General features: G+C 37.5%; 1 protein-coding gene and 1 non-coding gene across 3 annotated transcripts; both read left to right on the top strand.

Moving 5' to 3' along the window:
• Positions 1-9,095: 9,095 nt before the first annotated feature.
• On the top strand, positions 9,096-51,130 carry MTPN (myotrophin). 2 transcript variants are annotated; one of them, XM_048051373.2, is made up of 4 exons: positions 9,263-9,632; positions 34,680-34,793; positions 35,915-35,998; positions 47,874-51,130. In XM_048051373.2, exons 1-4 carry the CDS (start codon positions 9,561-9,563, stop codon positions 47,958-47,960), a joined length of 357 nt encoding a protein of 118 aa, XP_047907330.1. In that variant the 5' UTR covers positions 9,263-9,560; the 3' UTR covers positions 47,961-51,130. The 2 variants fall into 2 exon arrangements, 1 of the variants encoding a protein (XP_047907330.1); XR_007159225.2 differs by lacking the exons at positions 35,915-35,998; positions 47,874-51,130 and adding an exon at positions 10,784-10,888 and having other exon boundaries at positions 9,096-9,632.
• A 7,516-nt stretch (positions 51,131-58,646) lies between these two features.
• Positions 58,647-58,718, top strand: TRNAG-UCC (transfer RNA glycine (anticodon UCC)). The gene has a single exon. It is a non-coding gene; the product is annotated as a tRNA-Gly (tRNA).
• Positions 58,719-61,484: the final 2,766 nt, after the last annotated feature.

Consider the following 61,484-nt stretch of genomic DNA (forward strand, 5'->3'; position numbering starts at 1 on the left):
CAGAAATAGGCTATGCATCTTCACAAGAATAGTGACATAGCACCTTGGCATATTGATTGAATGAAGCGAAGCATGGACAACAAGTGGCTTTACAGACTCATGGTGCATGAGCATAAACCTTTATAAATAACCAGAGCTGCAGAAATATTCTGGGCATAGGTATCTCCCTCCTCCTTCTTGTGTGATCTGAGACTTTAGGATCTCATGAATCTGCCAAGAAATTAAACACAGATATTCATTAGCACATGCAGGGTTAATAAAAAGCACAAATAAACTGTAAGTGGCAGAATCAGGAGGGGCTACAACACATTACCTAGAACAATGCAGACACTCTAGGAGGCACTGTATAGCATGGTGCAGGGGCATCTGAGCTGGTTCCTGTGCTCCATTAAAACACGGATCAGTGCCATGCAGAAGTAATGACTTTGCTTTTAAAGCCAATATGGGTGCAACAAAGCTTAGCCACAGCAGTGCATGGATGCAGCAAGACTGAATTGTTCACATTTTTCAAATGAGAAATCGATTCAGATGTTTTTGTGCTGTTACAAATCTGACTAAAGAGTGTGTGGGTAATGACAGAGTTACAGTCTGTTAACTCTAGGGATGGCTGTATACTGTGCCTATCATCATAAACGTGAGCAGCCCTCTTTCTAGAGTGACCTATACAGGATATAAGCAACCTGACCAAGTGCACTGAGCTTAGCTGTCCTCTTGAGACTATTGTGAGGCTCCTGCAGTATTCCCATACACAATGTTGGAATAATGCATGTTACAGTTTTGCAAGGACCTTCTGCACAATTAAAGGGAGAGGTATCATTTCAAACTGTTTAAAATTCCTCCCACCCCCTGCTAAGATCATTGAGAATACAACAAAACTGTACCCAGGAAGCATAGAAGGGGCTGCATTGCAACATAACACTGAATCAGACTGTACTGTACTGGAGATCCTCATCAAACTGGGACCAGAATGTTTCACAATCCATGTAACAAGAGATGTACACCAAACTCAAGGAAGCTATTGCCTTTTGCAAAGCATGGAGAACATAACTGAACTGTTGTACTGAACTGTTGTATAAATAGATTATGGTAAGAACATTCTCATAGTTCTGCCTCTGTTATTATGAACAGATAGTTCATGTATTAAATAGCAGATGGAAAAAAGAAAGTGGAAAAATGTGGAAAGAAAAAGCATAAATAAAAAATGAAAGAAAAAAAACCACAAAACTGTTGCTTCAAACTCAGGGGAAGGTTGTCGATAAAAACTGAATACCTACCCAAGTCACATGTATGTCTGAAAAGCACATATTTGGCATGAACTGTCTGCAAAAGTAGGATATGTTTCATTTTGGGGGAGAAATTCACCTTTCAGCAAAGTATTCTTTTTTTTTTTTTTTTTTAATTCTTCTACAAAGCTGAATAGTAACAATCATAATTGATTCCTCACACCTGTCTATCATCTTGTCATATGATTGCCAGAAAATAAAAATCTGCCATATATTTATAATACTTTTCACCGATAAAGCCTCCTTCATCCAAGATTTTCAGGGGTTTTTAAAATTGTAGAAATACATTAGACTATGGATAGGAAAACGAAGGCATAGGAAATGATGGTTGGGACAACAGTGTCTCCCTGTGGCATGATGGCTGTTATTGTTAACATTTGTTAGATAAATGTCACCAGTGAAAAATTCAATAGCCAAGAAAGAAAAGAAGCTATCTTCCTTGCCTTTTGATTTATAGACAGTGACTCGGTTTATCAAACACATCAGAATATACAAAATATTCCACAAAGCGCTACACTTTTTAAATCAGCACAGCTTAATGAGTTTTGCTATATTGAAGGTATTTGCTTTGAAGATCTTATTATATTGAAGATCTTTGGTTTATCCTCTGATGCTCACAGGACAACCAGTATAGCAGCGAAGAATCTGCATAAAATCAGGACCATACCGATGGTATGTCTCAGTGTGGAACCAGTGGCCCAAATTTTATTATGGTAGTGGACAGAACATTAGCATATGTGTTTCATCAGTCTTTTTGAATGTTCAGACAATGAATTCCATTTGGGTTAAAAATGGAGAGATTCAGACAGTGCTCAAAGCACTAAAAAATGATGAGACTGTTCCAAAATGAACAAGATTCGTAAGCCAGCACTCAATGCCCCTCCCAGTTGTATGATCTTGCCACCATGGAAAAAAAAAAAAAAAAAAAAAGGCATCCCAGGAATTTCTCGGCTTAGAAAGGGCAAGGAGGCCCCACCACACGCCAAGTCCATAGTCAATGGGTGGAAAATTTCAGATGTAAGAAGCAGCTGCTCCAAAGGCAGCTTTCTCTGATGTGTTTGTAGAAATTGAAGTATTCAGTAGCATCTCTGTAGTTTTTTCAAATAGAACTGTTTTCTACTAAAAGCGCAACTTTCAATCTGCAAGTAGACGTATGATTATTCTCCAAATAAAACCTGGAAGACTGCACACAATCACATGTGACCTTGAAGCACTGATCTGGATGGAAATATAAGTGGCAGGAAAAAAAAAAAAAAAGTTTAATGTTAAAATGCTTTTTTTCTGGTTTACCTTAAATCTTTTTAACACTTTGTTCTACTCCTGGTATTAGCCAACTGCTCCAGTTGTTCATTCAGCCAATATATATTACACGAACTTACACTCTTTTCAAACTATAACTTGCACACAGACACCTTCTCTGAATTAAGGCAAAAATGCATGAGTTGTTGGAATTTTTTCTACAAAAGGCAGAATTTTGTTATCTGGAATTCTTCCATATGGAGTGGAGCAATTTTTTTTTTCTAAAAACCTAGCATTTTACTTACAGTATTACAATGTAGAATTATCTCTATGCAGCTGAGCAAGTTCAAAAATCACTTGTTTTCAGTGTAGAAGATAACACTGGTATCAGTTTTATTAGTCAGTTGTTTATTGCTTTGAGTACTGTGAGAAAAAATGATGTTCCTAAAGTTTCCTCTTTGTTAGCATCAGTCCCTAATGCATCCAACCCTCATGTGCTTACTAGCAAAAGATTTCACCTTTGTCAGCACTGCACAGCCCATGCTGTTGTCAAAAAGCAAACTGCAACCTATTCAGACTCTTGCACAATCAGCAAAGCATTGGGCTAGGTTCTCCTGACTGTGATTCTCAGCTATCCTGTACAGTCCCTTGCTTTAGAATAGAGACTGTGTTTTCACCCATGATAGTATGAGCTCTCCAGTGTTTAACCCTTCATTGCAACCATTTGCTGGAAGGCAATTTCAGCCCTCAAAGGAATAATCAATAGTGAGTGATTGATCCCTTCTAGTCATCACTTGCGAGGCTGCAGCTGTACTGCTCCCAGTTTTGGGCTCCCCATCACAAAAAAGGTGTTGATACTGGAATGAGTCCATCAGAGGACAACCAAGACAATAAGTCGACCAAAACATACAACAATAACAAAACGCTGGAAGAAATTGGCTTGTTCAGCCCTGAGATGGCAAGATTTGGGGGGGCTGAGAAGGTGAGGTGTGAAGCTGCAGCAGGGGATCTCAACATTGTCTTCAACTACCTCATGAGAATGTAAAGGGAAACCAGAGCCAAACCCTTCTTGAAGGGGTATAAGATAAGACATAACAAAGATAAAGCTGAAACAGGGAAATTCTGATTAGATACAAGTTTTTTCTTGTTTGTTTGTTGTTGGTTGTTGTTGTTGTTGCATTTTTGTTTGACTTTTTTTTTTTTTTCCTAGGGGTTTGGGGGGGGGATTTGGTTGGTGAAAGGAACCAAACAATGGAATAAGTTGCCAAGAAAATTTGTGGTTTTGCCAAACTTTGATACATTCACAACTTGATTGGAGAATACCTCAAGCAACCTCATGTTGCTTAGCCCTTCTTTGACCAGGGATGGTGTCAGATAACCTCCAAAGGTCCCTTCCAACAAGAATTATTCTGTTTCTATAATTTTCTGATTTTAATTTAGAGATATAGCTGAGATTATGAAGAGATAACTTCTTGTATTTCCATTTTCTATGAACAATTCCCAAAGTGAGAGATAAAATTACAAAAAAAAAAAAAGAAAAAGGTGTCTTCTCTTGGGTGAAGTCACAAAGATTTTAACTCTTTTTAGCCATGGAGACAGAAATAATGACTTTCACTAACGGTCTTTTTATATAAAAGAGAAGGTTGACTACTTAAATATGAAATAAAAAAATAAATAAAAAACAAAACAAAACAACAACAAAAAAAAACACAACTACTGTCATCTACAAATGAATCTGGCAAAGAGAAAGCCTACAGACAGAAGGATATTTATATGCTGTGTTAATAAATAAACCCAGCCCGACTCTTTATGGGGCAAACCTCTACACCATTATTCAGCTGCTGATCTTCTTGAGAGTATTTGTCAACACTGATACACTCCTTTCAGTTTTCAGATACAGCCACTTGCTTAGCAATTGCTAAATTGAGTGCTAGATCATGTTTACTAAATAGTGTCCAAGAAAATGGCAGTTCTACTCCACGGGAAGATTCATTTCCACAAATGCTGCCCTTCGTTACTACCAAAGGCTGGCACCCAAGTTACTATATTAGTTTCCACGATCCAGTCTCATTAGGATTGAAGAACAAGTGCCAAGGAGCTAGAGCTATATGTCTTTGTCTGCTTCTAGTGCTATTTCAAGGACCACAACAAATATAGTCAACAGTTGTTGGGTTTCCCTGGCTGCAATCTTGTTTGACATCAAGAAGGAAAAAATAACTTACTTCCTTTTCCTCTCCTTTTCCTTCAGACACCTCACCTCACATATAGGCAAAGCAAAACCTGGCCTTATGTTTACATTTCAAATATTTACACAGATTTTGAAAAGGTTAGGAATAAATTTATTTGCAGTGGTGTCAGCAAATACTCAACTATTTCACCAGAGATTTATGCAGCTAAAGAAAGAACTTCAGGAGAGAGAAGATATTGCCTTTCATATCCTGTATGCAAAAGTTTAAGGTGTGTAGACCAAAACCCAAAACCTTTTTGGCTAAGATGAAGTAAAATTATTGCTGGATTCAACGCCCAAGAGGAAGATATGAAATTTTCTTCTCTGGTGGTCTCCATGGCAAATCAACTGCATCAAATAGTATAAATATTGCAAACTAATATGCAGAAAAACAATCAATTGTCCAATTTTCACCTGTCATTCCTAGATCTCATGTTAATTCTGTAACTTTATTCAGTCTACTATTTTGTGTTAAATTCTTCTGTGTTATTCTATTTTGTGTTAAATCTTCTCCTCAACAGAATATTTTGTTTATGATGATATTTAATACTACTGTTTGGCTATTGTTGCTAAACTAGCAACTTCTGTGTATGAACTGTTTGGCATTATTCAAAGGGAAAACAGCAACTGCGTCATCAAACATGGGTTTTATATAAAGCCTGCAAGGGGACCATCATATATGCAAGTCTCCTGTTTGGGTTTTTATATTGTTCTGGTTTTCATTTTAATAACTAAATTCATTGTCTTGTCTTCTGTTCCAGTCTATTTCTGTATTGCATTTATGATTTATACAAGTGTACGCATTACATAGTAGTACCATTGCATAAAAATACGTTTGAAGTGAATTACATTTATTTGCTGAAATAGGGAAAATGTAAAACAATACTTACATGCAAAATCATATGTGAAAATATAAGATACATACAAAAATTAATAGTATTTGTATCCAGTAAGTGAGATTCACTCTGGTCAGCAGAGCAGGATGAGTCTATGAGAAAACTGAGCAATTATGTAGGCCTCCAAAACGAGCCTTAACTTGTGAGAGCAGAGAGATGAATTTCATCTCAACAGGAATAACTGAGCTAGAGAATGCGTAGTTTCTAGTTCACTGATCTAGCAGTTTTTCTATACCTTAACTCATTATAACTTCCTGTCTACTCCAGCCATTCAAATGATGGGACGAAGCATCTCGTGCTTCTTCTTGAGCTTTCTGTAGGATGCAGAACATAAAATAAATAACCAGCTTTAAGTCTGTTGAAGCACACATTCATAGCAAACATACAAAGCTGCTGACTGGAAAAAGTTTGTTCTTGCTTGTAATACATTTGGATTATATCTCTAATTACAAATGCTATTTTGTTTAATGGTCCTCTTTACAATATAACCTCAGGAACATGACTTGCACATTGCATTGACACTTATTTTGGTAGGACTAAAAATACTGTTTTGAAGAAGGAATGTCACCAGGTGAAGGCTTATATCCAAGAAGCCAGCATAAATTCTATGGCTAACAATTATGACTCTCTTGGCAATGAACTAGTTCTCCAGACGGTGAATTTACAGCCCACCTAGAGTTTTGCCTAGTATGGTTCAAGACAGTATGAAGAGGAGATCTGTTCTACAAATGCAAAGTGATTCCACTACTGATTACAAGAAGGGCAAAGTAAACAGGGAGAAGTGTAAAATCCCTAGTTTAAGCAATTCCAATTTTAAGACTTCCAATCAAACCCAAGTCTCAGAGTCTTTATATGTTTAGCTGCATTTATTTTCAAATGCAATTTTGCAGTGATTTCAGGAGAAAAAATTATATTTTTAAGAAATTCCTGTGCTAAATGTGTATTGAATGTATTTCTCTCACTTTTTTTTATGATTAATATGTCTAAAAAACAAAGTTCTTACAGGCATACAGGCTTCTAGGAGTTGGAATTAAACCTGAAAAAGTAAAAGAAAAATAACGAAGGCTAACACAGTACATTCAGCTTTTAAGGTACATATGATAGCACAGCTAGAAAATGGTATGAGGTATAGGTTTTTATTCCTGGATGCATGCCTGAGAGATCTGGTATTAGTCACTAATCATATAAAAAACATTCAGAATTTGGGCCTGAAGGTAACCAGTGAGTAGGCCTCTAGTAAAGACATGTATCAGGTAGAAGGGGAGAAAAGTCTGAGTAAACCATGCACTTCATGTAACAGGGCCTGTAGAGAAAGAGGGAAGTGTGAAAGCTTTTCTGCTTCAGTGATAAGGTAGGAGTACGGAAAACATAGGCAAATTGATGACTAAAAATTGAAAGACTGGATTCAAGTAGTACAAATATGGCAACTGAAGTGTCTGGCAAAATTTAAAAGAAAAAATGTGGTCACAGCTTGGCTCCTTGATGCATATTCAAATACTTAAGTAAGCAACCAGAATATTATTAATGTTTCACCAGACGTATTAACCCAGGACTATTTAGTCTGCCTAAATGAGGAAGATACTGGATTTAACTTCTTATTTAAAAAATCCAAACCTCCTTACCATTTTTTCTGACTGAAAATTAAGCACTGAAAAATTTTACACATATCCTGGGAGCACTTACAAAACAATGCAATAGCACTTGACAATTTGTGTCTCTCAGAGAATTTTTCTTTTATTGCATTAGGAGAAGGAACATCGACAAAACCATATATATTTCAAAACATCTCAATTTATATGTGAAATCAATAAGGATTCTGTCTTGAAAGAGTATAGATTTTTATTTCCTTGCAAATAATATTCTAGATATTTCATTTAAATACCATTTAATCCCTGTCCAAACTCTGCAGGTCATAGAATCATAGAATCATTAAGGTTAGAAAAGACCTTCAAGATCATCTGGCCTTCTTGGCCAACTGGGCACAATGCTGGCTCATGTTCAGGTGAGTATTGACCAACACAGAATCACAGAACAGTTGAGGTTGGAAGGGATCTCTGAAGGTCATTTGGACCAACCCCCCTGCTGAGCAGGATCACCTAGAGCACATTGCGTAGGATGGCATCCAGGCGGGTTTTGAATATTTCCACAACCTCTCTGGGCAACCTATTCCAGTGCTTTGTCACCCTCACAGTAAAGAAATTCCCTCTCATATTCAGATGGAACTTCCTGTGCTTCAGTTTGTGCCTGTTGCATCTCGTCCTCTCTCTGGGCACAACTGAAAAGAGACCGGCTCCATCCTCTTGACACGCTCCCCTCAGATATTTATACACATTCATGAGATCTCCCCTTAGTTTCCTCTTTTCCAGGCTAAACACACCCCGTTCTCTCAGCCTGTCCTTGTACGACAGGTGCTCCAGTCCTCTGATCATCTTATCAGCTCTCCTCTGGACTTGCTCCAGTAGCTCTATGTCCCTCTTGTACTGGGGAGCCCAGAACTGGACACAGTACTCCAGGTGTGGCCTCACCAGGGCTGAGCAGTGAGGGAGGATCACCTACCCCCAGATCCTGTTCCTCTGCACAGCTTTCCAGCCACTCTGCCCCAAGCCTGTAGCGCTGCATGGGTTGCTGTGGCCAAAGTGCAGGACCCAGCGCTTAGCCATGTTGAATCTCATCCCATTGGCCTTTGCCCATCAATCCCTCTGCAGGGTCTTCCTACCCTCTGGCAGATCCCCACATATTTAACATGTCAGTGTTCAGAAATATAAAGAAAACACAGAAACATCATGAGCTTTATAGTGAGCTCACAAACACAAATTTTCTTTGGCCATGGAGTGCCTCCTCTTTGCCATTAATGACACCATTACTACCTTCAAACACTGTTGTGCTTTTGCATACTGTTGCCAGACTGGGTACACTCATACCAGCTCTAGCTGCAAGGGTGTTTGGGCTGATGCTTGCCAGCGGGTGTTAGAAAGAGCGGCTGCCTGTTAACAGTCAAGCATGACTCACATAACAGGCCGCATGCTCCATACGCAAAACATGTGGTTTCAAAAAAAAACAGATGCAACCACCGAGTGCCAGCCTATTAATTAATTATCACACACTTCCTTTTATGTCTCGCCGCTCATGTTTTGGAAGTATTATGGTAATTATTCACAGCATGTTTCAGTGCCCGGGGTGTTGCAGAACAGATATTTAGACACTGGGTTCCTCAGTAAGCACAGACACTCAGACACGCTGCTCCTCGGGCAGCAGGGATGGAGGAGCCCAGGACACAAGCCCCAGGCCTCAGCAGGGCCGCGGGCGTTGGGTGAGGTAAGCGTAGCGTTGCCCGCGCCTCCATTTCTCACCCCAAGGCCCGCGAGGGCGGACGGCTGCTGGGGCGCGGCGCAGGCCCCGTCACCATGGCAACCACCGGGCCGCCGAGGGCGGGGCGAGGCTTCGGAGATGTAGTGCGCATGCGCGATGCCGCTTCCGCCCTCATCCCGTCCTCCTGCCCGGTATCTCCGGGCCCAAGGAGGGGGCGGGGTGCTAAATTTAGACACTTGCGCAGAACGGGCTACGACGGAGGCGGCGTGCGGCGCATGCGCTCCACGCCCCCCCTGCTCCCGCGTGGGTGTCGCGGCGGGGTGGGCAGGGGACGGGGGGCTCGGATACAAACCGGAAGCGGAAGCGCCACGCGCCAGTAAACCGCTGCTCGCTCCCTCTCTCCCTCCCTCTGGCCGGGCGGCTGCTGCTGACCCAACCGCCACCGGGCCCCAACCGCCAACGGCCCCAACTGCCACCGGGCCCCGGCCCTGCCCCGCCCCGCCCGCCCGGGGGAGGGGCTCCCGCTCGCCGCCGCCCTCGTTGCTGCCTGGAGGTGCTGCCGGCCCATCGCCGCCTCGCCCGCGTCTTCCCTGCCCGGCGGCCGCGATGTCCGACAAAGAGTTCATGTGGGCCCTCAAAAACGGGGACCTGGATGAGGTGAAGGACTACGTGGCCAAGGTAGGGAGGCCCGGGCCGGCGGCGGGCTGCTGAGGGACGGAGGAGGAAGGGGTGTGCTGGCAGCCTTCAGGGCCTCCCCGCCGCTGCTGGGGGTCTCGCTGGGGCGGGCGGCGGCCGCAGCCCGTGCGGAGCCCGGTCTCTGCGCGGATTTCCTGCGGGGCCGGGCATCCAGGCCGGGCTTCCCCTCCCCCTGCCGGCGGCCCGCTCCGAGTCTCTGCTTCCTCCTTTCCGCACCCGCAGCCCTGCGCCCCCCGCCGACCCCCGGGACTGCTCCCAGGGGGCTTGCTGCGAGTATGGGCAGCGTCGTGACTTGACAGGCAGTGCCCCGGTCCTGCCTTGCTGAGCTCATGTGGCTATGCATATGTGTGGCCTCGGTTTGGTTATCATCTCTGTGTGCCTCAGGGCTCGTTCTTAATAGGGTGATGCTAAGCTTCCAGGTGTGTTGGGGCTTAATTCATTAACCTTCTGTCAAGTATTTTGATATCTAGCTAGGGCAAGTGCTACAGGAACAGCAGACACCTGTGTAATGGCTGAAATAATCTTCACACACATCCTCATACTTGGAGACTGGATTCCATACTCGTTTGCTTGTAGTTGTCAGTGAGTTCTGGGGGAAAAGAGCTTGTATATAAAGATGAAATTCTGCTTCAGTCAGTCCTTAGTGTTCAGGAATATTTTGTCTACAAACTTACATCAGAGTAGATGTTCACAGGCTCTTTGGTTTACATATAATTTAGCTATAATTATTTAGATCTCTGAACACACAAATGGTTGTCTTTGGGAATTTGACGCATGCTGACATACCTTCTGATGACTTAAGTTCTTCCTACTCCACTTGTCAGCTTTGGTTGAAAGTTACCCGAACTTGTAGCACTCTTGGCAGAAAGAAACATGTGCAAGTACTCTCAGCTGCTTTAGTGCAAAGTCCACCAGCTTAGCTTGAATAGTCTTTTCTGACAATTTCAGCTAAGCTCCTGGACTTTGCATCAAAGTGGCTATGTGCTTACATGCTCTGCTCTATCTGCAAAGCGCTAGAGGTAATAATGAGGAGTAATATTATTTTCCTACTTCAGCCACTTGTTAATGATCACATAGCTCTTTCTGTGTAATAAAGTTGAATGCTACATTGACGTGTTCTTATTTCCTCTCAGCTTTGAAGGCCTCCAAAATGTTTCAGCAGGAGAATTGGATTCCTATTACAGCTCTTACAGGAATTACATATATGTATACCTAGAGAAATTGCTGCATGCTCGTTGGTAATGGATTCTTTTGTATTTGTTGCTCATACAAAAAGTCTGGCAGTAGTCATCTTGAATCAGTTTATATCCACAAGGTTGCTGCAATACTAGTTAAGACTATTTTTTTTAACGTTGTTACCCTTCCCAAATGGCTCTGCAGCTGATAAAGCAAATGGATTTGTGTGATCACTCTTCATCCACTTCAGTACAAAGTCAAATATGGAAAGTTGTTTGAGCCAGCCTGGTGGATCCTGTAGTGAAGATAAAGAGCATCTTCTACCTGTGCTAATGAGTTAGAAACCTTTAAAAGGGAAATTCTGTTTAATGTTAGATGATTACAATAAAAAAGCCTACAATCCTTGAACCTTATATTTTGGAATGGTTTCTAACGTAGAAGATGAATAAACCATGGGAATTTCTCTGTGGTCAAATCTCATTCATTCTTTTCCCTCACTTGCAAATAAGTCTCTTAGCTCTTAAGCATCTTGCTTTCCAGTAAAGCAAGAAATATAGTATTTTGTTTTTCAGTCGTTATGTTTTTCTGATAGATGGTGGGCTGGTAAACTTTTAGTGTGATTTCCTGTGGAAACAAAACTTAAAGAGCAAATTTTGGCTGACAATGTTCCTTGCTAATGGTTTGTTAATTTTTTTGGTCAATTTTTCATAAGTTTTACAGGGCAGTTGTTTCCAAAGGTACTGTTTATTTATGAAACTGAATGAAGTAAAGGGAGATCCTGTAAGGAGGGAAAGAGTGCAAGGGTGACAAAAGGAGACGTGCGTTAAGGGAGAACAGGAAAACTCTATAAGCCTTGTGACTGTAGGAAAAGCCTCAGTTATTTCACCTTAGTTCCTAAATTAATGAACTATGTGAGGTCAAATCATGCTTTGATAGCAACAGTTCTCAGAAAAATATCTTCTTCATTCTGTATGTTCTCTTTTTGACTGTCTTGTTTATCAGTTATATAGCTTCTTCCTGCTGCTTTCCTGTTTTAAGCATGATTTAATGTTTTGGAATTTTGCTAGAATTATAAACTTTGTAGTGATAGAATTTCCTCTCCCAGCAGTGTGGGAGGCAGTCTTATATCTTGCAGTCTTCATCTTCCTAAATTTCTAACTTTCCTATCCGTTTTCATGGAACTTTTGCCTTCCAACTTTTTTTTTAGTTCTCATGCTAGTGTTATTTCCCCATTACTTGAATGGACACAAAACAGCTTATAATTGTGTGGTTTTGCTGTCATTTACATAATAAAGTTTTTTGACCTTTGATTTTGTTTAGTATCTGAGTGGCAGGTCTTGAAACGTTAACCAGATGACCACTCGTGATTTCAAAATAATAGTATAAATGGATGCTATCAGTGAGGTTTTGAGAGTTGAACTCTTAATAATCACTCACGTCTTCATTTGTGTGTTTTGAGCTACGAAGGTTTTGTATTTGAAATTATTAGCATTTCTTTTATTTCACCTCAGGTATGATTAGTAGGTATGGAGAAAACAGTAATCATTCAGATTCAACATCAAGTGAAACTCAAGGTATAACGTGAAAACCTTTCTTTTCAAGTGGCATGGTTTGTTCTCTTTAGAGAAAGTTTCTGCGACTTCAGTGATTCTTAGACGAGCAGAGGGTACAGAGGCAAAAGGAAGAGTCTCCATTTGCATTTTATGTTTTTTTTTCAGTGTGAAGAGATTTTGTGTTCTCTTAAGGATGCTTTCTTCAGAAAGAACATGTTCTCAGAAACAGTAGTTCTAAGGGATGACAATGAAACAGGCACATAATATTTCTTTGTTACTTTGCAAAGAAGTTTTTAGTGCTTCCTATCTGTGTGTTTAGAAGTCACAGCTGGCTTCTACTTGATAAAAATATGAAAGATGATTTATATGGTTTGAAGAGTCCTGTGAGACTTCATTCTTTTCTGTAGGAAATATTAGTCTCAACGTTTCTAAACTCGTAATCATGTTAACTTTTTATGGTAAATGTTAATTTCTACTGAAGTAGGGCAGTTAGTGTGTTATGTTAGCTGTTAAGTATGGTGTCATCTATTTTTATGATGACTAGATTAAAAAGTATTTTTTACTGTTTGCTTTCTTTGATGTCTTTTGAATATAGCCAGCATATGTTGCCTTCAGAGGTATCTTTGCAGGGCTAGGATTGAAGGAATTCTGCACTCTTCCCACATACATCCACTCAAATTTTTAAAATTCCCCAAGAAAGCAGAAACTTTCATAAGAACAGATGAATCAAATGTGCGCTCAAATGGGTGAGGAGGACCCACGCAGATTAGAAATTTTATTCCCTCAGGGGAGGGAACAGAGGGTAAAAAAGTACCAGTTAGAAGAAGAGCAGTCTATATTAAGCCTGCAGAACTCTTTATCGTGAGTGGTATTTGCGCTTTTCCCTTTCTTTATTCTCCTTACCCATTAAAATGAAATAAGTTATATAATTACTTAAAAAGACTCCTCTATTAACATGTACCTGTAAGTTTTCCAGTTAGCAATAAGACTTCTCAGACTAAGTAGAATTTATGTTCAGTCACTGGGCACAAAGATTTTTGCAAGATAAACTTGTATTTCTAAGAAAGAGGCTACAATAAATGTTGTTTTCCTGGAGTAATTTCACTTTCCATGGCTTTAACTGAGAATTCCTCAATTCACGAGCTGCTGTAATCCCCCTACCTACATTGTTGCTTCTTAAACATAGCACTGCTTACAGATGAAATTGACCAATCAACTAACCTAGTACTGTAAGAAGATAGGACAGTGCCAGACTGGAAGTACCAGATTTTTGCTGCTAAGAGGACAGGGAGGTTGAAATGATGGTAAGCTGAGAGTAGAATGTGTTTGGAAAACACATGCCATGCTATGCTTGCCTAGTGGGCATTTCTGGTGGGGAGTCCTCGTTTTCTTTTCTTAAAGAAAAGAGAAAAGGGGGAAAAAAAAAACAAACTAGGAGACCCTCAATAATTCATATGGCTGGAAAACACAGCAACCACCTATACATCCTTCACAAAGTTGTTATACTTTAGAAAGTCATGCACTTTGGGATATAATGATTTTTAATATTCTAAATGAATATTCTGTGAGAAAAGAAGTTGACTGCTGCAAAATTAACTGGAGACACTAAAGCAAAAAACATAGTTTAGAAATCAGAAATGCTCTTTTGTAAAAAGGACAGCAATCAGGTAAATTTGAAGTGTGTGTTGTGGAGGGGTGAGAGAAGAGACTTAAATATGTCTGAGAGAAAAATGATTAGCAAGGAGAAATAAATAGCTTTTTTAACTTTTGAAGAGTAGCTTCTATTCTTTTGAGTGTCAATTGATATTTCTACTCCTTCAGGAACAAACTAAATGAAAACAAACACTTAAATAACCATTACATATGGGTGGATTACTTGAATTTGTTTAACCCTATTGTTAATATACTGAAATCTACCTTAGCTGAACATGTTGAATGCTAGAGTGCTCTTCATTATTATGGCTATATTGACACCCAGTTTGCATCTAGTATGGAAACAGTTCCTTGGCTTGAAAGCCTTGCTGTTTTAGAGTGAAGTGTAAATGCTGTGCAATAGTTGTGCAGGAACACATCAGGGCTAGTGCTGACCTGAAGCTGCTGGTCTGAGGTTATCCCCTGTAGAGTTGTTCAGATGCTTCTGTGTTGTAGCTCCCCACTATTGTGCTAATACTTGCGCTGTGTGGGTTTGTCTCTATGTGGAGTATTCTAGGCCTTCTGTTCATTTTCTCATGATTACTTTTGAGTGTGCTGGAGTGTGATCGCTTAAGATAGTATAACTAAGCAGTAAAACAAAACTGAAACTTGGTGTTCAGTTTGTTTTGTCAATTTGAATATGATAATCTAAATCGTTTGTAAAACAAGACAGTTGTGTACTACTGAATGCCTATGATGGGATAGAAGAGAGGCTGTTAGAAGGTTGTGTATTCATGATAGTTGTTCTTAACTAAATTGCCATGAATAGACTAGAACAATTTTCTGAAATACACAGCATGGCTGCTACTTTCAGGTAGTGGGTACAGTGAGATGTGTGAAGTCAACAAAAACACCATTTCAGGGTGGCTGATTAGCTTCCCCAATGGGATTCAAGAGAGTCTTAAGACATGTGACATGTCACAAGTATTATTGGTTCATGCATAAGTTCTTTAAGTACTTGTATAGGAATGTCAAGGAGTAACAAACTCACCTGGTATGAAGAGGGCCTGTTTAGGAACATGTGCAGTGGCCTTTGGTTGCAAACTGACTTTGAAACTGGTCAATTTTTGAATGTCTAGTTCTTAATTCTTTTGTGCTACAGCTCGGCTCTTCAGGAAACAGTTCTGGAGAACTTGCACCGGGATATGTGAAGCTTAACAAAAGGGACTTTTTTGAAGTTGAATGTGCTGTCCCCACTGAATCTTATCAATTAAGATAACATTAAAAGGAAAAATAGGACAAGTGTCAGGAAAGTCATACTGACTTAACATAGAGTGAATCAGCCAAGAATAATATTTTCCAGGGGAAAATAGGGTCTATTAAAATGTAAACTCGGCATTGTAGTGGAATGTATGACTCACTGACAGGATGGATGTCCCAGAATTCTCTGATCTGTCCATTTCATGAAGATACGGGTATAACTGATTTTGAAGCCATTTTCACCTGAAATTTAAATGGAGGTTTTAAGAATCTTCACATCTCTGGAACAGCTAGATTTAGTGGTATCTTTGAGATGTTGATGTCAGGGCCTGTGATCGTTCTGTTCAATCAGTTGGATTCTGCACCCTGAAGCTCTTGGTGACGTTAAGAGATTGCCAAAGTATGTGACCTATGTAGGAATCTTTTTCCTTGCACAAATTAAGAAATTAAGGCCTTTCTCATTTGTTTGTGTGGGCTATTATTATGTTGATGTGATCATCCTGTATCTAATTGCTGTTCGCAAAAAAAAAAAGTGATCAAGACCAGTTTTTAATAAAGCATTGAATTTAAATGTTTGTTGCTGGAAAACTTTGTTAATATATTCAATACTACAAATGAAAGAAAATTGCCTCTGCTGTGGATAAATTCTCTTTTGTCTGAGCTAGTCTTTAGCTCATATATCACTAACTACAATGTTATAAATTAGGAATATGTTATGAATAACAATCAGAGAATTCGGTGGTGTGGAGAAAATATTTACTTCTGGTACCACTGTATTTCTTCTTATCCTTCTTCATTCTAAGCCCATTTTTCCCTCCTGTATCTTTTTTTGTTGTTGTTTAAATCCATGTTTTTCAAGCCTAGGTCTTGTACTCTGATTCAGTTGCTGTTGATTTCAACAGGAGGGCATATGGAAGATGAGCTAAGCTTTCTTAAAACCAAAGAGAAGAGTTCTGCAGTGGTCTGTATTATGTCTCCATTTGGAAGAATGGGTGGAAAGTTGTGTTAGCTGTGAAGGTTAGGCACTTGAATGTTGACTTGGATACTATGGAATTGGTGAGTCATGCAAGGCTCATGAGTAAAAATACTGAATGAGTAGATCTTGTGTCAAAAAGCGCAAGTAAGGAATTGGGACATGAAGGTCAAATAAACTACCCAAGTTTAAGGAGAACGTAGTGGACTCATAAATATAGGCTTTGCAAGTCCAAGAATTTTTATGAGATGAAAAGGCTCTGTAAAGATGCATATAAAAGTCAGAAGAGAAAGTGGAGGAAAGATAAAGAAAGTGAGGGGATGTATCAAATTATATTGCTTAAGTCGCATTTATTTCTGTATGTGTCCCTGTGTTCTTAACATTTATTTTTTAAGATTATGCTCGTTTCAGCTCTGAATATGTTCCCAGACAAAAGTGTGAATGAAGTTACTTTTGCCTAATTTGCACACTTCCAACGTTGAAGGTTTATATTAAGTTGTGCTTAACTTTTCTTATTCCCCTAGCAAGAACTTCATCTGGGACATTATTTTTACCTGCCAATTCCTTTCTGTGGAAAGAGGTAGTTGTTTGGATATGAAGATCTCTTACTAAGACAAAAGTGTTAACTGGAATTAAGTGCCACTAAGTGATCAGCTAGTTATATGATTGTTTTTCTTAAAATTGCTGTTTCAGCAGTTTTAACTAATTTTTTTTTCTGCCTTAGTTTGTGAGGATGAGCAGGTACAAATTAGCACAGCTCGTATTGAAGAGTTTGCAGTTATTGCATGCTTGAGATGCTAGTAGTGGCTGAAGCTGATGCTAAGGCCTGCGTTGATTGCAGCCACCAATGGTAAATTCTGCAATCATATGGCAGAGAGGAGAGGGGAAACAATGGTTTCCTTTCAGTGTTTATGGGATTATTCTGGGGTGCTGTTCCATGCAGTGAAGGTCTGTAGCCCGCTGACTTGGAAAGTACTCAGTATTAATGAGTACTATTGAACAAGGGACTGTTCTTGTTCAGTTGTTGGTTTGATTGGAAGGTACTTGTGTTTTCTTGTTGGATTTTTTACCTTAAAAAAAAAAAATGACTTGGTGTTGTCCTGAAAGCAGCTGACCTCCTGATGAGGTAGAGCAGGAAGGGAAAGAGAAACATGATCTTGTAAATTCACTATTATAACGTATATGCACTTGAATGTGACTTTAAATTAGCTCGGGGGACTTGGATTTTAGTACTTTTTGACACTTTGGCTGCTTTTATGGTCTTTGTGTTCTTTTATTAGTATTTTATAGTTTAATGCAGATGTATAGTACAACACGGGTCATTGCATTTCTCTGAGTAAAGTATTTTTGTAGCTGCAACAAGAATTATAGTACAGTCTAGCTTTTTGTCTTTGCTTATATACATTTGCTGCCGCTTTTAGTGGTTACAGGCCAAAAGGGAAATGGTGAAATCATTTTACTTAGCCTGCAGCTACACTTTGAAAATCAAATAGAGTAATTGCACGCAGTGGCTAATAAGCTGAACAGCCCAAAACATCAGTAGAAAGGTTTTCTGGAGATTTGCCTGTCATACTTCCAGCCGAAGTTCAAAGAATATTCAGATGTGTATCTAATTATGGAGTCAGTTTATAAAACAGAATTGTGTGCTCAAAGTTTCTTATGAACTGAGATAAAGTCTTGATAATTATTGTTGAAAGACTGATACTTTGTTTGCTCAAACTCCAGTAATTTATGAAGATTCTTTTTAACACACTTGTGGCCTATAAATTAGTGATTAGCTTCAGGGAGGAAAGTTGAGCTAGCAGGCTATTTGAGACAAAAGAGAGAGAGCTGTCTATAGAACAGTTATCATCAGCATCTCTCTTCTAAACGGACTTCTTAACGATGCTATGACTATAAATACTGTAGGCAACAAGTGTTTAAAAAAGATATTTGTTCAAAAACACTTCCAATACTTGATTCAGGTAATGTAATTAGGAGGAGGAAGCTTCAAGTTCTATTTACCAAAAAAAAAAAAAGGAAGGGGAGGGGGCGTGGGCCAGGAGAGTTCCTTCCTGTGAAGTGAGATCTGCATTTGTTGGAGCACGCCCTGTATAAAGAATTTTGCAGGATCCTTTGTATTCAAGTAAGGCTTGGGATTATCACTTCATTGGATACCTAACTTCTCAATACCTTCAATAATATTATCTATCTCTTTAGCTAAGGAAGAGTTGTTATCATGGCTTAAAAAAACAAACAAACAAAATTTAGATTTGACCTGTAATAAAGCATTATTTATGTTAGCTAAATTTACCTTGGACATAGTAGCTCAACAAACAGTATATAAACTTAAATTCAAGGTTTTTATTTTAAGAGACCTAATTCATGAAAAAGATCGAATGTTTCTTTAACAAGAATAAAATTAAAGTCTTTGGTACAGTTCTTGTGACAAGCTAGTAGACCCTATGGTTGCTAAATCATTTTCATTAATAGATGAGACTTAAATAAGCCATCTACAAAAGGTAAGCTAATTTTTTAAGTTAGTGTAAAATCTCTATTGCAATATTTTAATAAAAACATTACCATAAAGTTGAATACCCCAAGTATAAGTGGTTTACAAAGCCATTCTGTGAATGTTATATATGTTCTCTAAGTATATGCTGCATAGCATGGATTTATGGTTCAGCATTTAGTTCATGCACTTAAAATAGCTTTTCTGATCAAGTTTTTTACTTCCATCACATTGTGTTTTTTCATGATTTCATTTCATGAATTATTTAACCAAAAATCAGTGTTAAGTGTCAGAGCTTTTGGAACTCTATTATTAACACTGCTTTTTATATTTTATGTATTTTTATACATTTCTGTATGAAGGCAATGTAAACTCAACACGTAGAGAAAAATAATGCCTGCTAATGTGATATGAATACTTGTAAATAAGCTAAGCTAAACTTTGTTGCTTTGGTTTTGACAGAACATTTGATCTTGCCTTGGATATATCCTTTGTTTATATTCTGGAGAAGGAAGTCATGCTTTTGATGTCTAGCCACAGTTATAAAACTTAAATTCAGTACCTTTTAAACTACAGTAATAAATTTTGGAAGATGCACTTGTTTTCCCACTTAGCCTGTCATATCTTCATGGTGGAGTATGACCTTAACTTTGAGAACTCATGACTGTTGTGTTCTTTTTTTTCTTAAATTATTGATAGTAGATTTTAGATCACACAGAAGTCAAAATACCAAGCTGGCATCAATGGAACCTGAAACTCAGTAGCGGGCTGCCCCTACTGTTCTCCTAGAAGGAAAACACTCATTTCCTTTGCAATCTTTGGACATCATCAAAAATTCAAATACAGATGCTGATGTTAGTGATCATACAACAGCTGAAAATGCTTTCATTCAGAGGTAGAAACTAAGTGGAAATTGGATAATAATTGCTTTTAGACTTTCCTGACCTGGTTAACTTCTGGAGCAATGGTCTAATGATGGAAACTTCCTGAATTCTCTTATGGAACCTCTAAACGGTTTTATATTTTAACTTTGTGGTACTAGGAAAGGAGGTGAAGCATGTTACGCTGTATTTTTATCTGTCCAAGCTTGCTTTCAGAATACCATGACTAGATGATCTGATGTATTGAGTTAAAGTCATGTGAAATTGCATAAATGGGTATTTTGTAGGAGATTGTTCTGATTTGATAATGTCATCCTTTGTCAATCTGCTGATAGCATAGTAATGAATTACCTGCTTTCTGGTTCAAGTGTGGTTCCTGTCTGCTGTTTAGCAAACACCCTGGCACCCATGTGAGCTGGAATACTTTGCTGCTTGATACACCATTGAAGTGGTAAATCTTCCAAATCAGATCAAAGTGCAGTAGTGTTCAAATGTGAACTCTGGCCAATCACTTCTGGAGGGGGAAAAAAAAATTTAAGGCCAGCTCAGCATTGCCTGTGAAAATGGACACTGCACTGTATTCAATGGATGCATACTTAACACATCTTTTCAGAGCAGACACCTAGTTCTATGCCAAGTTAAGGCATATGGTGATAAGTTTTGGTTGTAATACCTTAAAAATTGTTAAATGTTTCTATTTTGAGTTGTGTTCCCTGTATTCCAAATCAGGTCTGATAGAGAAGCCCTGGTTCTGTAACTAAATTGCTTTAGCTTTAATTCCGAATTCTAACAACTTTTCTAGGCAAAGAAAAAAACTTACTCGTTCATTGTTCTTTTCTGTGGTTGGCATCCTGTAGACTTTTGCACCAGATCTTTTGTTAGGAGCAATAATACCTCTGTCTGCAGCAGCTTGTTCTGTCAGAATTAGTTGCTGCCATTACCCGGAGCTGTTACATAACTAAAAGGCAAGTACTTTTGAACAAAATGTTTTAATAGGAATTCGTAAAAGCTAAGGGAGGGTGCAAAACTTTCCCTTGTATTCTTGTTTCATCTCAGTTACTAATGCAAATATTGTGTAGTTTCTACTGCTTTTAACTCAAGTCCTAAACAGTTAAGGATTGAGGGGAGAGCAACTACTTTCAACAATGCAAATAGCTGATACATCTACAAGGCTGGGATTATAGCACATTTCTAGAAGCTCTTACTAGAAAACAGTAGGTTCATTTTTGTTTTACAGAACAACTCTTTCATAAGGTTTGTCTTTAAAAATGCTGGTAAAGCAATAAATACAGATGGCTCAGTAGTGCAGTTTGTTTCTGGATTCTTTATTTTGACTGAGAGAAAGAACTTCAGATTGCATTTGACTAAAGTGGATAAGCTAGGTACTTGTTTACCACTAACAAAACCTGAAAAGTAGATTAGTTAAGCACCTTTGTGTTGTCTTAATCAAAAATAAGTGGAAGGGTGCTTATAAAAGCTTTTCAGAGTATTTTAAATACCATATAAAGATAGGCCAAATCCAGCATCATGTTCAGAATTTATTTTCTTAACTTGTGTGGACCAAGTATTGGTGGTGTCATCAGCAGTTGAGGCATCTATTAAATCAGAACTGCATACGTCAGTGATAAAGTAGATACCTGTTCTAAACACTTGGACATCTACATCTGTCTGCTCTGGTCATAGCACTTGCTGCAAAATGTCTACAGGAGAGCAGCTACCTCTCTTGATAAACCAGTGACTTTTAGAGGGAATGTTATGCTGAAATTCTTTGAGTTGCGTTTTTCAGCTTGTTAAATACTGAAGCACAGATGAATGTTGTAAGGAAAACTAATAGGAAAAGACTGGGTTGGATCCAGAGCAGCAATGAAAACTTCACTTGCTACTGATGTCTGCAGCTTCTTCCACAGATTTAACTTTCTGTATTTAAAAAGTCTGCTTCTGAATACCTATTAACTGAATTTTGCTTTTTGATAATTTTCTACGGGTTTTCATGGAGATGCTTTTGCTGTTTATGTTGGTAAGATGCGAAAGATAGAGGTAAAGACAGTTTGTCCTAGATATTCCCCAAAGTGAACAGGGAAGAAAAAGGGCAGCTGGGAGAAAATTACTTCTTGTTCCAGGTGATGACATTTTGAGGCAGAGAAATGAACAATACAGCAGTAGCAAAAAGGCATTTTTAAATATCTCCTATCATGAACACAAAGATTACCAGTAGAAAGGCTTAGCTAATGCAGCTGCTTCCAGTCTTTAAGCAAAACAACAACAAGCTTCTAGATCTTCTTAAATTCTCTGAGTAGAAGCCAGTATCCCACACAATAAATCTAGGTCACTTGCTTCTGTTCTGACCACTGTTGTGTGTGGACCACTCCGACCACAACTGGAAAACTACTGGAATGGTCAGCATTTGCTTAACCACTGAGCAGAAGCAGAAGTCTTCCTGCTGCAGGCTGAATGAGACAGGATTACATGAATTTATTTAGTGGACTGAAAACAGGTAATTTCTGAAAATATGAACATGTTAATGAAAACTTGCATCCTGCACAAAATTGTTGCAGTTGCCATGGGAAACTGCCTACTTGCAAGTTACAATGAGTTGATTCCTTAGCCTTGGCAGGAACTTAATGTTGGTTTTTAACTGAAGAAATCTGCTTCAAAATCATAAACAAATCACAACACTTACTGTTTTTTACCCCTTCCCTTTTTCTCAAACTTTGAATTATCAGTTACTTAAATATTCACTATTTCTACTCTTAGGCTGAACATTGGCTGGAGCAACAAGGTCATTTTTTTCTTGTGAACCAGAAGATAGAGACAAGAAAACTTGAGACTTGGTAATTTTGCTGAGTAGAATATAGGAAACCAGTTCCTCTTTAGGCCTCCTCTTTTGAGAAGCCGTTTGCTATGTAGTTTTTGAACACCTAAGTCTGAGTGGATATGGGGACTTTGTATCTTTTTATCTGCTCTGCCCAGTTCTTAGTTCTGCAATCCCAAAGTCATTGTATGTCAAGATTTTCTCTTAAGGAATAAATGTATAAAAGTTTAAACAATATTCTGCACTGGCTTATGTTATGAGCTGGTTGTTTTATTTTTCTTTCTAATAAATAACAATTGACAAGCCTGTGGAAACAGTGTGTTAGGGTATGACTGTGATGAAATATAGAGCAGTTTACGAAATAGTTCTTGTCTGAAGTGCTAGACTAGTAATTCAGTTAGCCTCAGGCTTCTATTAGGACAGATGATGTGAGGATATGTCTGCTGTAGCAATTCAGAACACAGTTTCAGTAATAGATGCAGATATGTAACCTCTCTGCTCTACCCAGCAGAAACTGCTTCAGCCTTGTACTCCATTCCAGTTACTATGACAATCTCTAGAGAAAATGGTATAAACAGCTCAGGAGAAGAGACTAATTTGTTGTCCCTGCTGCTTGAAAGGGTTTTGAGGCAGGAAGTCATTTTAATTATAACACTTGAAAACTAGAAATAAGGTTTTGGGGAAAAATCATTAGTCCTGAGTTATTGAATTCATTTTAAGGGTATTTCTATTGGTGATCTCCAAGGACCTCTGAAAGTGCTTGTGGATTTTGGCCAAATCAGTTTATATCATGGCAGGAATGAAAACTACTGCTTCAAAGTCAGTGCTGCTTTTTTAGACTATTCTGTAAGGGGAAAACGTTTAGTGTTGAACTGCAATATTACTTGCAAAGACTTGAATGTTGTAAGGTCGCTGAACTGAAGGCCTAAAACACAGACCAGGTGAATATTTTATATAGTGAGTTCTGTACTTAAGATCTGGTATTCTGTAAAAAAAAATGGCAAAGAAGCCTGACAGCATTATAGAAATATGTATTTTGGAACAATAGATGTCTGCAAATCCAGCTTTGAGTTGAGGTTAGCAGCATGTGAATCAGCTCATTGGCAGTCATTAGGTGAGAACAAGGGTTACAAAATGGAAGGCCTCCCTCATGAGGGAGCTTGAAAAAAGAGCTTTCTCCATATGGTCACATGAGGAATCAGGGCTTTCTGTATGTAAGCCCCAGGAATGTTTCAGTAGTGAGAAAACTGAGGTCGTAGCTCTTGAGTTTTCAGTGATGAGCCTCAGTTTAGATTTTATGCTGGTAAATGCTAAAAGTGAAGCCTCTTTGTTTGAATTTAGTGTTCAGTTTTAATTTTGAATCTTTAGAGGAAGTTAATTGAAAACCAGGGTATTTGAGGCTTGAGTTCTGTGCTTAAGCAACTGAAAGCTGGAGGAAATCAGGAGAGACGAGCTATAAAACTTTATTGCAATCAAACAAGATGAGACTTCAGTTTTTGGTGGTATTTGAGTATAGATGAGGCAATAGTGCAGCCTGCCCAAGTACGGAAGGTTAACATGCTTCAGGGGCCTTTCTTTGCGTTCTGAGACCAACTCGTGACAGCATGAGAAACATTGATTTGAGAGAGCACTTTCCAGGGCTGTTACTTAGAGACAGCAAACAGGTCAGATAGTTTGAGGAATCTGTAACAAATAACAGAGTTACATAGAAGGTGAAAGTGAAATGGTCTTCTGGAAGGAATGCAGAAACATTGCACAAATGTGCAGGGAGTGGAGGTATGAAAACCGAAGTTCAGTTGAAGTTGAAACTATCAAGGAGTTTGAAGGGCACTAGAAGGGGCTAGTATATCAATAACAAAAGGAAGATGTGGACCTACAGCTTAGTGGGGCCGAAAGCCTAGCGATAAAATACTAGAATGTGTTCAGAGGCATGAGTTTGGGGGAAGTTACTGTCGTTCTGTACCAAGGGAGGGATACAGAGAAGGTTGCGTAGAGGTACACGCTGAAAGTATAAGAAGTAACAGTTCCGGCTGGGATGTGAAAAATTCCAGTTAGGTGTAAGGGGACAAATAGTTCAATACGAAGATGATCAAGCCCTGGGAAGGGCTGTGTAGAGAACTTGTGAGCTCTATCCTCAGAGTCTCAGCATGGGTCTCAGCTGGGCAATGTCCTGAGCAACCTGATCTGATTGGATCGATTTTGAGAAGATGTTGGACTAGATAAGCCCCTGAGTTCTATTTCGGCCTTAAATAGTCTGTGATTCAATGAGTTAGTAAACTCACAAGCTTGTAATATTGAACTGTCCTTATATTTTTAGATTATTAGTCATGTCTCAGGAAGCGTGGTGTTTGAGTTTCCTCTCACTACCTCAAGTATTTATGACCTGTGGGTTAGTATAGCATCTTACGTTTTTAATGGTAAAGCATGTAGAATAAGGACAAAAGCTTTTGCTTCACTTATGATGTTTTTGAACTCATAGTCATTTCAGAACTTGTAGGATGATTGAAGAAAAAAAAAAATAATTTGAGTTGTATTTGCCTTATACTTTGCCTTGTCCTTGAAGACTTTTAATCAAGAGGTTGAGATCTGTGGTGCTGGAGAGGTAACTTTTGGATTAAATCAGTCACAGCTGAAAAGTAACAGCAGTAAACATTTGAAAATACTATGAACATACAACTGAAATACAGGTTAGGCAGTGAACTTTGGCTTAAATTCTTAAAATATAGCTATCTCTAAGTAGAATTAGAATTACAAAGATAGCTAAATGTATTTTTGTCTTCAGAGTGCTTATGTGGGGATATTTTTGCAAAAAGCCTTTCTCTATATGGATGAATTTGGAAAAAAAAGTTATGCTGGAGAATGAGTCAGTTTACACCCTGTTATTCAAACTTTGAGAAAAGGAAGGAGTGGTAGAGGAAGATGAATACAAAGGAATTCCCTCCTGTGCTCCTCATTGTGAGAAAGCAAGACTGTCAGCTAAACTCTGAAAATATGGCTGTTTTTTCCGAAGGTGTGGTTTGTACAAACTTACTTTCCCTTCAGAAGATTGAGGACTGTCACTATTATGCGGTTTTAAAGCTTATGTTATCTGTATTCTACCTAAAAGCATAAAACCTATTCTTTCAGGCAATGGGTTAGGTGTGACTTCTGGTTGTAAGGAAAGACACTTCATTCAGTGGATACCAGCATAACTACTTTTAATGTGAAATGTGTCTTCAGATTGTATTCAAGAGCATAAATTACAATTTAGTTCTATTAGTTTCATTTTACAAAGTTTAAGTGAAATTGGGACACCTGACCATGGTATTTTTATTCGGAAGAGGATCTCTGGATTCAGAATATCACAAAATAAGAAAGATTTTTTCAGTTAGAGGTCACCTCCATCACTTTTATTGGGAGTGTCAGAGCTTACTTAATTACCTAATAGGAGTTTTCTTTAAAGACATCTCATGAAGAACATAAAAAGCAGATGCTGCATGGAAATTCTCCTGTTTTTTCAATTTTTTTTCTGGCATAAAATTTCTGGAGGATTTTGTTTGTTGACACTATGCACTTGAAAGTGCAAAATGTCACTAACATTGCACACAGGAATGTTGCACGTGATCTTTCCAATATGAAGGTCATACACCATGATGTGGCAAGGGAACAAAAATGTAAAATATCCACATTTTTCTGTTCTCTTTTATTCTAAAGTATTTGCCTGTTGTTCCTACACCTGGAGAACATAAATATTCAAAGCTTGAGATGCTACTTTTTTCATGCTTTCCATGAATTGAAATCTTAATATGTTTTGCTATAGATACATGCAGTGAGATTGATTTGAAATGTTCCTGATAAACTAAAACTCATTAAATGTTTTGGTTGAATTTTTAAAAACAAAACTAGTCAATGTGAACAAAGGCCTATGGGAAAGATAGCAAAATATCACATGCTTGGAAGTAGTGTTTGCAATATGCAATAAGATTTTTCTAAATATATCATCCATAGGATTTAAACTTCTCTTTCTATAAAGAGGACTTCTTAGTTGTCTTTACCACTCAAACTTCATCAGTGAAGTTATCGCTTTATATAAAACATCAGAGTTATCTAACACTCTTAGTATCGCCATCCTTTGTGTACAAAGAGATTGGGGTAATGAAATGGCTTGTAGAGTCCATCTTTTACCAGGGTAATCGAGTTCGGCATTACTCAGTAGTGCAACTCCTATAGGGTGCTTTCCTGCATTTAAAGGACATCTGAGTGCATGGAATCTGGTGTTCTTCATTAAAATTTCAAGGCAGGGAATGCATGAAGTGGGGAGACCGTTATTTCTGCACGATAGGATAAGTACAGATGGGGATATGGAGTTCTTTCTAAATCTGAAAGAGCATTTTAATGCCATCAGAATTGCAGATACTGCTCTACTAATCCAGTTAACCTATGCAACAGGATTTAATGAGGTCACCAGTTTCAGTTTCTATTCCTGTGGAAGAACGGCAGTGTAAATCCCAGCTACTTATTTGTTGTGTTCAAGTGCCAAGTGGTGAATCAGATGAAGAAACAGGTTCATTTGGAAAGATGAAATGATCAAGCTAATTCTAAGATTGGTTAGTTGCTACACTGGATTCATTCTTCAGCCACTAATTTTGATGCAGGAGTGGAAAGCATCAAACTGTGGCAATGAGTAGTGGTACTGTAACTGTTACACAAGAAGAAATGAGTGTTAAAGTAATTGGTGAGCTGAGACATTAAGAGCATGGCAGTAATGTTCTAGAGCAAAACTACTGGCAAACCACAATGCCCACATGAATAGCTGGCTCAACCTCAGCTGGAGTGCCACTGCAAAGTAAGCCTGTGGTTGAAGCATTTGGAGTATGCTGTAGGGATGCATGAGTGGCACTAGATAAATTTGTTCTAGCTGAGTTGGCCTTAGGTATTGATGCTTTTGAAGCTGACAGGAACTGGGACAGGAGGGAGTTAGTGGGCAGAGTTAGATCAAGGGAGGTGTGGAATGCAGTCTGTGTATCAGAGCCTACAGAAAATGTAAGGGCTGTTTTAGAGGGTAGCGTCAGTTTGTGGTTAAATAATTTGCCTGGAAAATAAAGAGCATTAGAATTTAATTTATGACTAAACTTAATCATTTGGTGTTTCAATGAGCTAATGCCATAATATTCATTAGAGACAGACAGTGAAATTTAAGTCATTGTTATCACTTAGACTGCAAAAGAATAAAGAAATTTAGCAGAACTTACTCAAGGCAGCTACTAAGGTGCAGACCCTTCCAGATTATTCAGAAACATCCAGCAGGTATGACAGGAGAGCAGTGTGGCTGTACAGTGAACTCATCTCTTAAGTCTTAAATACAAAGAGGAAGAGTATGAAAAGTAAAAGTATGGATGTTAAAACCCAAGAATAATGCAGAAGCTTTCCCAGGGTATGCAGGGATGGAACTAGAAAAGCCAAAGCTTCACTGTAGTTAAAGTGGAAAAGGGCATGAGGCTGCCAGGGCTTTCATGTAGGTATAGTGGCAAGAAAAGATGAAACAAGGAATACGCTGGTCTGCAGATGACCTAGTGATGATATTATATTATGGAAAAAAAAAAAGAAAAAAGCTTGGATGTTCCATGCAGTTCTTGCCTCTTTCTTTATAAGTAAGCTCTGCTATCAGGCCTTGCGGGCTCCTGTGCCTCACTTGGAGTCTGTGTTAGAAGCAATCCTCTCTATTGTGGTTAGAGTCAGGGATCACTTGAAATGGGTGCCTACAAATCCATATGACTGGTGGTGTGCAACCAGAAGCACTGACATCGAGGCCTTTTTGTCATCTTTCCACCATGACCTGTCAGTCATGGCAAGGAATGATAGATAGTTCCCATGCAAAAAAGCATGTCACATTCATCTCCCAAAAGGGCAAGAAAGGAAGGCTGGTCAACCTCACTTCAATGCTTAGGAAGGCTGTTCAACCTCACTTCAATCCTTGGGAAGTCTGTGTAGCATATCCTCCTGGAAGGCTTTTTCAGACTTGTTACGGTGGTTAGGAGTAGCCATCACAGCCTAACAAGGCCAAAACATGCCTGACCAACCTGATTGCTGTCTGTAATTTTTCTGATTTTCTTTGTTGTTGTTCTTGATGGGAATAGGGGAGGTTTCATTTGTATAAAATACAAAACTTCCACTATTGGTAATTAAGCACTGGAGCAGGGGTTCCAGCCATTGTCCTTATGGATTTTAAGGCCTAACTAGACAGAGTTTTGGCAGCCTGCTCTTAATTCAGTGTGGACCCTACTTTACACAGGAGATCAGACTGAGACCTGAGTCCGTTTCAACCTAAATGGTTCTATCACTCTGACTCAGTGGTTATTTACCTGGTGTAAAATACCTGAGGTAAAAACCTCAGGGTTGGCCCTGAGGCTTGATACTATGTGGTATTTTCATCAATGACTGAAATGGTGGAATGAAACACCGCTCAGGTCAGCAGATGACACCAGGCTGAGGGGAATTGGCTGATAACGTGGAAAGTAGGAATGCTGTTCAGAGGGGACCTTAAGAAGTTAGAGGAATGTATTGACAGAACCTCAGATTTTAACAAGACAAACACAGAGTCATTTTCTGGGGATGGTGTAACTTTCATGTGCTAGTACAAGCTGGGGATTAATTCACTCAGAAACAGCTTCCCAGAGAGAACACAGGTTGCACCGTTTGCAGTGTGCCCTTTCATTGTTGAAGGCCGCCTGCACACTAACAAGTCCAGGGTGTTTGAGAGAAGAGTCCAGCAAATTTGACAGAAGCAGTTGTTTCCTTCTTGTCAGCACCTCTGAGCCCACATCTGGATTAGTGTGTTCAGCATGATGTTCTTTGCTGCAAGAGATATAAACTGGAGTGAGGACAGAGAAGAGCCGTGTGTTGGTGTTGAAGGGGGTTTGGATTTTATGATATATAAGGACAGCATTTCTTCAGCTTTAAGAGATGTTAGGGGATTAATATTAGCCTTTCAGTATTAAATGCAGGGGTATAAAGAAGATGGGACTGGACTTTGCTCAGAGGTGCTCAGCTACAGGACAGGATGCAGTGGTCACAAAGGAAATTGATTGGACACAAGGGAGAAGATCCTTCACAGCAGCAGTGGTTAAGCACTGGAAAAGGTGGCGTAAAAGTCTCGAGTGTTTCTGTTTTTCAGCATTGAAGTGAACCAGGCTCCAAGTAATCTGATTAAACTTAAAGGATGGCTCTGCTTGGAGCAGGGAGGTTGTACTAGACAATCTCCTGAGATTGCTGCTGACCTTACTTTTCCTGTGATTCTATTCTGTTACTTCTGACAATCTAAGATTGTCATTCAAAATCGTGCACTAAACTGAGATTTTGCATTAAGGATGTTTCCTGAGTCCTTTGATAGAGGTTAGTGGGAGAACTAAGTTCTAGAGTATGTAATTTAGACAGTACTCAAGAAATTAACTTGAACAGATCTTTTTAAGGATTTAATTCCACCATTACAGGAAGTTAACATGATACTTGCTTTCATGATGAACCCAACTGTAAGCTATTTCAAAAGCAGAGAAGACTTTTTAAGTGTTTAGAACTGAGCTTTGAGTTTTTATTTTCCTGTCTTTTATTGAATGTTGGTAAGTAGTTTTCAATTAAAGCTGTTACTTAATCTTTCTAAATGAATACTCTGTAGTTATCTGTGTATGTGAGTTTTCTAAGTAGGACATAAGATGACTGTGTTGTAAACATCTTTTATTCCGTCTTGTGTAGTAACTGGAGATTCACAGAGAGGCTTTTCTTAACCTGTAATCAGATTTTAGTAGAGGGGATTAAAGTAGATACCTGCTAACTGCTGGTTCTCATGTTTCATGTGTTGAACCAGTTTTTAATGTTAGTAAGTAGTTGGTGCCTTAGGTCTTTGATCAGCAAAGAAAAACATTACTGATCTGGTTTACGCCAGACTTAATCTCAAACATCTGACTAAGTGAACTCAGTGTATTCTGGGAAGTTATTAAAAGAAGTGATCGTTTCCCTTTGCAAGGGCACATTCCTTTCCCCAGCTTTGCACAAGCATTTGCACAATTGTTAGTGAATTTGTAGGCCCACTACAGAAAGTGGAAATAACCTTTCTTCAGGAGCAGTGTGGCCTTTGAGTGAAGGTATATTTTATTTTGAAGTCGGTATGGCTCTTTTTCATTCTGATTTGTTTCCTTCAAAGTACCCTTATAACTATTAATCTTGTTTCTGCTCTGTTAGGCTCCAGAAGATGACAAAAATAATCTTATAAAACTTCCTGCGAGAGCTGTTGGGATGCTTTTTGGCTAACATACATAAGAGATTACTTTCTGTGCTATTTCCAGCCCTGGCCTGTTAGCAGGGCTTGGCTGAGCTCTTCATCTCATTCTGTTAACATAATTAGCCATGTCTTCACCAGAGCTGCCTTAGAGATGAGACCCAAGTCTTGACCTTACACTCTAACTTTCTTCATATCCTGTGAAGATGTGAATTGGGATTTGGAGCTTGTTGCTGTAGCTACAATATATAATTTCTTTGCAGTTGTGAATATTTGAATTTTCTAGTACCTGTTCATTCATTTTTTAGACACTACTGTATAGATAAAATATGTTTGCGCAAAATATGGCCTGTCATGGCTGACCTCTCTGAAACTGAGAACCCAGCTGCCTACAAGTCAACATCTCTACCTGGCTTACTAACCAGGATACTTCAAATGGAAGAACAAGAAAATTCAGTGTGGAGTGCTCATCCACTGAAGACAAAAATCAATATTCACAGGGCTGTGCATTCAAAGTTTAAAGGAGCACAGCATTTTGTTTAGTTGATCTTTGACAACATTATCTGGGATGTTAGATATGTTCCACATCACTGTCTAGCCAAGTAAAAAGCTTATTGTTGCAGCTGTGGTGACTGCTGTCTTTGGCAGCAGCCTACTGCCAGTTTGAATCATGAGGGTTCAAGCAGTCTTTTGATGTTCCCATTTTATTGGTGATCTTATATGAAACTTACATGTACAGACTTATTTAAGCACATAAACGACAGCTGGTGTACATTAAGATTGAAGCTCTATATCTTTAATTGAAATTCAATTAAAAGTCAACATTTCCATGCCTAAAGGCACTTTCTCTCTGCAAAAGTGGAACAATAATATTTTTGAGTTTTATAACAGTTGCTCTTTAATAATTGGGGGGGGGGGGGGGGGGGGGGTAAGGTTAAGGGTTTTTTATTTAGCCTGTAAAACTTTCAGAGGGCGATGAAACTGTTCCAGTGAAAGAGTTCACTTATTGTTTCCATGTGTATGGATAGAACTGTAGACCAGTGGTATCCACAGTGTTTTGATTATGCACCCCTATCAGTGAAAAATAAATAATAAAATTGAACAAGCACCACTAATGCATTAAGTTATATAAATGTACTGCTTTTTTATTTGTTATATACATGTACTACTGTGCTAATATATTATGCATGTAAGACCCAAAATAGAAATTAAAGGATGTGATAAGGATGAAATAAACAGTTTTTACAGCTCAGTTATGGTGCAAAAAATGTCCTCACCCCCCAGTAGATTATCTTGCACACCCCTTCAGGCATGTGCGCCCCACTCCAGAGACTGCTGCTCTGTATCCTTTCTGATGTTCACATTCTATTAGCTGGGAATGCAGTATAAGCAGGTGATCTAAAAGCCAGAAAGAAATCATCTATGAAGAGTCCTGCAATTTTTCTGAAATGTTATAAACTACATTGAAAGCAGTTGCTTGTTATAGGATTTGATCCTTGTGTATGAAGTGAATTGACTTGTTTTCCCTTCCTACTTCTATATGTCTTAGACTGAGAATGGGGAAGGCCAAATGAAGCTTTATAACATCCAGTGGGCTGTTGTACAGTGGCTTTTCACAAACACAAAAAATATGGATATTTGGCTTTGTTTATTACAGAATCTAGGAGTACATTTTTGTTCTTCAATTTATTATTGTAAATGATAGTGTATCTTGGTTACGTTAGTTCAGGCTGAAACATTTTGGTGCTATAGTTTGTGTTTGGATGCTGCTAATACACTTCCTTAGTGCTCGTATTCAAATCCATATCATGTCTTTTTGGGACATCTTTGTTTGGAGACTTCTTGCAAAGTACTTACCTATAAGCAAGCTTTAACAATCTCTAAAGGAATCCTAGAAAACTTGGTGTTTGAGTGGTTAAGTTCATTGTCCAGCAGGATTTTTTCCTGCAACTAGCTTAGAAGAAAGCAGAAGAATCTGTCGTATATTCTTTCAAAAGAAAGATATCCTATAGTGTAAGCCAAGCAGCTGAGTATTTAGACACTTAAAGGGGAGCTTTGGACTGTCTTAATCTTAACACATGATGATTCTAAAGTACAAAATATCATTTTTGACCATTAACTTTTTGAATATGAAGCTGTACTATGTGATGTCCCAAGAGCTAACTTTCATGAACCTCTCCCTTATCCCCTTATTTACCGTGTCCTCACATGTGGCAGACATTAGATGCTTCAGAGCCTGTTTTAAGGTATTATCTGCATACACGTGCTATTCAAATGCCAGTTGTTTTCAAACTGATGAAAAGTGGTGATGTGCAAATACAAATCAGTAGAGCTTAACTCCCTATTCAAGCAAAGTATGCAGAATCCTTATGTGTTTTTCAGACTGATGAGGCTATTTGTATGCTGTTAGTGTACTGTGATCTGGATGAGTGTGGGGTTCTTTTGTTTTGTTTTTTTTATTGGATCACAATTGTTAACATATCCCAGCCAATGGTCTGTACTGAAATTCAGCAAAGTAAGGGAGAAGTTGCATCACAGGACTTGCACAGCAATGAAGTTGTCAAAGGTAGTTAGACTTTCAGTAGCCTTACTAGTATCTTACGTGTTATTGCACTGTGGTGAGTATCCATAGCTAAAGCTGTGGTGGACGCTGTTGAGAGGTACAACTTATTGCTGTTCTAAAAATTGTAAATAAAGCTATTTAAAGTTAGTTAAAACTAACTCTCTTATGTTCAACGTGCTTCATAAGCCCTAGTCTACTACTTTGAAGTCCTGCTTTGAAGCTCTCATGCTACTGAATGTTCTTGCAAAGTCCTGATTTCTGAGACCAGAAAATGCAGAGTATACTATTTAAACACATGAAGTTAAACACTGTTGTGCTGCTTTGACTTTGATTGGGATTTATTATAGAAAGAGTCAAATAGCCTATTGGCAAGGAGAGGAGAACTCTGAACACCAGGAAAGGTGTTCTCGTTGACTGGCCTGCAGTATAAGGCTGTGACAATGTAGAACATCAAGCGCAGAAAAAGATTTCCTTCTAATAGTCTATTCTTCCACTCTCAGAAGAGAGCTGAGACAGGAGTAAGGGGACTGCAGAGGTTTTATAGAGAAGTATGAATTGGTGCTGCAGCTGAAATTATTCTGATTGTTTTTCTGTGGAGACACAAAACTTGAGGTAAGATGCTAAATTTAGCTGTGACCTGAAATACTTAGCTCACTTGCACAAATGAACAGGAGTTTACCATATGGCCTGTCAGTATTTGGTGTTTAGTAACTTCTTATCATTGCTGATGTGCATTAAATCAGTTTATCCTTACTTGCACAACCCAGAATGAAGAAACAAAGCTAATTAGGCATTCACTGAATTAAATTTAATTTGCACCTTAAGGGATGCCTCAATCTACTATTATAAGGGGCATTAGAATATAACTTCCTGTGTCCTGATTTGATTAACTGCCTTCAGACCTTTTTGTGTCATATTACAGATTTAGTGGATGCTATTTTTAAAAGAGTGAAGTTTTGTAATTGTTTTTTGGATTATGGATGGTCTATACTCACTTGCTAGTAGTTATGATGCTGACTTATTTCTGTACATGTAGCTTCTCAGAATGCAACACCTCAGCATGTGTAAAAGCAGGGAAAGTAACTTAGAGTAGCCAGATAAATAAGATCCCAGTTAGGGGTAGGAGAAGCAAAACAAGCAAACATGGGCATTTTCCACATACTATAATGACTTTTTGTTGTCAAGTTACATACTGCACTTGGGCACTCACTAAACCTGAAATTCAGTGTGGAAGGAGAGCCTGAGGCTCTGATGTAGTTTTAAATGTGTAGGTGAAGAGAAAAAGGAAATCAAGCAACTTAATTTTGATTTTTATTAGGCAATGACTTAAATATTTGGATGGAACATTCTTTGGTGTATTTGAAGTTGTTAGATTTTTTTCAAGATTTTTTGGAGTGATAACTTTAAATTTTGCTTGTGTGTTTGTTTACACTGAAGGGTGAAGATGTCAACCGGACACTTGAAGGTGGGAGGAAGCCTCTTCACTATGCAGCAGACTGTGGACAGCTTGAGATTCTGGAATTTCTGCTATTGAAAGGAGCTGATATTAATGTACGTACATCATTTTACAAACAGTTTAGGGTCCCTTTTTCTCCCACATACGAGATAGGTATAAGTGCTTAAATGGTTACTGGAAGAGTTGGATGAAACAGCAATTTGATTCATTTAAGAATGCCTGACAGGTGTTCTCCTAAAGGTTAGAAGCTTAAAATTACATTTGTTAAATGTTCTAACACTTTGAAACACATTAGGAAAAGCTGTATCTACAAGAATTAAATTTCATTTGACGATGATTAGAAAAATAGAACCAGCAATCATATCTAAAGGGTGACATGAAATGCATGTTAGATTTGTTGAAAGGGACTTCAGAAGACATTGCAATGCGTCCTTGGCTGGGGCAGGATCAGCTGTGTTTAAATGGGAATGCTTGTCTTTTTATTTTATTGATTTGAGACATTTTTATTGCACAAACTGTCATTTTGCTGTAGCTTGACATGCATGGCTTCGTGTCATGAAAAGATTTGGCTGAGCAGTATTGGCACTTCAAAACAGTCCTCCATGAAGTTCCTATATACTTTAACCATATACCCCAAATGCCATGCTTCAGAATACCTGCCTAAAATTAATATATATAAGACATATTAGCTTCAGACCTTAACAAAACAGCTTGAATTTTCTCATCGGTGCCTAGAAAGATTAGTAGTTCCTCAGGTGTTTTACTAATTCAGCACAAAATGGAGGAAAAAATAAGAAAATTTCTGTTGCTACACTTTTTACTCTTTCCAGGATCATAGGTTAGAGAGAAGAAGAAAGCACAGAGAATGTTTCCGGCCATAATGGATTTCTGAAGCCAGACTGTCTGAAAAGTGGGAGAATGGGGAGTGCTCTTCTTAGACTGGGCAAAACTTTTCAGCTGAAACCTTGCGAATTTTATCATTGGCCTTAAAAAATGTAGACAAACCTTGGAAGAGCTATCGTGCTGTTCCCTGACTGATTTTTAAACACACTTATTTTTAAAAGGCAGAGTAAAAAAATCTGAAGGAATGCATTTCTGGAAAATATTCTTAAATCCTTGACTTCACTCTGTGGTTGACAAAAACAAAATGAAGTTAAGCGAAACCTTTTAATACTGTCTGAAATTGTGTTTCAAATAACTGTGTCTCAATTTACAGGCTCCAGACAAACATAATATTACACCACTCTTATCAGCAGTCTATGAGGGCCATGTTTCCTGTGTGAAATTGCTTCTGTCAAAGGTGAGATACAAATGTTTAGAACAAGTTACCCATTAGTGAAGTATGTTATTATGATTTTTTAATAAGATTTTGCTGCTCCAGCTAAGATCAAAACATCAAACAAATGTTGTTTATTTTACTAAAAGAGAAAGGATATTCTTGTAATGAAAAGATAGTTGAAAGAAAATGTTCTAGGACTTCTGCGGCGTAGCAAAAGTAATAGCAACCACTAAAAGAGTATTTATTGTGAGCTCTGAGTGAAGAGTTAACAGCAGATCAGGCTAGATTACAAGTGTGTTTGTTCAGCGGACAGAAAAGTGGGATTTTGCTGGAGTAGCCATTTAGGTGTCTCATGTCCACTGCGAAGCTGGTCAGAGGTGCAGTTTCCCTCTGTTTCTCTGAGATGAATGAAAACCTATCAGGGTTGAGAAGTTTAGGTTGAGGGCAATAAAAGCAGGAAGGTGGCAAACTTTCTCTCCTATAGAGCTTGTAAATTTTGTCCAGAGCAGAATAAACTTATCTGATTTTGGTCTCTTTTTGATTTATATTGCAAAGGTGATCAATTTTACAAAGCAGTAGTTAATTCAAGCAGTGTTTTGTCTCCATAAGTGCTCCTTCTTGTTATACCTCATTTCCTTTGAAGAGAGAAGATTAACAGTGAATTTGCAGTATGTCAACCCACTTAAATTATTCAGACAAAGGAATATATATTTCGTGCTACGCATGACATTAGTTTCCAAGGTAAAATGGCTTTCCTTAACTGCCTTAGCACTGTATGGATTTTATCTCTACTTCACAGAAAGTTAACTAACATTAGCCTAGGTCAGAAAAGTGAAGAAATGCTGTGACTTTTAATTTAGGATTCAAACGTTATATTGGTCTTTTACATTTGTTGAAAGGACTGGTCCCTCATTTAGGACCAAAGAAACTTAATATCTGTACAGAAAAGAATTTTTGTATAACTAGTGTAGAATTCTTATATTTCTCAACATTTGTCTTCGTGGTGTGAATGGAACTTTTAGTTTATTTTACTGGTAAAGTATATAATAATTTAAATGAACAGACTTAGGCTCTTGTTTTCTGAGCTGCTGTTCTAACACAGTTCAGAGCTGTGGTGTATAATGCTTGCTTACATACAGACTATTGTCCTTATGTCCTGTTGTCTGATTCAACATAATTTCTGATACAAGCTCAGTTCTGGGAATTTAGTTTGTTCAGAAGTAGACTTGTAAATTTTCATACAATTTTGATAATTTGTTCCATGATGTTGAACATATTGCTAGCTTAGAAGGCTTATTTTTATATTTTGTAGCGAGGACTTCCTTTGAGAATAGTCCCTTGCAACAGATTGCCCCACGTGGTCCATAACTAGAAAGATTTTAATGTCTTAGAAGTGCACATACTATGTAAATCCTTCATTCTTCAAGCCAGAAAGAGTCCAATTCAAAGACAGTAACTTTTTCTCTGCCTTAGATGCCAGTGGCCAAGACAAATGTTTAATTTTCTGCATATTGCTGTAATACTATCTCCATCTTACAGCCTAGGGTGACTTACAGATGTTTGGTACCATGCCTCTATGAGCATTAAACTGCTAACATAAAAAAAGCAACATCTAGTGATTCAGTTAGACACACTTGGTACAGTACTAAAAGGTTCTGATTCAGGGAGAGTGTATTATGAGAGTGCTTCTTTAGGTGGAGCTTTTCAATATATAAAACTTAATTTTTTTGTACGGAATTGGCAGATTCAGTACATTACTGTGACCACTGTTTTTTAACTATTAATTAAGTTAATACGTAATAATCCCATGACTGCTTTTTCTTGTTGATTAATCTACTGTGACAGTAATTCCTAGAGTTAAGACAAACTTGCCAAGTTTTTAGAGAACCAAGAGGTTTTAGTTTAAAACATATGTTAGTTTCAGTGAATTTACCTCATGATTTCTACATAATTTTTGTTTACTGTATGGTTTTATACAAAATGGGATTTGCAGCAGTGTTCATATGGCTCTGTATGATTGTATCTTGTAATGAAATTGGAAATACAGGCCTTGAGGGTAGGGCTAATCCTAAGTTTTGAGATTTTTAAAAATGTTATTTATATATCTACTCATATTATTGATATACTCATATTCATTACAAAAGATCTCCTTTATCACACAGTGTATTTCTTGCCATTTCTGTTTTGAAGTGCTTTGCATTCTAAATAAGTTGCTCTGAACTTGTTTCCTGTGAATGCCTCAATTTGAGTTCACGCATGAATTTTCTGGTATCTAATAACAATTATGCATGGATTGCAGTTAGTGATGGCACTGAAGTCCACCCTGAATTAGCTTTTTTTTCCTCACACAGTTCTTGAGAATGTATTGATCTCTGTCCTTGCTATAAATTGATTGGAATTGGTGAAGTTCAATGGTCATAAATATGAGGTAATCATACAAAGATATGCAGAATGTGAACATAGTAGAATGTGAACTTAGTCTAGGACGAGAGATTAGAAAAATGCTGTTGATACTAGATAGCTTGGGAAAGCTTGTATTAGTTTTCAGATTTCTTCATGGAGGCCTAGGTGTTGTACCACATCTGCTAGTTTCCATTGACATGGGCTGGCTGATGAAATATTTATATTTTTGATCTTTTATCACCGCCTCTCAAATTGACGTGGTTTGAGTGGCCTCTTGATTTTAAGCTGAAGTAGCCTGGGTTGCTTCAAGGTTGCTTCAAACATGTACTGTTTGTTGTTGAATCTTGTGATCATGCAGTTCTACAAGGAATGTATGCAAGCTGCGAAGCTCATAATAGAAACTGTTTACACTACGAAGAACTTAATCTAAGAAGTAATGAGGAGACCTACACTGACTCTGAATTTGTTAGCTCAGTTTCTGCAAAAGTTTTTAATGTATGTGTCACTTACCAGAAACACAACTTTCTGTAGACAGTGCTAATAGTTGAAGTCATTGCATCAACTGTTGTCCCTTAAAGAAGCAGTTTTGTGGAATTGCAAGTCACTTTCAAAAAGGCTTTCCTGTGATAAAGCACTGTTTGTTACTATTTTTATTTCTTAATAACGGCTGTTTTGGTGTTCTTAGCTAATACTTATTGCACATATGTAAGCTGAATGTGTGAGACATTCTAAAATGAAAATGATTTCTTTGATAAGTGAAATCTGGTTGTTTATCCAGGAATCATTAGCAGCCCATACTCAGACTGCTGGCTCCACACAGCTCAGAATTTGAAACATATTGGAATATAGTATGACAAGAGAAAACATTGAGTTGCATAAGCACTCTGAGCTATCACCAGCAGTAGAATTATTTCAGTAGATCAGTAGAATTATTTCATGTGGCCGCATTTAGAAATGGACAAAGAATCTAGCCAGATCTTACAAAAAGCAGCCTCATTGGTAGCCTCGTCAGAATCGATATGGGTCTGTGGAGGTGGGGAGAGATGAAAAACGACTAAGCAGGTATTGTTACTGAATGTATTGTAGCATATAGCTAACATGAAGTCACATTTTGTGTAACCAGATAACTAAGTCGTATTTAGATGTTCAATTTGTGATGTTCTGCAGTAGTTTCAGTCACATAAGACTGAAGGAGTGTTTGTATGCTTTTTTTTTTCATGGCATATTATCTCTTCTAGAGGGTGAGAGGGAATAATGAGCATGCTGTCTACCAGCATTCACCATTGAAGGTGAAGCTGCAGTTCTGTTACAGCTCAGCCAATGTAAATATTAGTTGCCAGCAGAACAGGCGATCCTGTTTAGTCATCTAATATTATTACCTGTGTATTCTAACTGCTTCTTTACAATAGCCCTGGCATTGACCCTCTTCATTTGTTCCTGTTGCAAGTTAATTTCCTGTAGTTAGTTTTCTGCAAATTGAGGTTTCCAAATTTGTTCTGTTTTAAATTTTAGTTCCTTGAATTAGTTTATGGGATTAGGAAAACACTGATGCCAAATCAAGATGGAATGGAAATACCTTCAGTTTCAATTCTGTTGCTGCCTTGGGAAATTTTGCAGCGCTCATGCGGTGGTGACATACCTGTTCCAGAGGGTGGTCTTCCGGGTTTTTGTTGCAGTCTTTGCAAATGTGCAATAGAGCCCATTTTTGCTGTCTTACTGCTCACCTTGTATCAGTGTTGCCTTGTAAATGGCAGATATTTGCTTGTTGCCTTATACTAACTGCTTACTTCGTTGTCTTTGTGGCACTGTTTTTCTAGGGGTTGGATGAACTTCAGCTGAAACTTGAGAATAGGAGACATGAAACAGATGGGAGGAATGAAGCTATAGTCTGTCTAGCTGGCTCATTAGTATATTTTATACCCACACTTGCCTCATCCTATCACTTACAGTGGCTCAAGTGGTCTTGTTCTGTATGTTGCCACACTTCATATTTATTCTTGAGGAACTACATGGAAATTTTATTAGTTTTGGTAACACATATAAAACACAGCTCTTGCTGTTTTTCCATATCTGGAGTGATGCATCCTTAGGACATCTGTTTTAAGAAAAAAGTTACTCAAGGCTAAAGGTTACTCAAGGCATACTTTTTGCCAAGCCTGTATTTTTTTTCATACGAATCTATATTCCTTGACTGTGCAGTATTAGATTTATGTCTGGCTAGCAGCTTATGCGGGAAGCCTCTGGAAGCACCTGATCACAGGAAATCAGGTTGCTTGGATGCATGGTTGCATTGCCTGGGTATTGAACTTGTAATGAAATATTTGCATCTTCTAACAGCAAGAAAGCTTTTGGTTGCTTCATTTTAGCAATGAAAATAAAAATATTGAAAATCTTTATGAAAAAGTAGGGTAGCCAGAAATAATCCAAATATACAATAATTTGGGTTAATAACAAGTTTTTGGCCTTTGTATAGGAAGTAACAGTTGTAGGTGGGGTGAGACGTCAAGGAGGTGAAAAGTGAAGTGAAATAAATACTTGGAAAAAGAAGCTGTAGCTGCATGCTCAATGAGAGGGGATTTCACTGGTAGGAAAGTCTAGAATATTCCTACTGAAAACACGGTATGCCATGCTGCCACCCCTCTTCTAGTACAGTTGCAGGAAACTCGAACTGATTACTTCTGGATAAACTTATAATTCCTAGATCTTATTTCCTGCTTCTTCCTTCCTATTACAAATGCATTAAGTTGTTTTGTCAACCACAACTTCAAGTTATGAAATAGCTAACATTTTCATAACTACCTAGAGGTCCTGCAGCACTTCATTATATACTAGAACTGGAATACTATGAAAACTGCAACGTAGAGCTCCTTCCTTAATCTTGTGTGTTACAATGCTTTGCCAGTTACTGTCATGGGTGAAACAGACTCAGCATAGGGGAGAGTACTGTTTGCTTACTTATTGCTTACTGATAACAGACTAGAGCAGTGAGAAACTAAAAGCACCTTCACTCTCTATCCTTTTCTACCTCTTCCCTTTGAGCAGGGGAATGGGGGTTGCGGTCAGTCCATAAAACTTAATCTCTACCCCTACTCCAGTGTGGGGTCCCTCCCATTGGATGCTGTCCTTCCTGAATTGGAAGTCCTGCATGGACTTCTCACAGACTGAAACTCTTCAAGAACTGTTTCAGTATGGGCCCATACCAAATGGTCAATACTTCAGGAGCAAACTGCTCCAGCACAGGTCCCCCACGGGCGGCAGCTCCCCCCAGACCCTCTGCTCCTGCGTGGGCTCCTGTCCACAGGCTGCAGCTCTGGCCCAGAGCCTGCTCCTGTGGGGGCTCTACACGGGCCGCAGCCTCCTACAGACCACATCCACCTGCTCCACCGGGGACTCCTCCATGGGCTGCAGCGTGGAGATCTGCTCCATGTGGGACCCATGGGCTGCAGGGGGACAGCCTGCTCCACCAGGGGCCTCTACACACACCACAGGGGAACTTCTGTTCTGTGTCTGGAGCACCTCCTGCCCTTCTTCTGCACTCACCTTGGGTTCTGCACGGCTGGTTCTCTGCGTTTTCTCATTCCTCACTCCCAGCAGCTGTAGCACAGCAGATTTTCCTTTCTTAAATCTGCTTCTCCCAGAGGTACAACCAGTGCCACTCATGGCTGAGCTATGGCCAGCAACAGGTCCCTTTTGAAGCTGGCTGGAACTGGCACTTACCTGACGTGGGGCAGCTGGGCCACACTCTCACAGTCCACCCCTGCAGCCTCTCCGCTACCAAAACCTTGCCATGTAAGCCTTGTATATGCAGACACTTCAGAAATTGTAGGATGATTGAAGGATAAAAGTATTCAAATTCCTGTCTTTGAAGGGTATTAAGGGCTGCCTAAACCAAGGGATTTAGCTCCAAATTTCTTGTTAGAATCCCTGCAAGCATTTAAAGAGTGGTGATCTGTGAAAGGCAGGTAACCCCATAACATTTGTTTTGACCTTGGAAAGAACATTCATCAAAAGCAGTGAAGTACTATAAGGAGAAATTGTGCAACGGAATTTCCTGGTAGATTTTACAGGAAGTATTTGAAATGTGATTTAATATTTATTAGTGGTTACAAATGAGTACTCTAGCAGGTTGACACAGTAACTTTTTCAGCTTCAGAAAGCCACAACTCTATAAATTGCTTTTACCCTTTGGTAAATCCTTTGTTCAGTATTGAAGTTGATTACAAGGATTTATTTTTTTTCAAGCTTTGACCTGCTATGGTGGTTGTATATGCTTAACCTCCACCATTTTATTTTTGTAGTGTTTTCTTCTACTCGTGAAACAGCAAAAACATTTTTAGATTGTTCTTTTATGATGAATCTACTTTGAACTGTAGCTTCACACATAACCGTAATTGATGGTGATATTCAAATTCAGACGTTTTTCCTGTATGAAAAGTTAGATATAACCAACATATGGTTATTTTGTGTAAACAACGTGACTTGCATTATTTAAAACAAAAAGAAAGTTACCTGACTTTGCTCTCACAATTGTAGTGCATGTATAGTATTACTGGTAAATACTTAACATGGTTTAAGAGTAGACATATTATACTCATCTAAAGGCACTTCCTCAAAAGTGCCTGTGTTTACATAGTTAATTCTGAAGTTAATGTTTCAGTGAGGACTTCCTGATACCTTGTTCAGATGCTTTGATTTTGGAATCTTGAGTGCTCAATTTGAATTATACTATAAGAAACTTAAATACAGACTGAAAGCTTCAAAACTTAAGATAGTGTTTGAGTGTGTTCAAGCTAATTGTTGTGCTAATTGTAGTGATCAGCCATAATCAATTACTGTGATGATTTAGATGGATTGGATTTAAATGTTTTTTTACCACAGCACAGTTGTAGCCTTCTTTTATGGCTTAAGTTTGTCCAATATCAGCTAAACCAAAACATTGATAATATGGTAATTTAAACTTAAATGTTTGTTAGCATGTATACAATATTCAAATAGCATCATCCTTCCAGACATTGAAGGATTAAAGCTTTAGTGCTAGTCTGAAATCATCTTTTCATCATAGAACTATAAAATGTACTTAAGTGTGTAAATGGAGGGGGTGTTTTGTACTTGAAACTTTTCTGTACGTTAGAAAGGATTTAATCTTCCATTTGGGAACAAGATTTTAATGTTTGCTCTCTAAATTGCTGCTACATGTACGCTTGATAAGCCTACAAAAAGCTTAATTAACCTACTGTTACTGGTAACTAATAATACAGTGTCATTGATTCTCAAGTTTGAAAGACTCCAAGCACTGAAATACACAATTCATAAAGCAGGGTTTTGTTACCCTCAGTAAGGGATGGTTGAATTTACTAAAGTAAATGAGTTAATCTTTAAGAGTTAATTTCAAAGTTAATTTTTAAATTTGTCAGCAGTAGCATAAACCTTCTAGGTCAGAACTGAGGCATGCTCTTCTAATAAACACTTATTTTGGTTACAGTATTTCGACCTCTGATATATCATTAAAACATGCTTTTTGATGAATCCATTTGTCAGATTCCCACAAAACTGCTCTTTTGTATAATCAATCACTTTTAAACTACTAATATATATATATATAGCCCAAAACCCGTTTGGGGAATTCTTGGTATATCTTTAAAATTTATGAAAAAAGATGGAATATCATACCATAGACCTGCTGAAGAACAGACCTATGGAGGTTTGTAGAGTGATACCAAAAACTGATCTGAGTTTGCCCAAAATATACTACAGTAAACAAGAGCAAAACAACGTGAAAGTAATTAGCTTTAGTCTAAAGAGCAATTTGTTTTAAATTCTAAGATAGGGCCTGATGCTACCTTAACAGTAGCTTTTTTTATCTAATTTTAACATATTTCTTCCAGGATTTTAAGAATTTTGAAAATATTCCTGGTCATTTTAAACAGTGAAGTGGTTTGCAGCATATAGTGAATTTGAAGTAGAGCAGAACTGTAATATATTGTGTTCAGTTCTTTCACTTCTGCCTTTTCAGTATTATTAATGTTAAAGAAGATTAAGGATATTCTACTCTTAGCGAAGAAGTGAATTATCAGTAGTTTTTGACGAAGTTGGAAATGAATTGTCTTAAGTACGAAGAATTTAGTTTACAAGGTAAAGATGCAAGCATTCTACAAAACAAAGTAACAGATAAAATGTGCACTAATAGCTAACATAAGTCATTGTACTTCAGTTTGCTTTTAGTTTTTGCAGAGATAGCAGAGGTATTTATTTAAAAAGCAGAAATATATAAAAATTGTTTCATGTTTTTCTTCAATATGAGTTTTATGTTTGAGTTTTAAATGTGAAAAGATTTCTCCTACATTACAAAAGATAAAAGTTTTGTGTTACAATAGATGTTATTTAATCAGTTTTGACTACTTCTAATGGAGGTTGCTATTTGTGGCACAGTTCATCTTTCAGAATACTTCTACTGTTTTTGTAAAATATCTAATACAACTTGGTCTTTGACAACTTGATCTTTGCTTGCTACTAAAAATGTGTCACCTAATTCAATAGCATACTTTTAATTTAGCACCTTTTTTCTCTGACAGTGGCAGGATCAATGCCATTTGAGAAGAGTTTTGGGCTTGACCACATTTGTTCATTTATTCCTCTCGTTTTGGGGATTTTAGAGGCTTGCATGTCTATTTAGAGGTTCAGAAGTCTTCTGAAGTCACTTCCAAAAGCATTCTCCAAGAATTCTCCCGCATCCTTTTTGAACCAGATGATGTCTGTCTCTGTGACTTCAACTGGAAACTGATCCTGAAAGTCCACTGCTTGCTGTGTAAACCAGTCTTCTATTAGCTAGGTTCATTGAGCATTATCAGTTTGAGTTTCACAGGGTTTGAACAGCTCTGCATTGACTATCTGCCACTTTCAAGATTTTTCTGAACTGCAACTGTACCATAGTAGCTATTGTGCTCCCTTCAGAGCATTTTTAATACTTCTGCTTTGGACAATGTCTTAACAACAAACAAGAATGTTTGCTCTGTTTCGTGTTGCCAAAGAGAGTGTGTGTGTCTGCGTGTGTATATACACATTTTAAGGAAGGAAACATAAGCAAGAGAACATAAAACAGAAGATGTTAATACCTTTTACTTTGGGGAAGTAGAGAATGCTGCGGAATCACTTTACTTTTATGAAATTTTCATTAAATTTGCTTCCTGGCAGTGTCGTACTTCTGAAAATTGAAGTGCTCTTGACCTGAACTTTATTATTTTCTTCTTATTATTGAATGCAGGCAGGAATCTTTCTGCGTAGCTAAAGAGCTGTTCTCCTAATTTATGAACACTGAGTTTATTAAACTTTATTAAACCTAAACTTTAATAAACCACGTCATTCTTAGGTGGTCATGACCTTTATCCTACGTTCAGTAAAGCTGTTTTAGAAATTCAAGTCTATCATGTCTAGCTGTTCTGAAGTACAAACGTACCTGAGGGAGAAAAGCAGTCCTAAGTCTATACTAAAGTTGTGTTAAAAGTTACTTCAGTTAAGTTGTCTTTTATACTATAAATGCTGTACATTTGTGGAGAGTTGGTGTTTTTAGTGGAAAATCTTTCACAAATGTTGGGTTTCAATGATTTCAGCCAAAGGGTGTGTTTGTGTTGACCAAATGGTCTGTCCCCAGGAAATGACTAAGTCAGCTCATGTTCAAACCCAAAAGAACAGTGATACTGCAGCATACAGAACGTACCATTCTGTCCAAGGATGTTGCATAGTAAGAGGAGAAAGGTAAATGTTACCACTCCTGTCACTGCAGTGATTTATTGCTTACATACAAAACATATGCCTGTATTCTGCAGTCTGAAAAGTGTGGAGAATGTGAGCAGCCTGTAAAGAGTTACTGCAATTATTAGTAACCTCCATGGAATTCTATGCTGGAGTTCAAGACAATTTTATTTTCACAGGCTCTTTCTCTGATAGCAGAAACCTGTCTCCCTGCCCAACAGCTGACTGCCACCAGTCTGTTCAGCTGATGTCTTGTGCTAAGGGTCTGTAGGAGCTGAAAAGGAGGTAAATGGCTGTAAGCAGGGTCAGTTTGGCCAGTGGACTACAGGATAAGCACTACTGTGTTTAAAAAGTACTGCAAAGACATCTCCTTAGAATGGCAGGTGGAATATTTCTGTCTTGGCAGCAAGTTAGAGTAAGGTGAGATCCAAAGTACTAGGAACAATTATAGTGGGAAGTGTAGCGGCAAGAGTTGTCTTGGGAACAAACAAGGTATTACATGTGGAAGTTCAGCTGGTTTTTGTGTGTGTAACCTTTTCTCAATAAAGAAGCTCTTGAAATTCTAGATCCAGTATGTTCTTAGAGAATTATTGGGTGTCCTTTACAATTAATCTATGCACTTTCTCCCCTTTAATGTACTGGAGAAGAAATTTCTATTTTATAGACAGGTTATACATGAAACTAAAGGCAGAACTCTTCAGCACGTGTTCTTGCCAAAGCATGTCTGTACCCACAGTGTTCTTCCTGTCATTTGATTGAGCTAATGCAGGCATTTTAAAGTGAGAATTGCATATCTTTTCATGAGGAGTTATTTTGGCATCTAACTTATTTTCAGGAAACATCTTTGTCTTGATCTCTGTAGTTCTATATTCTGTAACTTTTATCCTTTAATTTATTTAACTACCCTATTTATGATTTACTCTGGGTTTTTACTTTTACATATAAGACTACACAGTGTTCAAAACAAACATGACTAATTAATCACTCCTTGCTTTTGTGGTTTTTTCCTTCCACATTTCTGGCACTGGGGCTGCTTCTGTGGTTACCATTCTCCTACTGTCCATTTGGTACCCTTCTGCCCATTTGGTACATCTGTTATTATCCATGAAGTAATACCAGATCTGTAAATAAAATTCCTCCCTATTCTGTTTTGTTGTTTTTAAGGTAGGCATAGCTTATTCAGAAACTTATTCAGAAAGGTTGTTCGATTTTTCATTTAGAATGACTTAAGTTTTTTTCCACGTAGTAATAAGGTTTTTTTCCTTCCAAAATGGAAGGGAAGCACAATGCTAGATGGATGTAATCTGTTATGATATAGAAAGAAAACACTTTATGTAAGCTCTGAAAGATCTTATTGACTAATTTAGGAAGTGGAAAAAGATGCTGCACCATAGATTTTGTAGAAATGTATGAGACAAAACTTTTACATTCATATGAATAGTTACTGAATACAAATTCTTATAGTTCTGTTCTACGTTAATTGATAAATTGTTGATCTTGAAACTTGCTCTGTGACAAAGGTTTCTTGGCTTTTTTTCTAGCTATGAAGTTTGAAGTTTAGCTGCATACTGAATAGTTCAATAAGTAAATGTGGCCTGTTTGGTTTCTAAATGAAAACATGCACTGGACTGAAAAGCTGTAACTTAATCAGTGTAATTATCCAAGTTAAGTAACTGTTGTGATGTGCTTGATACTTACACAGCCTAACTTTATGAATTGACAGTCCTTCTCAATGTCTTTACAGGGTGCTGATAAGACTGTGAAAGGCCCAGATGGACTAACTGCCTTTGAAGCCACTGACAACCAGGCAATCAAAACTCTTCTTCAGTGACGGATGGACTGATATCTTAAATGTCTCTCCTGTGGCCTCACACTGCTGCCTGTCTGTCACTCTTTGCATCTTCCAGCTTCTTCAGCTAAATACTTTGGGGGGAGGGAAATTCTTTATGAATCAGACTAGTTAGGGGCCTGTATCGAAGATAACCTGTTTGGAGAGGATTGAAAACAATTATGAGCAGTGTCCCTCTAGGACTGCTTTTCAGTGCACAATCTCTTCCCATTTCTAGTGAAAACAGAAGAAGAGAGACCATGATCTTGATTTTTTGGCTTGTAAACCTTCTAGGTTAGTACTAAGATTTTCATTGGAAGATTACTTTAGATGGAAAGTACTGTGCTATGTACCTGAAACTAATTGTGAAGGGGACAATAGTCCCATGCTATTAGTGTCTGCTATAATCTGAAGTGTAGTAATGTAGGTGGCTGGGTTGCTTTTCTCTCATTTCTCTGTGGGTAGCTTTATTCTTCCTCTGCCTAAAGCTTACGTTGCAGTTTTGAGGACTTTTGATACTAGTTATTGGAGCTGGTCTTTTTATTGACTAATTGGATGTCACACTAATATTTTTTCTGACTCTTGAGTAAACCAGAAAAGATGAGTTGAGGCATGGTGTTACACTCCAGAATATCTTTCAACGTAGTTTTGGATGCTTGAATTTGAGTTTTTTCCTTTGCATGTTCTAGTCCAAGACAGGTTTAAAACAACTGTTTTTGAGAAAGTTAAAAACATCATTGCACTTATTTCTAAAAATGATTAGAAAAGATAGAATTTATTCTTTATTCACCACATCAGCATAAAATCTATCCACGTGCAAAAGCTCCAGGCTGTTTTGTATGCAAAGATAATCAAGTTGTGCAAAATAAACAGTAATTATTTAGACATAAATGTCAGGTGAATATAGTTGCTAAACTTCTCTGGTAATTTAAATACTTGGGAGTTCTCTAAGTTGAGATCTTAAGAACGGAAAGACTTAGAAGTTGAAAGCTTCACTTGCTCTTATTGCTGGAGAAGGCAAAGTAATTGTGGGTATCCTTGATTTGGTGCTTCATTATTGGCTGAACAAACCTCTTAAATTTCATTACTAAAGCATGGGGCTTGTTCTGAAAGTTCCCACTACAACCAAACCACATTAACCATTGACTTCTAGATATGACTTATTGTACCAGTAAATATGGCAGTGCTATTGAGAGCCTTGACAACTCATGAGAAGGTATTTAAGAAATTATGTTAGAGATTCCAGTCACATCCTATAGTCCTCAGGAATGCCTGAGCTTCTGGCTTTCATCTTGAGAATTTTCATTAGAATGCTGATTCACCCAAGACTGAACAACAGTTTTTTTAAACAGAATTGAGTACCACAAACTATAAATCTTTTTTTCTTTTTTTGAAAACAGATTTCAAACTTTCTGATAACATATACAGAATACAGAAAACAATGTATATAGTATCTCATGCTGAATTCATTAAAGTAGCTGATACTACTTTGATATCACTGTTGAAATTGAGAGGATATGTAGAAATAGGCTGGTGACTACAACTCATAAATATTTAATGGAGACTTAGTTTTACTTGAATCATGTTGCATATTATTATTGAATGTTTCAGCTATAAAAAGCCTTGCATTTAGATTGTAAAATGAGAACAAACTGATTTACACATACACGTACATTTATATCCCATAAGGAAAACAATGGAGCAAACAATCAACTCTGGCCATCAACAGTGCAGTGCAATTACTTTTTGCTTCTTGGATATGGGTGTCGAGGAAGAGCAGAAAGATTGGAAATCAAAAATAAATCAATTGGTGAGCTGCTGATAAAAGATGAAGCATGTTTGGTGAACAGTGCTTTTAATGACTATTTAAAGAGAACTCTTTAATCTTATCTCTGATCAGTGCTGAATTGTCATGTCATTGTAGTAGTGTTTGAACACAGACTATAGGTTTAACTCTATTCAGCTATAAAAGCAACCATCTTTGGCATAAATTTGCCTCCATATTATGCTAGTCAATACTTAGCTATTAAAGTACTAGTCTAGAAAACTGCAATCTGTTTTTATGTGGAAAACTTGATTATTCAAGTTTGTATTGATTAGTGTCAAGTTGTCTGGCCATAGTGTTTGTTTTTTCTCCCTGTATTCTTTGCTGCACTTCCCTTAAACTAGCTTCAGTGAGCATTATAATAGTAAAGAAACATCATCTTTGTACTAACTCTTGCGGTGATTCACTGAGGTAATTTTGCCTCCCTTTTTCTACAGTTATGTGAACACCTTATTTTTTTCTTACTTCACTTGAGGGAAAAAATGCAAACAAACTTCAGTGAGACAAGTATTAATTTGGCTGTAATATACACCCAAGCTGCCTTTCCAGTTCGTTAAAAGATGGCATTTAATGTTTGACTTGTAAAGAAGAAATACTCTTTTGCTTTTTGCACTACATGAGAGGTGATTGATCATTTTGTCCAGGATTAAAAAAAAAAAAGCTAAATTCTTTTGTAATTCTCTAGAAACTGGGCTTGTTCATTCATTCCCTTCTTGTTAATTATATTGTGGGGAAAAAGTAATGGGTGGGTGCCTGTATCTTTGAGTAGGTCCTAACTAGATGAAAATACCAAACTGTAAATTATTTTACATTCTTTAAAGAACATTTAAATACTTTGTCTGACTGGAATCACATACAGTTGGAAATCCACTCTGTTCTTAAACGTTTTCCTTTGAAACTTGTGCTGAATAACTTATAACCTAAAATGTATTTTGGATTTTGTACCCTCTGCTCCTTTTTGTTAAGGGGGAGCAAATTGGAAAAGGAATATAGTAGTTAAATGGAACTTATCCTTGAATATGACATTGAATTATTAGTAGAAGAGGCTGGTAAGAGTGGAGTGTCCTAGGTCAAGCAATTGCAGTGTTGCATGCAAAATTTCAAAATGAACTTGTCTTAATTATATTTTGTAAATGGATAAACAATCATCTTTCTACGCAGTGATGGAAGAAAATTAGTGCTCTGTGCATTTTGATATTTGACTTCCTCTTTTCACCATTGTTAACTGTTTTGACACAGTTGGGTTCATTATCATGGTTCATAGACATCAGAATGCTAAATGATACTGTATTTTTAAGTTTGTGTTGCAAGAATGAATGGAATAAACTTGAATTGTGCGATATGGGAATCTGGAGTCTTACTTCTTTTGCTTCTGTGTTTTATTAATCTGTTTGGCTACAACTTTGTATTTGCCTAGAAGGCATTTATGCTTCATCTCCCTCTTTACAGTGATTAAAATACTCAGATACTTAAGATTTAAATGTGGAATGGAAGCTCCCTTGAGAACTAAATATATAAAGCTTTTGATTAATTCTGTGGTCTTGTAGTCTGCATTTCCCAGTTAAATGGTAATGCATAATATTGAAGATCTGTTATTCATCTTAAAATTTAAGAGGCATTCTGTTGTGGAGGGATGTCCCTCTTATTACCTGTTAGGGGGACTATGAATTACTTTAGTCTTTATCACAGAAAGTAAACCAGTTGTTTACAGAAAACACAGATATATAAATAAAATTGTATACAAATGTATATTTGTTATTCTTCCTGACTTTGTCAGGGCTACCTGCAGTAGTGATATATATCCAATTGTTTGATATGGTTTATTTTTAAAATACGGACTTTTGAATAAAAAAAATTTGAAGTGGGAAAATTGTATGAATATGAAAAAAAGTGAGTATTCTAAACGAAAATTAGTTTCTATGCTAAATTTTGGAAACCGGGACTTAATACTGTATGCACAACCTTTCAGCCAATATTGGAAAACGGAAGAGGGGGTTGTGTTCATCAAAAAGTTTTCCAAAGCAGTTCAAATAAGGTGATAGCTGGTGGCAACGGATGTGTGCTTTGGTTCCTGTGTCCATCCTGGTTTTTTGTTTGTTTTTAATGGATAGATAGCTTTTCTGCAGGACAAAGCACAAGCTAAGCTTTAGAATGTAGATTTCTTTCATTTTTTATGGCTAACCATCTATACATGTAAACACTTACCCTCATATTTGTTTGTCCAATCTTCTGGAAGAAATAGATTTCTTAGCTCAAAAGGAAGTTGGCCTGAAAAAGCAATTTTTTTCAATTGGATGACTTGATTGTTTCTCTGTTTTGAGAACAGTATATTCTCCTCAAAGCTCTCCTCAAAATATTTTTGTTTTACTCGAAAAGCTGTTCCAAGATGCCAGTTTATAACTAAGTTATTCTGTAAACTTTGAGACATAAAAAACCTGCATTGATTGGAAAGCACTTTGTTTCTTTAGTACTTTGAAAGGCTTCAAAAGCATACAGTATTATCCCACTCAGGAAGTGACTGACAATTCTTAGGAGTAGCACTTTTTTCTCCCTGCCTCAGCAGTCAAAACAATATAATAACTCAAAACTAGAAAAAAAATCCAATGAAATACTGTAGTTTGCTGTTGTGATCTGTTAATGTCTGAAAGCCCTTCTTCAAACAGGAAAAGTCCTGGAATCTTCGCTCTTCAAATTGTATCTGGAAAGCACCTGTATGCACACCCCTCTTCTCCTGCTAGAGTATACGCAGCTACTAGTCTTGAAATAAATAGATGATTTTGAAAAAGGAAGCATGTCTGTCTAGCTGATGTCCCACACAGCAGTAACCATGACTGTGCAGATTAAACTTCTTCACTCTAACTATGCCTGTCTTACTGGGCTGTCTGTGCTTCTGTTACCTAGACACTGATTTGGTGGAGATGGCTGCTCTGTGCACACTTAGTCTGTTTCTAAATCATTGTTATCCGTGATATCATGTGATGTGAGGGAGATCAGCAGATGAAAGGAAATTAAAGGTAATTAGAAATAATATTCACATCTAGCTCTATAGTTGCTACATAGCAAACTTAATATTTTTTTGAAAAAAAAAGATGTAAAAACAGTATAACCAAATTGTTTTTAAATGATCCATTTTGCCTTTAGTAGTTCAGTCTCTTAAATGAAAGGTAGAAAGTAATGCCAATTTGAAATAAGAATAGAGAACACTGTTTTTTACACACACGTATGTATACAGTTGGGGTGTACATCTCCTTGTAAGAGGAAGAGAGCTTCAGTCTTAATGCCAGATTAATTCATGCTGCTCACTTGACTAGACTACATGCTTACACATGTTGATGCTTTTGATAGGTATTTAAGATTTTTGAGAAGAACCACCTGTGATACGGATCATAGGTACTTCTGGTGAAGAAAGTTTCAGTTTTATCACAACTTTTTGGGAACATCCATCTGTCCTTAAAAGCAAGTCTCTTTTCTAGTAAGAGCAGTTATTTAGTTTTTCTCTAAGACTTCATTCAAGCTACCCTTTAAAGGAGCCTAAGGAATGCTAATGACTATATGTAAAATACAGGATGCAGTGGGTCCTTCGTACATTTAAAAAAAAAAAAAAAAACTGACAAAGCTCTATAGGAAAGGTCAGCACTACTTAAAAATAGATATTTTCCAAGCCTTCAGAATAAGGGGATGCTTTGCTAAATGTAAATGTGTGAAACAGCAGTATTTCATTCCTGTTGTCAGCACTATCTAGGAACATGTTTATATATAGATATAAATAAATTTTGCAGGAGCTCCCTTCTTCACTTTGGTAACAGAGTACCATGAATTTTAATCTTTTGTAGAGTGACATTAAGCCAAATATCGTCACTACAGGCAATTAAAAAAAAAAAAAAAAAAAAAAACTGTTCCATAAGCTACATTGACTACTTCTAGTGTTTTGCTAGTACTGCAAAATCAAAAACATGAAAATAGTATGAAAACTGCATTAGAGAAACTTCAGGAAGTAGTAGGGGAGGAATCAATGATGACTGAAGGGTTTGCATTTTCCCAAGCCTGAAGGTAGAGACTAATCTTTGGTAAATAGATATAAAAGGGATGTGCTTTCATAAAGATAACTATCCCTATATAGCTGAGAAATGGACTGAGGTTTTAACTGTAGACAGTTTGTCTTCACCAGACAAAGTTAGCATGTTTTTAAATGTACAGAATAGAAGGAATTATCAGGTCAATATTGTGTAGATGAAGGAAAGTTACGGGCATATTTTAACTCAGTCAGGATAGTAGGCATGATGCTGACCACAGCTTCCACAGTGTCTCTGATGATCAGGCTGTTGAGTGCTTGCATTATTTCATTTAGTTTTCATGGCAGCTTTTTGTATCTATCAGCAGTTACACAATGTTTCCAAACTTTTAAAGAAACAACCTGAATCTGCTTTTCTGGCAATACTTGCTTCCTTCAATATGGCGAAAACTTTCCTGAGGGAAAAAAGTTAGGTTTTAATCTGCTTTTATATTAGGATTGGAGGGGGGTAAGCTGTTTCCACTTAGAGGTTTTCTCTAAGAATAAAGTTAATTCTAAGACCGAAGACCTAGTTTGACAAAGGAATGCAGTATTTACCAATAAACGTGGATGTAAAGGGAAACAACGTGCATCAGTATCACAATGCTAGCTATTAGTTGAGAAGAGAGCTAATGCTCTAAGATGGTAAGAAAAAAGCTTCAGTTTTCTAAACTATAATTAATTAGGTAAGTAGTTCTCCTTAAAGCTCTGTAAAGATATTTAGAGAGAATTATCATTTTTAATTGCTAAATTTGTCGTTTAAAGTTTCAGGGGACTTCAGTTTCACCTAAATTGAAAACTACAAGCTTAGGATTTATGGTTTTGTGGGGTTTGGTTTTCCTGCTTTACTGATGAGATGAATCTAAGAGCTGAATGAGAAGAGTAGTAATGGTAGTGGATGCATATGTATGTATGCTGTGTGTAATGCATATATAAGACTGTGATTCTTCTGAAATGCTGAAGCTGAGAACATAGGAAGATTTTTAAAACAAAGTAAGGCCCCATCTCTGTTTTGTGCTTTGTGTTATCTATTATTATGATGTAAGTAAGAGATGAAGAAGCTCTGCTTCTACCTTGAAATATTCATCACTTTTTTGCTACCTTTGTTTGCTGGTCATGAATAATGCTTTAAAAAAAAAAAAGTTTGCAAAGCATTTTTGGTGCTTTGCTGGAAAGTCTTTTTTCTGTTGAGGAGGTAAATTTTGGAAAAGGAAATGAAAATCAGTGTTGTCTAAGTAGGAGGTTAATCTGAATTCAAAACCCAGGAGCTCCGCAACAGTGGAATCCACCACCAACAGGAAACGTCCACAGACAATGGAAGATCAATCCACATAACCAGTGTGATTAAAGTACAAAGTAAAGAATTAGTGTAAACAATTTATATGAATTGATTTCCTCTAGTAATAATAGATTAAATCATTGCTATAGTGGCTGTGAACTGAGTGAAGTTACTGATCTTGTCCTTCTAATTTAAGGACCCTAAAGCTTTATATGATTAGTTGATAAGACAGTTTGATATTAAAGGGCAGTCTCATACAAGCATAAATTTTGATTAGTTGCAGTGTTCCCAGTGATGCACTGTGTATAAAAGCAGCTTCTCTAGAACTACTTGAAGTCATTTGATTAGAAATAATGCCACTGATAATAGGACCTGCTTTTGACAAGTCAGGATGGGAGGGAGGTGTATGCATTAGCAGTTTGGGGCTTTTATTCAAGGGGATATTGGTTGATATTACAAAGTTGAGAGTCAGGACAATGAGCCAAAACCAGTAGGTAGCGTATCTCAATTCATCTACCAAATTTACAATAAAAATAATAAAAAATTCTAGCTAAACACAAATTTCTTGTCCTACAAGTTTGTTGTATGTATAAAAATTACTTGCCTTCAAAACATTCCTTCATGTGTGTTTCTCATAAACTTCCTCTAACTGAAAATATTTTCTCAGTGTATTTATCAGAAACTTGTTTGATCACCAAAGTTTTTGTTTCAGAATAAAAGAAACCACTTTCTAATTAGTATCAATGTTTAACTATTTTGCTTCAAAGTGTTTTGGAGGTGGGAAGTCTTGAAAATTATGTAGCTGTTCATGGCAATAAAGTGAAATACTTCCTCCTTCTTCTTTGAAATAGCCTTTAATTTAGAAATATAGCCTTTAATTTAAAAAGAGGCAAAATATTGTGGCAAAAATCCAACCACCCATTTGTCTTCATCTTCAGTAGGAAAACCAACAGCTATATTCGAAGTTGACTCTATTAAAGTTTGTTATTTTTTTTTTCTCCCAAACTCATCAGTGCAGCCACCAAACCAGATCATTAGGACTCAGCTTGTTTTCTGCTTAGAATTGTGATATCTGGGATATCACCTGAACAATGCCCTGGAGTTTTATAGTGTGTCCTAACTGAGCTTCATGCTACAGTCCATTATAGTGCAAGGCAGAGGTAGAAGTTTATTTAGGACAAAGATCTGAGTGGAGTTATTACCTGACTCAGTTTCTGTATTGCAGAAGACTTCCCGGTATACATCTGTCAACAGGTAGAGAATACAGATAGCTACCAAAGTTACTGTTAAACAGTAGTTTGTCTTTACCGTGTTACGATGGCCATAGCTCATCTGCTATAGTCTGTTAGAAAAAGCAAATTATTTCTAATGTTAGTTTCTAAAAAGTCTTTCCAAACATTGATTCTTTTTGTGCATGTGTATATATTTCCTTTTTTGTTGTCTTGCACATTCTTTAGGAAGAAAGCTTCCTAAAACAAGAATGCCATTTAGTTTTCATTGCTCCTTTGCTCCTTTTCATAAAGCAAAGCTGTAACTTTACATTTTACAGTAGAAGCATATCTTTTTAAGTTATTTCTTGAAAAAAGTATCATAATTACATCCAACGGTTGTTTTCTTCTCTATTATATAAGTATTATATAAGGACACTTGTGCCAAAGAATACTTTTCAAATATAACTGTCAAATTGCTATGAAAAACTATTCCTACACCTGATATCAATACCTACACATAGATAAATCCTGAACAGTTAGTGTAAATAGAATACAGGAGGGAGATGTTTGAAGCATTTGGTGAGATGTCATTAGAACTGGGTTCAATACAACAAGAACTAGGATCAATACAACAGTAACAAATTTGTTTTGTGACCATGCCCAAACCTCTCTGTATTTCACATGTCAATTGAAAAGCTCTTTTCTTTCCTTCATTTTTTATTTGTGCACTTGGCCTGTAAACTGACTGAAGGATTATCTCTCAGGACCTGACACACCTTAAAGTTTTTTGTGTTTTCAGTCAGTATCAGTAACCTCCTCAAAAGCACAGAAGGGCTTATTTAAAGAGAGAAGTGAAACAGATGGGAAGCACACCAACTTCTAATGTCAGAGGTTTAAAAGGTAAGAACAAAACTCAACCTTATAAATTAATAAAATTTCTGAAGATAGATTTAAATATTTACAAAGCTATATTAAATGGTAACTTGAAAGAAAATAAAACCTACACAATAAGGTTGTATAACCTGTACACTTAAGGAGGTGCTTCTAAGGCTGTGTTCTCACTTTAAACAGCTGGGTACAAATTGGCTGTTCTCTCATCTGATTAAAAATAAATAAATAAAACTGGCACTTAACAGATGGTTGCTTTGGGGGAATGGAATTCCCTTGATCCCAATTTGCAAAACTTGGAGGTTGAGGGTTTTTGTTTGGTTGGTTTTGTTTTGTTTTAATTGCTGTCAGAAGTGAAATTTACAGAGGTATACAGAGTGAAACGTACTGTAAATTAATGTCAGTCTCTCTGAGTAGTTTCTAAAGATCACATTTGGCCAGGCTCATTCATTCCCCACATGTCCAACTTGCAACGTGCTCTCATCTTCATCTTCCCTTCCTTAATGTTCAGCTTTCTAAAGCTGTAGTTTGACCCCATAAAAGATGCCATATAAAGAGGAATGGAAGTATCAAAATCACGGGATAAAAGACTTAGGAGAAATGAAGTGCAATAAAGACTGTTTCAATCCTATCTCCTTGCTACTACAGGCTAAATCTTCCCATTAAATGTTTCTGTAATTTATCCCATTTATGTTTTATCAGATGCTTCATTTACTTGCTGTTCTTCCTCTTCGCATCAGGTGCACAGCAAAGAGCTGTGTTATAGCGCTGGAACAAATTGATTTACTTTCCACTTGTTTTTCCCAAACACTACTGAAAGACCAGGTGGTTTCAAAATTCAGCAGTATTGGTGGTGCCAGAGATCCTTGGTGCCATCCTGAAGCAATTTGAATGTAATACAGGTGTTTTCACCTGGATATTGTTTGAGGCCTGGATGGCCTTTTGACTACTTTTCTCCTAATCCTACAAGTTGATAGGCAGCTCTTCCTAAAAGAGGAGAGGGAGGGAAAAAAAAAAGAAAAAAAGGGGGGGGGGGGAAGAAAGGGAACATTTTATAATCAACAGTTCACTGTTCAACTCTTGTCTTTTTCAAACCCATCAAAAACATGAATTTTCAGTGTTTTTTTGACAATGATTGTAGAGGCATTTTTTCTCCTGTTTATAGAAAAATTTACAGAAAGTTTAAAGCATTCTACTAAAAGATTTATTTTGTCTAGGAATGCAGCAGACACTATCTAATGGGAAAGGCTGAAGGAAATAAAAATATGAAGTCATAAATGAGAAAGTGATTGGCCAGTTTAAAAAGAGTCTATAGTTTGGAGTATATGGTTTGGAGATACTTAGAATCATCTGTATTACCAAATACAGAGGAGAAGGAAGGGAAGAAAAAAAAAAAAAGAAACAGAATGAACTTTTTAGAAGATTATGAACCAATGCGTTGGTGGTATAGTGGTGAGCATAGCTGCCTTCCAAGCAGTTGACTCGGGTTCCATTCCCGGCCAACGCATGTCAGTTTTTATGTCAGGGGGATTGGATTTAGATGATCTCTAAGGTCGTTCCAACTCCAGCCGTTCTATGATTCCATGAGATAACTGCTGAACCTTGTGTGCAAGAAGTGCTTGTCTGAAAAATAATTGCCATGTCACATCTAAACCCCCAAATACTGGTATCATTTGAATTTATCTTTGTTGGTAAATGCTGCTTAGCTTCTACATGTGGACCCAACTCTCACTCAGTTTAAGAAGCATTCTGGGCAAATACCCATCCTTGCTGATGGATACAAGGAAATACCGAAGTCCATTCTTTCTGCTTTGCTCTGCTACTTGGAAAGCTATCTCATGTTACTGGAGGGAAAGGTGGAACATAGTATACTGGAGTTTTATGTTTTGGAAAAACACAAGCAAACCATTATGAGGAATTTCACTGTTCAGTCTTGGGTTAGCATTGAAATCAGAAATAACTTCATCATGAGCTGACCCTCTTTTCCAGGCATATATGTTTGCTCAATTCCACTTTGAAACCAGCCTAATTCACTGGGACTCAGAGCTTGGTGCTATCTTCCAATTTTATGAGCTGCTTTATAAAAGATACTGCCCCTTATTTACAAACCTGGCTTCGCTTGTAGCCATAATGGCTTAAAGATACGTTACATGGTGTAAATTAAAAAGTCATCTCAGCCCTTCCTCCTGAGCTTCAATAAATACTATTAGTACTGATGTGATTCCTGCTACTGCAGATAACTGTTTTAAGTCTAAGATTTAAAATAAGGATATAAGACATGTCCCATGCTACTAAATGTATTCTCCTGACATTCATTAAATTTGATTGTCTCAAAAACTGCCAAGATCCTATGCATCTGCCACATCTGTGTGTGAAAGAGCCTTCCCTGCATAACTACAGTTAATGCACAACCTATTTTGCCATTGTTCACAACATTTTACAAAAATATGCAATTGAAACCCCAATATTCAAATGATCACCATATGCATTCTGTGGTTCAGTTGAGCTTTGTGCTACTGTGCATGTTTTCTGAAACAGAAATTGTAGCTTTGGCTGCTTTAGTAAGCATACTTCAAATTCATAATGACAAACAATTTTTGCTAATCTTAGCTCAATGAACTTTGAGTAAAACTTGTTGAACAGGTGTAACATGCTTGTTTATAGAATCATCTAAGTTGGAAAAGAACTTCAAGATCACCAAGTCCAACTATCAACCTTACTTACTGAGTCCCATCATTAAAATTTGTCCCTTACTGCCATGTCCACAAACCTCTTAAATACCTCCAGGGGTGGGGTTTCCACTACTTCCCTGGGCAGTCCATTCCAATGCTCGACTACCTTCTCTGTAAAGACATTCTTCCTAAAATCTAGTCTAAACCTCCCCTGACACAACTTGAGACCATTAAAAGATTTCAAAATATAATTTAATTCAAAATATACCTGGGCAGATGCAGGCTTCCAGGACCAAACATTTTAATGAGCAGGATGAGTCAGCAACGGACATCTTATTTTTAATTAACTGGGCAAAATAGCATAGTAAAATGAAAACAGTATTTAAAAGATTGTCCATGAAGCAGAAGGTTAAAATGATGGACGTAGAAGCCAGGCAGGAGTGTGAGTAGGCTTTGCAGTATTTTAACACTTTGTACCAGCAGACTAGAGAGGCAAGTAAAGGATATGAAAATAACACAATAGTTAAGTAGTTTTTCATGGTCTATTTTCTATTTAGAGTTCAGTTCCTCACACTTATCATTATTCATAAACACCTGAGCTTTGGGAGGGGGCGGGGGGGGGGGGGGTGAAGGAGGTGTCGAGGGGGATAAGGCAGAGTAAAGAATTGCATTAAGTTTTTGTGTTTAACAAGCCATCTTATTTTCCAGAACATTTAGAATTTTAATGAGCAAGCTTTGCTTGTGCATTTATGAGATATAGTCCATTATCCCAATGAATGAAACATCTTGTTTTTTCTTATCATTAGTATTTTGACTTAAAGTGTTCTGTAACACATTTTTATGTTCATGTTGAAGGCAGTGTTTATTGCATTCCTGTTCTGAAATGATAGATGAAAGATGCTGTATGCATTTTTTTTTCCAGAAAATCTTAGGTGTCCTTTGTTCCTCAGCCATTTAGACTGAGAAATGTTGCTCTGTTGAGATGGAGGTTTGCTACAAAGCAGAGGCCCATGTAAGGACAGCGCTGTCTGATGCATTTACAAGCATTTTCACTGCAGAGAGCAGCTGCAATGAGTTGTGGAATTCCAAACATATTTTTCCCCAGTGGTGGCTGTGAAAACCAATCATTAGGTGTTTAGGCAGAAATGTGTCACATAATAAATAAATAAATAAATAAAATAATTAAAATAATGATAATAATAATAAAAAAAGTAGTGACCACTTGCTAGAATGAGGTAATGATGATTTGAAAGAGGTAATATGAGCTTGACCTGTCCAATATACACCTTCTATAGAAAACTGTGTATTCTACTAGATCCTCTCCCAATGAAATGTTAAAACCATTACCAGGCAGGTGGTATATGTGCTAGGATGCACCTGCCAACTGGTCATGTTATCTCATCTATTTACTGAGGATTCAGAATGTCTGTTCAAATGTTCTGCATTTCGCTGTTAAAAAAAATGATGAGTGAAACCAGAAGTCTAAACCTACCTTTGTCACTTGACAGCAGTGGTATTAAGAAAAGCAATAGTACTCATTGAGGGATGCATGGGGATGCTGGGGTAGCAGGGTTTTTTTTAAGTTTTATTTAATGTAAGAA

The sequence above is a fragment of the Anser cygnoides genome, chromosome 1 (assembly GCF_040182565.1).
Source record: "Anser cygnoides isolate HZ-2024a breed goose chromosome 1, Taihu_goose_T2T_genome, whole genome shotgun sequence".
Classification (NCBI taxonomy): Eukaryota; Metazoa; Chordata; class Aves; order Anseriformes; family Anatidae; genus Anser; species Anser cygnoides.

Bases quoted from the DNA above. Each gene is read 5' to 3' on its own strand.
- MTPN (XM_048051373.2), top strand. From the start codon at position 9,561: ATGTCCGACAAAGAGTTCATGTGGGCCCTCAAAAACGGGGACCTGGAT. The intron at 34,794-35,914 runs GTACGTACATCA...CTCAATTTACAG, and splicing joins TGAAAGGAGCTGATATTAAT to GCTCCAGACAAACATAATAT. The intron at 35,999-47,873 runs GTGAGATACAAA...ATGTCTTTACAG, and splicing joins TGAAATTGCTTCTGTCAAAG to GGTGCTGATAAGACTGTGAA.